We start from the raw sequence: 72,089 nt of genomic DNA, 5'->3' as shown, positions 1-72,089 counted from the left end.
AGGAGGAGGAGGAGGCGCAGGAGGAGGAGGAGGAGGCGCAGGAGGAGGAGGAGGAGGCGCAGGAGGAGGAGGAGGAGGCGCAGCAGGAGGAGGAGGATGTTGTTGCCATCCCAACCCTGCAAGGGAAGTGCAGACCCATCTGATTGCTGCTCGATTCTGATAATTTGAAGCCCACATGATCTTTCAATTTCTATTTTCCATGGCCATCCCAATGAGTGCTGAAGTGGAACCAAAATAAGGCTCAACACACAAGTCTAATAAAGAATAAAAATATGTTTATTTTCGAATACCTATAGCTTGGTCAAGAGAGAGCAGCAGTATGGTAGAGTTCACGCAACTCGTGCCGTGCCATCTCACCCCTTGGTTACCACCGTACAATATTTAAAGCCAAAAACCACAACGTGTCATCAATTCTTCTGGAATTTTTTGAGGATGTTTCCAGTAGAGTGGACAAGGGAGAACCAGTTGATGTGGTATATTTGGACTTTCAGAAGGCTTTCGACAAGGTCCCACACAAGAGATTAATGTGCAAAGTTAAAGCACATGGGATTGGGGGTAGTGTGCTGACATGGATTGAGAACTGGTTGTCCGACAGGAAGCAAAGAGTAGGAGTTAATGGGGACTTTTCAGAATGGCAGGCAGTGACTAGTGGGGTACCGCAAGGTTCTGTGCTGGGGCCCCAGCTGTTTACACTGTACATTAATGATTTAGACGAGGGGATTAAATGTAGTATCTCCAAATTTGCGGATGACACTAAATTGGGTGGCAGTGTGAGCTGCAAGGAGGATTCTATGAGGCTGCAGAGCGACTTGGATAGGTTAGGTGAGTGGGCAAATGCATGGCAGATGAAGTATAATGTGGATAAATGTGAGATTATCCACTTTGGTGGTAAAAACAGAGAGACAGACTATTATCTGAATGGTGACAGATTAGGAAAAGGGGAGGTGCAAAGAGACCTGGGTGTCATGGTACATCAGTCATTGAAGGTTGGTGTTGTAGAGAGTAGAAATATATATAGACTTAGGCATTAGGCACCTGCTGGATATTTAAAACTCACATAAGCTTAAATGGACACACACATAAAATGGCTGCCCAGGCATTATGGGAAATCAGGTAGTCAAACTGTGAACTGTTGAACGTTCACTGACCGAGCAATAACCCTGTGAGGCCCACTGTAGGAATGCCTGGGAAGACAGAGATAAGAAGGAAACCATCTCCTGTGAACAAGGCCATGAAACCAATTATTTCAGGAAGAAAGATAAGAGGGAAACCATTTGCTGTAAACAAGGCTATATACCAATTATTTCTCCCAGATGAAAGAACTAGGGAGAGAACCTATAAAGCCATCGATCAGCCCAAGCTGACAATAACCGAACATATGGTTCCCTGGATAGTAGGAGAATTCTATTGGGTTAAAGAACCTATATGTAATCTATAATCGTTGTGATTGGCTTGTGTCCAGCCGTGATGGGCTGTGTAACTGTAGTAAACTGTTTTGTAACTGTTGTGAAACATATAAAGGTACATGTAACTCTTTGTTCTGTGGAGAGAAACCTGGATACGGTCCTGTGTGTTTCCTCCCCGCTGAGCGTTATTAAATACCGTCAGGCGTTGGAACCGACTCTGAGTGTTGAGTGATTCTTCAGAGAAAACACTAACGCTAACAATGGCGTAGTCGACGGGATTCCCCGAAGTCGCTGAACGCACTTGGAGTAAACCCGGGTGAGTATAAACACAAACGATTTTTAAATTATAAAAGTGCGGAAGGTGGATGCTGGTTGATCGACACGAGGGAACGGTCTAATATCTCAAACACCTAGCCTGAGCCTGAATTAAGAGGACAGTAGTCCCACGTAACGGCCAGGAATTAAGTAAGTGCCGGGAACACACTTGGACCGTGGGATCGTGATACCGAAAGACACCTTCCGGACCCAGTAGTGTAATTGGAGATAAACCCCGGGGTAGAACCAAGCAGTGTGCAGCGGCTAACGGAATCCAAACCTGTGAACAGGGTCGGACCAACGGGCCGAGCGGTGGTAGGTAGTCGTTAAGGATATGTAGAGCACTGCGGGAATTGCTTAAACGCGTTTTTAAGAATTGTATAAGTTTGTGTAACAGCAGAACTTGTGACCTGACAGTAGCCAAGAGACAGTTTACTACAAGTCGCGCTAGAAAGAAAGCGGACCTCTGAGAGTAGATTCCTAACGGTACTAGTCCTACCCAGGAATGGCCATGGAAACGAATAAACTCGAGTGGGGACCAGAAGGGTCACTTACCCGCCACCTGGCGGAAAAACAAAAGAAGCTAATCGAAAAAATGATCAAAGCAGGGTGGAATCCTCAGGAACTACCAGCGAAGCAAAGGGAATGGTGGGAGAAGGAAAAGAAAGATAAAGAGGAAAAGGCAGTAATTTTGATATTGCGAGCACATATAAAGTTAACAGAAAAAGTTAACCGGTATGTGCAAATAAAAAGGAAGCAAGTAGAGGCTGATAACGGACAGACAGTTTTGCCAGTTCTGGCAATAAATAGCCCAAGTGCACCACCTAGTGAGGAAGACTGGGAAAGCCTAGAGAATGAAACAGATAGTTGCAACTCCATTAAAGGGGACGTCTTACCTCCCCCATATAATACTATTAACTCGGCTCCGGCTGCCCCGTTGAAGGTAGAACATATACCCAGGATCCCAGCCGGGACAAGACGTCATGACAGTCCCGCTATACCCGCGCAGACACGAGTAACATACTTATCGCTGACCCCAGGGGACACGATGCAGTTGTTAGAGAAACTGCCACCACTAGTGCCCCGCCATAACAACGCAACCTTTTGGCAGAAGCTCAAAGAAATGACAATTTGCCACCAGCTCCATAACCGAGATATCGCTGGTATAGTTAGGATTAAAATGCCAGAGAGTTACTGGGACAGACTAGATAATGATCACCAAGACGGTACCTGGTGTGCCGACCTGTCCTCTACAAAAGAGGAGCAGGAGGATTCCATGATAGAATTTAAAGCGAACGTGATACGCGTTTTAGGCCAGGTCCCCGTAAACTGGAACGTTATAGTGGGAGTAGTACAAAAGAAGGATGAACGGGCACCAGAATACGGGGCAAGGAAATTTGAGACGTTCTTAGCACACGGCGGAATACCCGGAGCCGACCGGCAGAACCCGGCTTTCATACAATTGTATAAGGACGGACTAAGCCCTGCACACCAAGCCATTTTAAAAACAGGCTTGGTGATGTACAATAACTTTGATGACCTGGAAAGATGGGTGACCTCGGTAGATAATCAACAAAGGTCCAAAGTAGCCGCAAATACAGCAGAGGTCTGTGCAGCCACTGACAAAAAGGCGGCTGAGACATGCTATAATTGTAACAAGACGGGGCATCGCCGCGCTGAGTGTAGAGCCCCAAAACGCAACGGACGAAAAAAGTGTAGTAATTGTGACCGACTAGGCCATGAGGCAAAGGACTGTTGGGCCAAGGGAGGTGGCAAAGAAGGGAAGGGACCTAGATCGGGAAAAACGATCAATGAAAAAGCCCCGGACGTTAGTGCCCTCGGGAACCAGCAGCTGCTGGACATCATACAGCAGCTGACCCAGAAGCAAGCGAGTCCTCAATGAATCGCATCGGCCCCCGGCCAAGAACCCGATCCCCGTATGTGGATCAACGCATCGTTAGGGGGCCGGCGATGCGATATGTTGATAGACACCGGGGCGTCGGTATCCATAACGAACCTCGACTTACCTACTACCCGAAGATCCATCACGATCCAAGGGGTAGGGGGGGACAGGACCACGGCATATCAAAGTGAAACCCAAGTGCTAGAGGTGGACGGTATAATGATGCCGGTCCAGTTCTGGGTATGTAAAAACTCAGAGGGAACTATACTAGGGATGGACCTACTCCGCGAATTAGGAACAATAGTGGATGCGCAGCGAAAACGGGTAACCTGGAAAGGTACGAAAGGGTATAAGGATAAAGTGGCCAGGAAATGGGCACTAGTAAAGAACATAGCCACATTAGGTAAAACGGATACTCTGACGAGAGACTGGTCTAAGGACGGGATGTTGGGATTACTGTGTCAGGCTATCCCGGGAGTTTGGGCAAAAAGTAAACAGGACTGCGGACTTGTTGACATGACACCGGAGAAGGTCACGGGACCGGTACACCCTCCCCACAAGCAGTACCCTATCAAACCAGAGGCCATGCGGGCCACTGAGGGGATAATACAAGCCCTGGTAGAACAGGGCATACTACGACAGACCGTGTCAGTCACAAACTCCCCGATGTGGCCAGTTAAAAAGCCGGATGAAAGCTACCGACTAACGATAGATTACACAGCCCTGAATAAAGTTACACCCAGGGAACACCCGATTGTGGCCAGCCCAGCGACTATCTTCAACGGTCTGAATCCGGAACATAGGATTTTCACCGTCTTAGATATCGCTAACGGATTTTGGTCAATCCCGCTGGACCCGGAGTCTCAGGAGAGATTCGCATTTACATCCAGAGATAGACAATACACATGGACCCGACTCCCTCAGGGATTCCATAACAGCCCGAACATTTTCCACCGAGTCATGAGTAACGCTTTGGAATCATGTAACCTAACCCCGTATAATAGTACAATCCTTCAGTACGTGGACGACATCCTAATAGCCTCATCAAGTGACCGAGAGCATTTAGGGGCCGTAGCCATGGTCCTAAGGACTCTAGATAAGGCAGGGTTTAAAATAAATCCAAAAAAGGCGCAGATCGGACAAGCCACGGTTCGATATCTGGGACACGATATCAGTCAGGGAAAAAAGACTCTTCCGACAGACCGAAAGACAGCCATCGTTGATATGCCCCGACCAACTACAGTCCGGGCAGTGCGGCGGGTGATGGGTTTGTTCAACTATTGCAGGAATTTCATTCCTCAATTTGCGAACATAGCCGAACCCATTCAGCGACTAGTGAAGGGAGGAAAACCAGGAACAGAGCAGGTAGACTGGGGATCGGAGCAAGAGGAAGCCTATGGGAAATTAAAAGCCGAATTGGTGGCAGCCCCAGCGCTGAAGCTACCGGATATGACAAAGCCGTTCCATGTACATTACGATCTCGATGGAGGTTTTTATAGCGCCATTATAACCCAGGAGAAAGGGGGGGTAATGAGACCAATAGCGTATTACTCAACACAAGAGTCCCCGGTAGTGAAGGGACTCCATCGGTGCGTGGCTGCCCTCGATTGTGCCGCTTGGGCTGCCAGGATATGCGAACCAGTCACAATGTCGGGGCAGATAATTTTACACACGAAGCACACCATAGTGGAATTGCTAAATACCGGGAGGTTAAAAACAGTGTCAGATGCGCGACGAGCTACCTGGGAGGCAGTACTATTACCCAAAGATCAGTCCATACAAATAATTAGGGATATAGGCTTTAATCCCGCGGAGGGAATAGTAACCGAAGGTGAACCCCATAGCTGCAAGACTGAGATAGACGAAGAAATAGAAGGGGGAATAGCCGACGAACCTCTGAGGGACCCCGATTTAACCCTTTACGTTGATGGGTCCCGACGATATGTCGACGGAAGATTCCGCACCGGGTGGGGCGTGGTAGATCAGGATGGTGTCACCCTCCTGCGAGGGGCACTGGAAGGAACAGTGTCCGCCCAAGTGGCGGAGTTGGTAGCGCTGACCGAAGCCCTCAAATGGGCACAGGGGAAGCGTGTAAATGTTTATACAGACAGCCGGTATGCATTCGGGGTAGTACACGATTATATGATAGCGTGGAGTAGACGCGGATATATAACCTCGGGGGGGGGACACATTAAACACGAGAATATAGTTCGGGAGCTGGTTGAAGCCGTTAAAAGGCCTACGACGGCAGCAGTAATAAAGATCAAGGCACATCAAAAGGTAGAGACCAGGGAACAACGGGGAAACATGCTGGCAGATCAAGCAGCTAGGAGCGCGGCAGAAGAAGATGAGCCCCAGATAATTAAAGTGGCCATGATAGGACCAGGAGAGCTAAGTGTCCGTAAGATACAGGAAGAAAGTAGCTCGGAGGAACGGTCACAATGGGAAAGCAAGGGGGCCAGCATTGGGGAGGATGGGGTGTGGAGGAAGGGATTACAAGTAGTCGCCCCGTCTTCAATCCAGACCGAACTACTCCGGCTACACCATGAGCCGGACCACACTGGGCGAGACGGAATGCTGAGCCGTCTGCTCAAAGACTGGTGGTGGGCCGGGGTCGGGCGAGATGTAGCCAAGCATTGCCAGCGCTGCATAGTATGTGCACAGCATAATCCAGGCAGACCCGTAAAGGTCAGAATGGCACATCAGACACGTCCCAGGGGCCCGTGGGAGAATCTACAAATTGATTTCACAGGACCCCTACCCCTCAGCCGGGGAAAGAAATACTGCCTGGTTATTGTAGATCAGTTTACCAGGTGGGTTGAGGTCTTTCCCACCCGGGATTGCGGAGCATCCACGGTAGCGCAGATTCTCGCATTCGACATAATCCCACGGTGGGGAGTGCCCCTTCAAATTGACTCGGACCAGGGGATGCACTTCACAGGACAGGTCATGAAGCGGGCATGCGGTCTGCTTGGAATCCGACAACGGTTCCACATCCCGTACCACCCCCAGAGCTCAGGAATGGTGGAGCGAATGAACCGTACCCTTAAGACAGCAATTGCCAAAGCTATAACAGAGACCGGGAAGGAATGGGTAGACGTTTTGCCCTGCATATTAATGAGACTTAGGGCTACCCCTAACCGAACCACAGGACTGACCCCCTTTGAATTAATGACAGGAAGAGCAATGAGACTTCCTGAAGGGATCATAACAGGGGGGGAGGAAATGGGGCCTCTACGAGATCGGATTAAACAATATGTAAAACAATTAGATTCACAGCTAAAGGAACTAAGGAAAGAGGTGGTAGAGCAACAGGCCCTACGGGACTTGGAGACCCAAAACAACGGGAAAGCCGACGCATCCCTTCCACAGGTAGGCGACAAAGTATTAGTACAGGTCACTCCAGGCAGGACGGGGTTTGCCCCGAGGTGGACCGGACCGTATGACATCATTTTGACAAGCGACACGTGTGCATGTGTCGATATGAAAGGAAAAGGCCGGTGGAAGCACTGGTCACAACTAAAAAGGTATAACCCAAAAGAATAATGGCCGAACCAAGGGTGATACGCCTAGACGAGACGGAATGGTATGCTGTAAAGTACCAGGAGTGGTTAGACACCCTTTCGGAAGGGGTGTTCGGAGGAATAGCTTTGGCTTTAATGTTAATAGGAGTTTGGGTAATATTTAAGTGGGTAAAGACACGGGCGAACGCCCCACATATTCAATTCGAAATGATTCAATTGTAACCCTGTGCTTCTGATTTTGCAGGGTGACCGGGACACTCGTAGAAAAACAAAAAAAAACTTTAACCCCTGGTGACGACCAGGCAGTCTGTTTAAAATTACAGATAATACTTACCGAGATGGGAATACGGACGACCCTACTCGTAATATGGATAGCCCTGCGACATACACGAACCCTGGGCAACACCGACGGACAACAGAGCACGCTGGAAATAAACAATTACATGAACTATGGAGTGTTGTTCAATTTGACGGACGGAATATGTGTTCCAGCGACTAAGGATTGGAGCAAGGACAGAACTTATTTTAATGCATGGTTACAAGTGAATCCTAATAAGGACCGGGTATGTGTACAGTGCTCCACGGGTATAAGGAGCAGCTGCATTAAACGGAGGGATGTCAAAGGGCCCGATGAATGCACTTTCGGCATAATTTGCGCGCCTCCGGGACAATCCCAGCAATCAGTCATCCGCAAAAAGGGCATGGGGCTGTGTGGGTATTACGAGGAGGTGGGGGCGGCTGCTATATCAATGTATGTATGTTTCTCACCCCCTCCAACACCGCGCCCCATAAGAACCACTACATTGCCCGAAGAACTGCCTTGTCCCATAACTACTAAGGGACCAGAAAATGGGATTGCAATGTACAACGAAGGGGAATTATTGTATGATAATGTTAAACATGAAATTGTGCCTGTTCTGATCAATATTTCAGGCATCCAGATGCCGGAATATTGTACCGAACAGTCAAGGAAGATGTACAATGTATTAAGTAAAGTCGTAATGCAGCAGGCTGCCGATGCCATGGGTGCCAGTAAGTTCCGGGGACAGGGGTTAGCACCCAGGGTGAAGAGGGAAATAGTAAATGATGTTGCTACCGTTTTCAATACAGGAACCTCCGTAGTGAACTCGATAGACATACAAGGGTTAAATGAGAGGGTAGAACAGCTTAAAGGGGTGATGAAGGGGTTATTGGAGAGGGTGGAGCAAAACCAGGAAGACCAGGCCAACCTAGGAAAGGAGGGTGCCGAAATCCAGTTGGATGGCATCTCAGTCCTGGAAGCTCACGCTAAAACAATTAATCACCTCATTGATAGAGAACAAGAAGATACAATAAAGCAAAGACAGGGGCAACTCTGTCATGCTTATGGTCTGTGGATGGTGGGACAGATCCGCCACAACCTCGACCAGATCCAACGCGGGGAGGTACCCGATTGGATAGACAGTTCACATTTAGCTCAGTTGGCGAACCAAAGGGGGACACTGGATAATTGTACTCTGAAGGGACTGACCCGAGTATACCCCGCAATTCCAGATTGCCAGATGGGTAGGACTACCGGGATAGGGATAGTCCTGTTGATCCCTATAGCAACGCCGGACTCAGGGCCGTTCCCCTTATACCACCTAGAGAATATCGGAGTAATCCGGGAAAATGTCTACATACGCTACTACCTAACCACCACCTTTGCCGTTCGTCGAAACAACATACTTACTGGGATTTCCCTAGCTGATTGCAAGCAAAGGGGGGAAATCACAGTATGCCCTCACCCGGTGGGCCGAGGGGAACTAGACGAGTGCGGGTTTAACCGAACCAATGGGTGTGTACTAGAAATAGTGCCCGCACACATGCACTTCGCGAGGGCAGGCTATGGAGGGAGGGGAAGATACTGCGTCTCTACCACAGAGCGTTCATACCAGTATAATGACCTACAGTGCCCTATACCGCAGCCCAACTTTTGCTTTACACCGCTACGACCTGTCGCGATCGGGCAAGCACATATCACCCAGGTTAGGCGCCGGAAGTCCGAAGTTATTGAAGTAACTGATCAGCTCCATGATCATTTGCAGGATTATGACGAGCCAGAGCAAGTCCCTATCCCACATCTAACCGAGGTATTACGGGAGTTAAGGCTCAGAGTGGGGCAATCCGTAAAACTCTATCACCAGATACAAACTAAAATCAAAGAACTGGAAGAAGATACCGAGGTAGACTTACAAAGTCAGAGTTGGTGGAGAAAAGTCTGGGACTGGGGAATAAATGTGAACATCCACCCATGGATCCGAATTATTTTACACACACTGGTCGGGATACAATTAATCTTAGCAATAACATGGGGCGTGATGGCCTGCCAGGTATGCAGGCGCCACAAACGGCGGAAGCGGACCAATCACCGTTCCCTGGATATTAAACAAGCCTGTTTGATAAGGGGACGGGAGGAGCTAGCCTTTGTTAATTTGATCTAAGCAACCGGGACTCCTGAAACCGCGTGACTGGCCAGCACGTTGAGGCAAGGAGTACCGGGCAGTGCACAAATATCAGATAAAGGCAGTACGGTCGGTTAAAAGGGGACTAGGACTAGTCCCTTTACCGAAAGGGGGGAATTGTTGTAGAGAGTAGAAATATATATAGACTTAGGCATTAGGCACCTGCTGGATATTTAAAACTCACATAAGCTTAAATGGACACACACATAAAATGGCTGCCCAGGCATTATGGGAAATCAGGTAGTCAAACTGTGAACTGTTGAACGTTCACTGACCGAGCAATAACCCTGTGAGGCCCACTGTAGGAATGCCTGGGAAGACAGAGATAAGAAGGAAACCATCTCCTGTGAACAAGGCCATGAAACCAATTATTTCAGGAAGAAAGATAAGAGGGAAACCATTTGCTGTAAACAAGGCTATATACCAATTATTTCTCCCAGATGAAAGAACTAGGGAGAGAACCTATAAAGCCATCGATCAGCCCAAGCTGACAATAACCGAACATATGGTTCCCTGGATAGTAGGAGAATTCTATTGGGTTAAAGAACCTATATGTAATCTATAATCGTTGTGATTGGCTTGTGTCCAGCCGTGATGGGCTGTGTAACTGTAGTAAACTGTTTTGTAACTGTTGTGAAACATATAAAGGTACATGTAACTCTTTGTTCTGTGGAGAGAAACCTGGATACGGTCCTGTGTGTTTCCTCCCCGCTGAGCGTTATTAAATACCGTCAGGCGTTGGAACCGACTCTGAGTGTTGAGTGATTCTTCAGAGAAAACACTAACGCTAACAGTTGGCATGCAGGTACAGCAGGCGGTTAGGAAAGCGAATGGCATGTTGGCCTTCATAGCGAGGGGATTTGAGTACAGGGGCAGGGAGGTGTTGCTGCAATTGTACAGGGCCTTGGTGAGGCCACACCTGGAGTATTGTGTACAGTTTTGGTCTCCTAACCTGAGGAAGGACATTCTTGCTATTGAGGGAGTGCAGCGAAGGTTCACCAGACTGATTCCTGGGATGGCGGGACTGACCTATCAAGAAAGACTGGATCAACTGGGCTTGTATTCACTGGAGTTCAGAAGAATGAGAGGGGACCTCATAGAAACGTTTAAAATTCTGACGGGGTTAGACAGGTTAGATGCAGGTAAAATGTTCCCAATGTTGGGGAAGTCCAGAACCAGGGGACACAGTCTAAGGATAAGGGGGAAGCCATTTAGGACCGAGATGAGGAGGAATTTCTTCACCCAGAGAGTGGTGAGCCTGTGGAATTCTCTACCACAGAAAGTTGTTGAGGCCAATTCACTAAATATATTCAAAAAGGAGTTAGATGAAGTCCTTACTACTAGGGGAATCAAGGGGTATAGTGAGAAAGCAGGAATGGGGTACTGAAATTGCATGTTCAGCCATGAACTCATTGAATGGCGGTGCAGGCTAGAAGGGCCGAATGGCCTACTCCTGCACCTATTTTCTATGTTTCTATGTTTCTAATTCCATTACATTAGGGGCTTTTTACATTTTTGCTATGAAGCACAGACCATGTTTCCAGTTATTCAACACCTAGCCTAACCGCAAGTCATATTCTGTTACTTTCGCTATGAAGCACAAGCCATGTTTTCTGTTATTCAATGTCTATCTTTGTCAAACTCGCCACCACATCCTCTTGCAGATAAACTGCTTTGTGATTGGCCTTGCGAGTTGTTGCCAGGCAAAACACTTTACCCAGACCACATCTGCTTACTGGCTTGTCCACTTTTCTGAACACATTTCCCAGACTGCAACACTTATTGCTCTATGGTGGGTTTCTAAAAATCCCACTTCAATTCCCCCTGGCTAACCCCAGTCCATGAGACCACTAGAGCTAAGCTTATCGAATGCTTTAGACTTCCCGCCCCATTTTGCGGTGATCTGCCGCCAAGTTTGGGAGGTTTATTGTGTAACCGGGGTTTAAATTCCCCCAGGCATCAACAGTCTATCTTTCTCTTGCATATGAGTGATTGCTTTAGCTTGCTGCCTATGTCTACGCTTCCAACAAGCTGCACATGTCATTATCAGCCAGCACAGTGGCAAAATCAGTTGAACTGCCACCAATATGTGAGAAATGATACGTATCCATGGATGGATATTAAGGTTCAGTACCCAGTTCCATGCCTTCTCGTACCAAGGGGTACGTTGAAGGTCTTTTGCAATGTCCTTGCCCAGTTCGCACAGCTCCTGTTTGAGCACGTGATATCGTTTCATGCTTGTCAGCAGAGGATCCTTTATGTCTCTCAGGTCCTCGGGCAGGTGGGGTATTGGTGCAGCCAGTTCACTTTCATATTGGTACAAATCTTGTTTAATTTCATCAGTCAGGTTCAGGGTAATGGTTTCTCGAGCATGGATATATGTCATTCATGCTCGTCCGATTGCAACCGGTAGCCTCGAGGTAAAGCAGAAGTTGGGGTTAGTGATATTACATTGATAAATACCATAGTCATCAGTTGGTTGGTTGGTTACCACATAGTATTCCCCCTTTCCGTGGTAGGCTGAGTGGGTGTTTTCGGATTCTGATGGGCTTATTTCTAAGACACACCCAATGGTTTGATTAAATCCGCACCCATCCTCGCTTCCCCAGCCGACTGAATGTGGACATATGTTTAGGCTTCCTACCCTGCGGCACCCTGATAATGAGACCCCTCGCATGGGTCCCTTCCGTTTGATCGCATATTGATCCATTGGGTAATACCGCATGTAATTCTCACCCAGGATTAGCCCCAAGTTTTCTAACTCAGACTCCCCCTTCACCATTACCGGAATCATTAGGACCATCCCCACCAGGGAAGAATGTGAATCTGTGCATCAGCCCATCACCGGAAAGACTCTTGTCATTCCTTTCATGATGCACGTGCCCAGTGACCCTGGGTGCTGTGCTTGGCGGAACAGGTGGGTGCTGTTAATCCAGTCCGGGACTTCGCCCCCGTGTATTTGGTCCAGGTTCTCCCTGACCTGCCCAATCATCCATCCCCCGTAAGCATGGCAGAGGTCTCGCTGAACCTCTGCCTTTTCCGCATTGAATTCTCAGTCAATCAGGGGGTTACTTGTGGCAGCATGGCCCTCTAGGAATGTAATCCCTTTGAATAAGCTCCCTGCTTGCAGCAACTTCCTGACTGTGTCTTTAAGGCTTTCCGATTGTTCCTGTATAGCTTGTATGTCTAGGGCATTTATAAACGAGGTTCCCGTGTTGACCCCTGTTAAGACATCATTGATCAGACCCTGTTTTTGTCTGTGGGTCTGACCCACTTTCAGAGGGCTCCAGTATCTGAACGCCCCTGAGGCGTCTCGGGATTCTTTCAACACTATCTTAAGCATTCGGGTGTACAATGCCCGTACCTTAGGGTCATATTTTTCTGGTAGCCCTATGTCCATCAGGTTTACTATTACAGGTAATATCTCATGCTGTACATTTTCATACAATTACATTCCCTCCGTTCTCAGGACCACCCTGCTTGGGGATCCCGTGGCATGTATGGGACATTCTAACGGTTTCGGTGGTGTAGGCGAGGCGGGCGGTGCCATCGCTAGTGGCCACTCACCTGCCAATCTCATCCATATTATTGGCGAGGGACATGACCCCTCTTTATAAATGCAATTGTAATACCTGGATCAAAATGTTCGTTCTGCCCTGACGCATACCGTAATGACATTAGGCTTATGATTTCTAACATGTGAATCTATGTCGTAGTATTCTTCCATTTTTTTTGCATAAGGTCCCTCAAAGTCCTTATGGTCATAATAATGGTCGCGATAATAGTTACGATCACTAAGGGGTGTCCATATAGAGACATTAGCAAGGTTACAGGATATCCATGCCGTTCTGTGGGATATCACAGAGATTCCTAGCATTTTCGGTTGGACCTCTTACATCTTCGAATGGTGCCATTCGGTGGCAGACCAAAGTCCACCAGACCTCCTTCTGACTGAAAGATCCCTGATATGTGGATTCCATCCCCCACAATTATTCGTCTGAATTCGGGATCCCTTGGGTCTTCCTCGTGGTGTTGATCCGTTGTCTGGATCATCCATAACAGTATCATCATCCGCCAGGCCATCCTGTAAAAGGGGTGGATGCCCTTGGGCTATCCACTACATGTCAGTGTAGCTTTTCAACTGGGACCAATTTTTCCACCATCCTACTCCATTCATATTCACACATGCACACGTGTCGCCACTGATCAATATCTCGTATGGTCCCGACCACCGCGACGCGAATCCGGTTCATCCCGGTAGCCCCTTAACCATTATTTTCTACTTGGGAAAGATCTACCAGGGACTCTAACTCTTCTTGTTTGTCCCAGCCTGCCTGTCATTCTCTTACTTCCTGTCTCATATCCTTAAGTTGTTTACTTAACTCAATTACATATCTCCTAATCTGATCCCGCAATGGGCCCACATCTGACCCTCCTGTGATTATACCTTCAGGTAATCGCATTGCCCGACCAGTCATGAGCTCATATGGAGTTAATCCTGTTGTTCGGTTAGGGGTTGCCCTTTGTCTCATCAGGATAACAGGCAGCAGCTCAGCCCAAGCCTGTCCGGTTTCTTGGATGGCTTTTGACAGGGCTGTCTTTATTGTCCGAGTCATCCGTTCTACCATCCCCGAATTCTGCGGGTGGTAGAGGATGTGAATTTTTTTTTAATACACAATGTGGTGCATAGTAATTTTAGCACCTGTCCTGTGAAGTGGGTTCTATGATCAGAGTCTATTTGAATGGGGATGCCCCAGTGGGGAATCACCTCCTCGGCTAAGATTCGAGCTACTGTGGTTGCAGTACAGTTTCGAGTAGCAAAAGCTTCCACCCACCGTGTAAACAAATCAATTATTACTCGACAGTATTTCTTTCCTCTAGAGCTTGGCAGTGGTCCCGTGAAATCAATTTGTATATTCTTCCATGGCCCTCGCTGCCGTGGTTGTTGGGCCATTCTAATTTTAATGGCCTTTCCCGGATTATGTTGGGCACATGTAATGGCAATAGTTAGCAATGTCTCGTCCCATGCCTGGCCACCACCAATCTCTAGAGACATTACTGATCATGGCATTTCGCCCGGCATGGTTGATGCCGTGATGCAGTTCCATGAGCATCTTATACAAGTGGAGGCTGCCGCCTTATCGTCCTTTCTCCACACGGAGTCTGGATCTGGTGCCCCTCCCTGTTTTTTCCATTCGGTCTTCTCTTCATCACTTATATCTGCATGTAATTTTACAATGTCGATATCTTCTTTAGTAATTATACTGCTTACTGATTCCTCCCTTACTTCAGACGAAACTGCTGCCTCCTGCGCTTTTTCCGCAGCCTCATTATCTCTCTAGACATCATCCACCACTCTCTGGTGGGCTTTGACCTTTATTACCGCCGCCTTGGCGGGTTTACTAGCCGCGTCTAATAGCAGCCTAATTCGGCCTTCATGTTTGATGGCCTTCCTGCCTGAGGTGACAAACCCCCGCCTACCCCAGGCGGTCATGTAGTCATGGACTACTCCAAAAGCATAGCGGCTGTCTGTGTAGATATTTGCCCGCTTGCCTTCAGCTAATTGGAGAGTTTCTATCAGGGCAGTGAGTTCTGCCACTTGTGCGGAAAGTCCTCCGTCCAGTCCCCCACTTAGGATGGTGTCAAGTGCTCCATTGACCACCACCCATCCTGTATATGGGGTCCCTTGGATATATTTGCGGGACCTGTCCACATAAATGATTAAATCGAGGTCGTCGAGTGGGATCTCACTTATATTACCGGGTGAGTCTTCCCACTCTCGGGTGTAGCACTCATGGGGTTCACCTGTGGCCAGGAGTTCCTCTGCAGGGTTCTTCCCTGTGTCTCGTACTATTTTCACGGACTCATCATGGGGGAGTAAAACTGCCTCCCATTTAGCCTTGCGTACATTGGACCCGGATCTTAGTTTCCCGGTGTTCAGCATTTCTACCAGAGTGTGTTTAGTGTACAGTACAATCTCCCCGGTCATCACTACCGGTTCACTGACTTTCACTGCCCACGTTGCACAGTCCAGAGCCGCCACACACCGGGACAGGCCAAGGGTGACTGTTGGGTTGAGTAATAGGCTAAAGATCACATCCTGTCCCCATGCATCTGAGTGACCACCGCCCCATAGAATCCTTCCTCATTTTCGCAGTAATGTGGAAAGGTATGTCCATGTTTGGGAGTCCTAGGCCGGGTGCAGACATTAAGGCTTCCTTCAGATTACCATATGCTGTTTCCTGCTCCGAGTCTCACTCCACACTTTCTAGGGAGGGTTTTCCCCCTTTCACCAGTTTCTGTATTGGTTCTGCAATTGCTGCGAAGTTGGCTATTAAAGTTTCTGCAGTAATTAAAGAGTCTCAGTACTTTCCGTACCCCTCGGACTGTCTTTAGGTGGGGCATGATTCTGATAGCTTCTTTCCTATCTTGAGACATTGTTCTAGTCCCCTGTGATATCTTATGTCCCAAATATTATGCCATTGTCTGTCCGATCTGGGCTTTCTTGGGATTGGCTTTAAATCCCACCCTTTGTAGGGTTTCTAAGATTTCTATGAGAGCGCCCATATGTCCCCATTCATCCTCTGAGGCAACCAGCAGATCATCCACATACTGGAGGACTGTGCTTCTGTAAGGGGTTAGGACCACCTTTTCTAGGACTCGACTCAGAACTCACTGCCCTGATAGAAACACTCCAATAAGCTGAAGGCAAGCGGGCAAATATCTACACAGACAGCCGCTATGCTTTTGGAGAAGTGAAATATTGCCGGGCTATTGTGGCATCCCTGTGGCACCCGTGTCCAGGTATACTGGCAGTCTCCTGCAGTAAAGGCAAACTTGTCCTATGATTCCAGAACCAGAGATATGGACCATAATCCATTGGCTATGTCAAGCACTGTGAACATCTTATGTTCGGGTTTCAATCCATTAAAGATTGTGGCTGGGCTGGCTACAATGGGATGCTGACGAGGTGTCACTTTATTCAAAGCCGAGTAATCTATAGTCAGCCAGTATGAGCCATCTGGTTTCTTTACCGGCCACATGGATAAATTAGTGGTACTCTCAGCTTCCCGGAGTATGCCATTGTCCAGCAGATCTTGTACAATTTGTTTGACTGCCTGCCTGGCTTCAGGTTTGATTGGATATTGTTTATGAGGGGTGTGCTTGGGTCCTGGGACAATGATTGGGTCGGTTTCTACCAGTCCATAATCTTATTTGGACCGACCGTGCCCACACTCCGTCAATCTGCAGACAAATGGGGCCATACCTTTTTAATGTATCCCAATCCCTGGTGAGGAGTTGTACACTCCCTACCTTCGCATGGTTGTCCAATTTATTTTGTTCCCCGAAGATAGTAGTTTTGCAACCATTTGGACGTCTCCAAACTATTTTCTTCCCCTGGGGATCAATCAATGCTCCTAATTGTTCCAGGAGATTGATTCCTAATATTGTACCCTCATTATTGGGACAAACATAAAATTGTGCGGGGATTAGAATCCCTGCCACGTCCAATAATATTACTTCGCTTAGGTGTGCCCTTGTGGCAGATCCCCCAACCCCTGTGATTAGAACTGTCCGTTTAGTTGTGGGCAGGGGGATATCTGTCACTGAGACAGAGGCGCCTGTATCCACTAACATGTCACATTTCCAGCCCCCTAATAATGCTGTAATGTGGATCCGAGGATCGCCTTTGCTCTGAGCGGGGGCCGCTGACTTTCAGTCCCTTGCCAGGTCCTTAAGGGCCTGGAAAAACTGATCCTAAAATTCCTTCTACCCCAGGAACAAATATTATCTTCAAATTAAGAAAATCTCCAGCATTCAAAAGGTATCGCCCACTGAATTAAAACCAAGTTCACAGCTGCCTGTGAAAGAGTTAACTTCCTTTGATTCGAAAGCCGATAAAAACAGGCACCATCAATCAATATCAACTTTCATTGCACAGTTTGCAGCCTTTTCAGTTTAAACCTCTCTTTTACACTTGAAGAAAAACATAATCTTCCCTTTATTCCTTTTCATTGAGTCATAACTATCCATTATTCACAATACACGTGAGTCACTAAAACGAGGACTTTCTCCTCTTTGTTTCTTTACTTCTTCCCTTGATCACCTTAATTCCTCAATTTTGGGTTTTATCTCGTCACTAAATTGTAAAAACTGTCGCACTATAATTATACTGGCTTTCTGGCCTCTCTTAGTTTTCTCTTTTTCCCACCAAGCCTTTTGTTCGGCTGGTTCTTGTGACGGGTCCCACCCGTCTTTTAACATTTTGTCGATTAACCCCTTCCGGTCATCTGCATAGAATTTAGTAAGGGAACTGTCCGAACCCCAGTCTAATCCTTTCCCCGATGCCATTATACGGTCTGACGATCTAAGTCACCTGTCCAATGACTTGACGTCTCTCCAATCGGTAGTTTAATCCAACCTCTATGTTAACTCTGAGCCTTATTCCACCGGTATACTTCTTGCACAACACATTTTTAATCAATGACTTTAAATTAAATCAATGACTTTAAACTAACTTATCATACTCAAGCACAACAAATTTGTTCTTTACCAAACTATTACAGTTCGGAATACTCAGTTGACAGACAGTCTTGTCATCACAGAAATCATGTAATTTTTGGAATGGTGCTTTAAACTTACTCATTCCGACATGTTCTGCCAACGATCGTCTGTCCATCTCCTGGCGTATCCCATCCTCGTCGCCAAATTTGAAGTGGAACCAAAATAAGACTCAACACACAAGTCTGATAAAGAATAAAAATATTGTTATTTTCGAATTTATATAGCTTGGCCAAGGAAGAACGGCAGTATGGTAGAGTTCACATAATTTATACCGTGCCGTCTCACCCCTTGGTTACCACCATACAATATTTAAAGCCAAAAACCGTAACGTGTCATCAATTCCATTACATTGGAGGCGTTTTACATTTTCGCTATGAAGCACAGACCATGTTATTCAACACCTAGCCTAACTGCAAGTCATATTCTGTTACTTTCACTATAAAAGCACAAGCCATGTTTCCTGTTATTCAATGTCTACCTTTGTCAAACTCGCCACCACATCCTCTTGCAGATAAACTGCTTTGTGATTGGCCTTGTGAGTTTTTGCCAGGCTAAATCACTTTACCCAGACTGCACCTGCTTACTGGCTTGTCCACTTTTCTGAACTCATTTCCCAGACTGCAACACTTATTGCTCTATGGTGGGTTTCTAAAAATCCCACTTCAAGTGCCTTCATACATAATTGCCCACTCTCAAATGAGACACCTGCCCAGAAAAAGGTGCAAAAAATAAAGATTTTCCAAGTAATCCAAATCAGTGCAAAAGATTAACAGAACACAAAACATACACAACATAATTTCTCACCCTTGTGCATTTCCTTATAACCCCTCTTACGCGTGCCTAATCTACTACTATGCCTCAGTGTCTCCCCTGTGGCTGCCTCATGGATCTGGGAAGGCTGCTGTGTTTCCTGTGTGGAAATGTCCTTCTCGGATGCCCTTGAGCAGGTTTGGGCCTGGAAGGACCGGTTGCAGATTGGTCAGCACCCTCCTGGGAGGGTTCAGTCTGGCTTGCCTCGGGCGAGGTCATGCGTGGAGGCACTGGCGTTGTGACAGGCCTGGGGACAGGAATGCTGCGTTCCTGAGGGAGCGCATCATCCATATCCTGGCCCGAGGAGCTTGAGTCATGCTACTACCACCACCAATCTGAGGGAGCTCAGGTTGCTGTTGTTGCGCAACACCGGAAGGCCCCCCCAAGGACCGTGGTGGACCCAGCCGCGAAGGCAACACTGAGATGTCGGGTGGCATCGAGCTGAGAGTGCATGAGAGCAGCCAGGGTCGCAAAGCCAGAAGAAATGGCAGCAGTTTGACACTCCATGGCCTGTTGGCCGCAGCATTCCGTGCTTCCAGGGCCACGGCAATATTCTCCAAACCAGCACCGATAAGCTCTTTCCCTCACGCCTGTGCTGCAATGGCAGCTGCCACATCATTTACTGGTTGTGACATCAGAGCTGGATCCACGTGGACAATCTGGGAGTCCACCATCGCCTGCACACTGGCAATGATGGGCTCCATGGAGTGTGTAGAACTGTCGACTATGCAGGAGGCGGACTCCTCCATGCTCCTCACCACTTCCGACAGGCTCTATGGCACCCTTGCCAGTGCCCCCAACATTTGAGAATGCACGTCCTCCACCCGTCTCTCATAAGCCGCTACATCGATGAGCTCGTCTGATTCCTCCTCAGCAGAATTCCAGTGCGGACTCGCCCCCTGGAGAGATGGCACCTAAGGTTGCCTAGCCCTGTCACCATGGTGCAGCCCTCTACGCCCTGGTGCAGCACCCAGTGCAGACCCCGGTACTATCTGCATGAGATCGGACCATCCACTCCCAGTATCTGAGCTGGCACGTGTGGGTGGAAGCAGTGATGCCCTGGTGCCAGCAGTGCCCTCCTCTTCCTCATCACTCAGGTCCCCAAAAGTTGGAATGCGTTCCAGGGTGTCAGCAAGGCTAGAGCCTTCAGTGTCCTCTATGCTGTCAATAAGCATATCGGAACTTATGTCCTCAAGGGTGTCATCGATGCCTGGCACTGGGCTGACAGCTGCTGGCTCTCTCTGACCTGTGCTGCCACAGGGCTCTGGAGGTTCTGTCTTGTTAGCTGCACATGATCAGAAGGCTGAATTTGCCCGGGGTTACTCCACTCCAATCAACCCACCCACAGAACTACAAACTCCCGATTCCCACCGGTCATTACTGCCGGTACCCATTTAAAAAAAAACGCTGAAAATCGATCGGCTGCCTGCCACAAAAATAGCGTCGGTAATGGTGCAAAAAAAATCAGTAGGTGTGCCAGGTTTATGGCAGCCCTGAATTTTGGCCCCCTGGTCTCCATATTACAAAAAGGATTTAGAAGCACTGGCAGAGGTATAAGAATAAATTTGCAAGGATGATGCCAGAATTGAGAGGATATATTTATCAGAAAGTCTGAGACCTAAAAATGCGATTAAGCGGTGCCACGATGGGGTGAGATTAACTCGCGCCAATAAAAAGAGCACAAGTAGCACCATTATTTTGCTGCTGTCTGCTGATTTAAATGAGCGCAGCACAGAACCAACGTGCAATGCGGTGTTTCAGGCAGTATGCTCAGCAGCAGGATAATGGTTGTGTCAAACTATCTTTGCTGCGTGATCAGAAAATCGTGATTTATGAAAGTGAAGTGCAATGTTTCCGGTTACATTTCTCATGTATTGTAAGTTGACAGAGAGATATGCATAATAATTCAAAGTCTTAAAATACACTAATCTGTCAGATTTTAAAGAATGCAATCTGCCGTGTAGCTGAATTCTACACTTAAATCCACTGCTGACACTCTCAAATGTTTAGCTGGCTAATTTGTCAAGTACAATTATTAATCAAAAAAGTCATCATTAACTGATTGAATGACTGCAATTTGGATGGAATCATTCTGGCAGGTTGCGATTCCAAATACTTGAAGTTATGCAAACTCATGCTACATGTGTCATAAAATTCCTGATTACACCATCTTGTGCAAACTGTGTCAAAATTAATTGAAACAGTGATCAATGAAGAATGCAAACTTGTCACACAGCCTGGGCTCGGTGGGGCTGCACATACTCTGCAGTTATTGAAGCCTGAGAGATCTATAGATCTTCTCCGCTTTCTCCCGGGTCTATGCGCTGGCAACGGCTGCACACAGGGGCGTGCTTTGGTGAAGGTATTAAAAGGAACGGTGACGTCCAAAATCGCTCTCCATGCATGAATTCGGTGATGCCAATTGACGTCACGCTGTTGATCATTAAAATATTTGAGGCGAGTGTCAGCAATGGCACCGCTGCCGACCTGCCCAATATGGCGGCCACCACGTTCTGCGCTGGAAGTAAGCGGAAGCGAGATGGCCGCCAATTTTTCTTCAAAATCAGCCTTAAAGGTCGGTCCTAAAGGTCACAATTTCTAGGCCTGTGGCTCTTTTCTTTATAAAAGAGAAGACTGAGGAGGCGACCTGGTAGAGCTCTTTAAGATAATGAAAGGGTTTGATAGGGTGATGTAGAGAAAATGTTTGTGGGGAGTTCAGAACATAAATATAAGATCATCACCAATAAATCCATAGGGGTTCAGGAGAAAATTCTTTACCCCAAGTGTAGCAAGATTGTGGAAGTCGTTACCACAAGGAGTATTTGAGGCGAATAGCAAAGATTTCTTTAAGGGGAAGCTAGATAAATACATGAGGGAGAAAGGAATAGAAGGATATGCTGATAGGGTTAGATGAAGATGGGTGGGTGGAGACTCAAGTGAAACATAAGCAATGGCATAGACCAGTTGGGCCAAATGGCCTGTTTCTGTGCTGCAGACTTGATCTAACTCGATGTAAATCTCCTTCCATCTCATCTCTATCTTTTGATGGCCCCAAATGCACTCGATTTGTGCTTGTCTGATGTTTGTAGATTCCACAGAGGATCACAAACCAAGGTAGCAGTCTCAGAGGATCCAACTCTTGAATCTTTGAGGTAAAATGAATGTATTACCCTGCCGGGGAATCGAGCATTAACCTGGATATTTGATTATGATAGCTGCACACAAGGTGAAAATTGATGAAATCTTTACAGTTCATGTGTGCTGAGCTATATTGGTGTGGCCAACAACAGCTTGGACTTTTGGGAATCTTGCCATTCAAAACAAAATAAAGGGCTCTGTCCTGTTGCTCTCTATTGTCCTTGAGAAACTGATATACTGGCTTGCTTTGGCAAACAAGGCATCAGACACCATTTTATTCAGTGATGCGCTACAGATTGATTAATGTTACTGACATCTCACTGGAATCCAAGGTAAAAAAGTACTATGCAATTGTCACCTTCAAGGCCACTGGCAGCACCACACCTGTCTGGAATTTGGGCAATCATAACTCTATCTGCCTTCCTAACCAATTGTAGGCACCGAAGGTATTGCTCATCTGTCAGGTCCAGGTAATTCCTTTGTGGCCGATATACTTGGTTCTAAGAGAGATGCTGGGACCAGAAAGTTGGAACGCTCAAGTTGTCTGCAAAAACTCCTGGAAAAAGTGCCCCTAACTGCAGTGAAAATAATTGAAATTTTCTCTATATTCAGCTCAAAAATCAATTTACCAGACACCAGCCTAAGGGACTGCTGCAACAAAGAAGGTTAAAAAAATTCTCTCTTTGGTATCTCAGGTACAGCCTAGCAACTTGGAATGTGCAAACTAAATGGGAGGTATTAGGTCACAACCAGTGACCATCATTAGAGGACAGACTGGTGTGACAGACAGATTCACAACACATCACATCCATCTCTTACATTTGATTTAGATATCTTGTTTTAAGCATGACCTTGCTTCCCCGCTGGATCTAAAACCAGAAATGCACACCAAATGCAGAGTCTAGACTAAAGGTTTCGAACCATCTTTTTTCTCTCCACTGTCCCAGAAATAGGTGCTTAAGGGTTGTTAGGTACAGCAAAATAAACTCCCAGAATGCAACTGCAACAAAGAAGAATCTTATGTGTGTTTGAATGACGTATGTATTTACATTCTTCGGCATTATCTGACCTTCTTTTGCACTCAACCTGTTTGTTTTTCTCCAGGGACTTCTGCAACTCATATAACTCCGAAATCATTGCAATTTTTCATGATCCCTTGCTGTAAATGATACTCTGGTTTATCTCTGATATTTGAGTTCTCTATCTCTGTCGCTCACCTTCATTGCTCCATGATACAAATAAACTTATCTCCCTGACCTAACTCTGAGTAGCGCATCGCTCGCCGTTATGTGCTGATTTAATGGAGCTCAGTGATGGCATGTGGTATGACAAGAGGCACAATGATTCCGCCTGGTTTGTGTTGCTGTCCCTGTCCAATTTCAACCCATTATCTCATTGCTGTTTGTGCGATCTTGTTGTATGTAGATTGGCTGCCATGTACAGTACAACAGTGACTACACTTCAAATTTACACAATTGGCTGTAAAGTGCTTTGGGTTGTGCTGAGGTCATGAAAAGTGCTATATAAATTCAAGTTATTTCTTGCTTTAAAGGACCCAATTTATCTCACTCCTTTCAATTCATAATGGCCGGAATTTCCCAGGGTGGTAGCAGGCACAACCGGTGGTGGGTCAGGTGGGAAAGTTGTTATTTTTTGCAGTGGGACAGGAACGCGCTGTCATCTCGCTCCCATGTGCCTTTCCGCCAGGCGCGCCTGTTGTAGCAGAGCCAACCTGATTAGCAGTGGCAGGTGACCCCATTGAAATCATTATCAGGTAGTTCATGGGAACTTTAGAGCCTTTTTTCACTTACTTTTTAAATTTCACTGCATAGCCATGGGATTCACACAGCTCGGGAACCATGTCTGTCAACCTGAGGCAGGATTTCCCTGGCCATTGCTCCAGCTGATTACTTGACAGCATCAAATGTACAGTAAAAGCTCCCACCTGACAGATGATCACTTTCCTCAGGCAGAAGCTGTTGCTCAGTCCAATTCCAGCACAAATTCTGCAGCCTGCAAGTGATTCCAGCAAAGTTTCCATACAGTGTCGTCTCATTGGAAGAACTCTCTCACCATTGGCAGAATGTTTCTGTCATCTGTATTTTACCTGCCATCTATCTCATCAACATGGGTGCCATTTATACTGTCTCACCTTATTCCTCAGAATTGGACTATAATAAGCCCCAAAAGCAGCAGTACCAGACACACCAGCAACACCAACAACACCACCCTTTTCGCAATCACCTGATACTGTGCAGGACAGAGGGCATCAGCACCCAAGCACATTGTTGCCCGGGAGACCAGGGGTGGCCTTATCATGACCAGATTTAGTTAACTTTATGCTGTACACCCATAAGGCTGACACATGACGCACCAGGTTTGCACCACCCCACATTAACACCATAAAGCATCCCTACAATGACCAAGCCATTCCTTTCACACTCAGGGAGCAGGATAGTTAGAATAAATACGTGGATTGAGCAGTGGTGCAAGAGGGAGGGATTCAAATTCCTGGGAAATTGGAACCAGTTCTGGGGGAAGTGGGACCTGTACAAAAGGGACGGTCTGCACTTGGGCAGGACTGGAACTGATGTCCTGGGGATAACATTTGCTACTGCAATCTGGAAGTGTTTAAACTAATATGGCAGGGGGATGGGAACCTATGCAGCGAGACAGGGCGAAGTAATATGGAGTCAGAAACAGATGGTAGAAAGGTAAAAAGCAAAAGTGGAAGGCCGAGTAAACAAAGGCAAGAAACAAAAAGGGCCACACTACATCATAATTCTAAAAGGACAAAGGTTGTTAAAAAAACAAGCCTGAAGGCTTTGTGTCTTAATGCAAGGATTATCCGTAATAAGATGGATGAATTAACTGTGCAAATAGATGTTAACAAATATGATGTGATTGTGATTACAGAGACGTGGCTCTAGGATGATCAGGGCTTGGAACTCAATATCCAAGGGTATTCAACATTCAGGAAGGATATAATAAAAGGAAAATGAGGTGGGGTAGCATTGCTGGTTAAAGAGGAGATTAATGCAATAGTTAGGAAGAACATTAGCTTGGATGATGTGGAATCTATATGGGTAGAGCTGCAGAACACCAAAGGGCAAAAAACGTTAGTGGGAGTTGTGTACAGACCTCCAAACAGTAGTACTGATGTCGGGGAGGGCATCAAACAGGAAATTAGGGGTGCATGCAATAAAGGTGCAACAGTTATCATGGGTGACTTTAATATGCATATAGATTGGGCTAACCAAACTGGTGGCAATACGGTGGAGGAGGATTTCCTGGAGTGCATAAGAGATGGTTTTCAAGACCAATATGTCGAGGAACCAGCTAGGGGGGAGGCCATCTTAAACTGGGTGTTGTGTAATGAGAGAGGATTAATTAGCAATCTCGTTGTGTGAGGCCCCTTGGGGAAGAGTGACCATAATATGGTGGAATTCTAATTTAGGATGGAGAATGAAACAGTTAATTCAGAGACCATGGTCCAGAACTTAAAGAAGGGTAACTTTGAAGGTATGAGGCGTGAATTGGCTAGGATAGATTGGCGAATGATACTTAAGGGGTTGACAGTGGATGGGCAATGGCAGACATTTAGAGACCGCATGGATGAACTACAACAATTGTACATCCCTGTCTGGATTAAAAATAAAAAAGGGAAGGTGGCTCAACTGTGGCTATCAAGGGAAATCAGGGATAGTATTAAAGCTAAGGAAGTGGCATACAAATTGGCCAGAAATAGCAGCGAACCCGGGGACTGGGAAAAATTTAGAACTCAGCAGAGGAGGACAAAGAGTTTGATTAGAGCAGGGAAAATAGAGTACGAGAGGAAGCTTGCAGGGAACATTAAGATGGACTGCAAAAGCTTCGATAGATATGTAAAGAGAAAAAGGTTAGTAAAGACAAACGTAGGTCTCCTGCAGTCAGAATCAGGGGAAGTCATAACGGGGAACAAAGAAATGGCAAACCAATTGGTTCGGTATTCACTAAGGAGGACACAAACAACCTTCCGGATATAAAAAGGGTCAGAGGGTCTAGCAAGAAGGAGGAACTGAGGGAAATCATTATTAGTCGGGAAATTGTGTTGGGGAAATTGATGGGATTGAAGGCCGATAAATCCCCAGGGCCTGATGGTCTGCATCCCAGAATACTTAAGGAGGTGGCCTTGGAAATAGCGGATGCATTGACAGTCATTTTCCAACATTCCATAAACTCTGGATCAGTTCCTATGGAGTGGAGGGTAGCCAATGTAACCCCACTTTTTAAAAAAGGAGGGAGAGAGAAAACAGGGAATTATAGACCGGTCAGCCTGACATCAGTAGTGGGTAAAATGATGGAATCAATTATTAAGGATGTCATAGCAGCACATTTGGAAAGAGGTGATATGATAGGTCCAAGTCAGCATGGATTTGTGAAAGGGAAATCATGCTTGACAAATCTTCTGGAATTTTTTGAGGATGTTTCCAGTAGAGTGGACAAGGGAGAACCAGTGGATGTGGTGTATTTGGACTTTCAGAAGGCTTTCTACAAGGTCCCACACAAGAGATTAATGTGCAAAGTTAAAGCACATGGGATTGGGGGTAGTGTGCTGATGTGGATTGAAAACTGGTTGGCAGACAGGAAGCAAAGAGTAGGAGTAAATGGGGACTTTTCAGAATGGCAGGCAGTGACTAGTGGGGTTCCGCAAGGTTCTGTGCTGGGGCCCCAGCTGTTTATATTGTACATTAATGATTTAGACGAGGGGATTAAATGTAGTATCTCCAAATTTGCGGATGACACTAAGTTGGATGGCAGTGTGAGCTGTGAGGAGGATGCTATGAGGCTGCAGAGTGACTTGGATAGGTTAGGTAGTGGGCAAATGCATGGTAGATGAAGTATAATGTGGATAAAGGTGAGGTTATCCACTTTGGTGGTAAAAACAGAGAGACAGACTATTATCTGAATGGTGACAGATTAGGAAAAGGGAAGGTGCAACAAGACCTCGGTGTCATGGTACATCAGTTATTAAAGGTTGGCATGCAGGTACAGCAGGCGGTTAAGAAAGCAAATGGCATGTTGGCCTTCATAGCGAGGGGATTTGAGTACAGGGGCAGGGAGGTGTTGCTACAGTTGTACAGGGCCTTGGTGAGGCCACACCTGGAGTATTGTGTACAGTTTTGGTCTCCTAACTTGAGGAAGGACATTCTTGCTATTGAGGAAGTGCAGCAAAGGTTCACCAGACTGATTCCCGGGATGGAGGGACTGACATATCAAGAAAGACTGGATCAACCGGGCTTGTATTCACTGGAGTTCAGAAGAATGAGAGGGGATCTCATAGAAACGTTTAAAATTCTGACGGGTTTAGACAGGTTAGATGCAGGAAGAATGTTCCCAATGTTGGGGAAGTCCAGAACCAGGGGTCACAGTCTAAGGATAAGGGATAAACCATTTAGGACCGAGATGAGGAGAAACTTCTTCACCCACAGAGTGGTGAACCTGTGGAATTCTCTACCACAGAAAGTTGTTGAGGCCAATTCACTAAATATATTCAAAAAGGAGTTAGATGTAGCCCTTACTACTAGGGGGATCAATGGGTATGGCGAGAAAGCAGGAATAGGGTACTGAAATTGCATGTTCAGCCATGAACTCATTGAATGGCGGTGCAGACTCGAAGGGCCGAATGGCCTACTCCTGCACCTATTTTTTATGTTTCTATGTTTCTATTGAGCATTGTGAAATATCTCTTTAAATGTACACTACTGTTCATCAACCGTCCCACACTGCAATCTGTTTTCCCAGTCCACTTTAGCCAACTCTGCCCTCATACCTTTATAGTCTCCTTTATTTCAGCTAAGTACGCTGGTTAGAGATCCAACTTTCTCACCCTCCATCTGAATTTGAAACTCAATCATGCTATGATCACTCAGTCCAAGGGGATCCTTTACTAAGAGATTGTTTATTAATCCTGTCTCATTACACAGGACCAGATCTAGGATAGCCTGCCCCCGGTTGGTTCCGTTACATACTGCTTAAGCAACCCATCCCTTATGCACTCTATGAACTCTTCCTCAAGGTTACCCTGACCAATTTGATTTGTTCAATCAATATGGAGGTTAAAATCACCCATGATTATTGCTGTTCCCTTTTTACAAGCCCCCACTATTTCCTGGTTTATGCCCCGACCAACAGAGTTGCTACTGTTGGGGGCCTATATACTACGCCCACCAGTGACTTTTCCCCCTTATGCCTTATCTCCACCCAAACTGTTTCAACATCCTGATCCTTTGAGCATATATCATTTCTCACTATTGCAGTGATTCCATCTTTTATAAATAGAGCTACCCCACCTCCTTTTCCTTTCTGTCTGTCCTTCCGGATTGTCAAATACCCCTGAATATTTAATTCCCAGTCCTGGTCACCTTGCAACCATGTCTCTGTAATGGCTATCAGATCATACTCATTTGTCTTAATTTGTGCCGTCAACTCATCTCTTTTGTTACAAATGCTTTGTGCATTTAGACAAAATGCCTTTAAATTTGTTCTTTTATCTTTTTTCCTGCTTGTTTCCTCTCTCCTTCAAACTCACTTTCTTTATTTTTGCTTTCTAATTTCTGCTTTTCTCCCCTCCCTACTCAAACATCTCTCAGGTTCCCATCCCCCTGCCAAGCTAGTTTAAACCCTCCCCAACAGTACTAGCAAACCCCCCCCCCCAGCGAGGATATTGGTCCCTGCTCGGGGGTTGAGGTGCAACCCGTCCGGCTTGTACAGGTCCCACCTCCCCCAGAAGCGGTTCCAATGTCTCAGGAATCTAAAGCCCTCCCGCCTACACCATCTCTCCAGCCACGTATTCATCTGCTCTATCTTCCTATTTCTGTAGTCACTAGCTCGTGGCACTGGGAGTAATCCAGAGATTACTACCTTTGAGGTCTTGCTTTTTAATCTCTCTCCAAGCTCCCTAAACTCTGCCAGCAGGACCTCATCCCTCTTCCTACCTTTGTCATTGGTACAGATGTGGACCACGACCTCTGGCTGTTCACCCTCTCCCCCCAGAATGCCCTGCAGCCGCTCAGTGACATCCTTGACCCTGGCACCTGGAAGGCAACATACCATCCCATACCAGACACTGTAGCTAAGATCAATTTTGGGTTAATTAGAAATGAGGGCTTACTATGGGAGCAGTATTTTGTGCTGAACACAACAAATAGAATCAGAACACTGTGATTGAAACCATTTCAAGAGAATTGTTCTATTAAATGCTCAAAATTATTACAATTAGTTACAAGTTTTTTACTTTCAATTATCTCCTCCCTAAAATTACCTGTTTCTTTCTGTCATACGCTTCCATGGGCACTTGCAGATTCTGGTACCTGTCCCAGGCTGCCATTATTCATATGTAAGTCTAGGCAGAGTGTCAGAAGCTATTCTAGTAGTGAGGCCTCACAGCTAAGGCCAATCCTGTCCTCACTTACATCCCACTTTCTAGAAGGAATCACAAGATATTAATCACAAATGACAATCTTGGTTGATTTTACTCTCTCTCGGGCAAGGGTGTTGAGGCTAATTGTTGTATCATAACTGTTACCCCAGCTGAAATCAGCAAACTCTATATAGACCAGGCATTGAATCAAAGACCTTTCTCGACTTCATGGTTCAGTACTACATCTGAGATATTGGAGGTGGTGGGTGGGAGGGCTAAAATTGCCCACCGCTGGAAACGAGACGCACCTACGGTGTTTCTGTAGGTTTTACCAGCGCAGTGCATGCAGTGGCCTCTTAAGTGAAATTCTGCTCTTTGGCTTTTTTTTTTCAGCGGACTGGAAGTTGGTCATAATGGGGGTGGATGTGTGGCGGTGGGTGGAAGTTTGCAGTCTAGCGGGGTGAAAGTTGGGGGCGGGTGTAGTGTTCGCCTCTGTCAGTCATCAGCGCAGCACTGATGACGTCATCATGGTGCCGCATCACCACGGCTAAAGGGGAGAGCCTGCGCGATTCTTTAAGTTTGATCCACTCGGACACCAGGGAGGGTTTTGGCCGGGCCAGTGGCCTGGCCAAACCCGGGGACATAATTATTGGCCCGACATGGCAGTCAGTCGACAAAAAAAAACATGGCTGCAGTGCCAGTAGGTCCTCCCCTTTAATGGGAGCTGCACTGTCATTTTAGAAGGACTCCAAACTCAGTGCACTGGCAGAAAAACCTGCCCTTGGCACCGTCGTGTGGCGGGAGCAAGATTTTTTTGGTGGAATTTCGCCATGGGGGGGGGAACATCGGTGGTGCGCGCTCTGATGACTCACTTAGGATGGATCAACAGCAGCGGAGCGGTAGTGGGGGGAGCGGGTCACCGTCAGGATACTGCAGGAGTGGAATTTTCAAAATGTCAGCCATTACACGAAAAATCGGTGACCATTGCACTCCGTCGCATGGCCGCCAATTTCCGGCGTTAACAGTCCTTAATGGAAGGGGCAATTTCGGCCCCGGGATGTCCAATTACACATTTACTTAAATTTGGCTACATATTCTTGATTGCATTCAAATTAAAAACAAATGAATGAATGAATACGACATCTGTTCCTGGTTAACTATTAGATGAAATATTATGGTCACCCATTTATTCAGTATTGGTGCAGATCTTCCAACAGATTGTTCACGTGTTGAGACATTACAAATGAAATTTATGCAAAGAGGTAGATTTTTGATGTAACGAAGCATAAAACTTCCAATAACGTTTATGCAACTATTAACAGAAATTCTTCGTCTAAATTGAAGGAATTGTTCGGATTTTCACCTTTACCACCTTAAGTGAGTAGTCAATACCCTTGAAAGGGACCCATATCACTCCATTTTCTATTTCATATGGCATGTTATTACGAGGATCATACAGTCCACCATGGTAGTAAATCCCATTTAGATTAGCTGTCTGACAACTATTGTACCACCAACCCCCTCCATAAAATTGTGCACAGTTCTCCTCCCATTTATCATTATCTCTATCATAAGTGCTAAATTTCATGTTTGCATGGGAAGTATGTTTCCTATCCAGTGCTAACCCTGTTATTAATGCATCCCCAGCATTACCATTATAATTGGCAATTTTCAGCATGTAACTTTCTGATTCGGAGCCTATAGTTACAGTATATTCAGCATATGCCTCATTCCCTGACCAATCCTCTAGCTCTACACGAAGGATACTTTCCTTTTTTGTGAGTAAATGGAGGATTTCATTTCCCAGCCAGATATCTCCTTGGCCTTGATCATCAATGCTACCAAATCCCCTCTTGTACTCATCCCATGATCGGTTAAAGTGAACTGATTCACCCGTTCGCTGCTGAATCAGGACCCAACCACCCAGACCAGTACTCTGATCACAGTAAACAGTCACAACATCAGCAGAGCCAGTTGGTTTTATCTTGAATAAACCATCTTCATGACCCAATGCATGTTTTTGTATGATGTCGTCACAATCTAAAAAAGATGTCAAGAAAAGATACATGTTAAATTAGAAATGCTCTAGAGTAGTTGAACCATTTGAGTTAGACACAAATAAAAAAGCTAATGTTGTAACTATTAGATATATTACGTGCACTTTCTGTAATTGTCACACAACACTTTCCCCAGGACGTCTCTTGGAAAGTAACAAACATATAATATGATCAAATTCAAGACTTATCCTTCATTAAGACATACGGCTTCCACCTGACTAGCATATGAAATGTGTTTAAATGAATATGCTTCTAGACTACAAATTATGCCTGTAAAACAGGTTATCAAAAAACCTGCCCATAAAACAATGTATAATCACAACTCATTGATTTCATCTGCATATTGACTTGGTTTTACCAAAAAAAAGCAAACTTTTTTAATTTAAATGACACTTAAACCTACTTTTCCCAATGTAGCCTTTAATCTTCTGCACTTCTTCCATGTTAAAGCTGCGAGCATGTATATCAGGAAAATCCGCTCCACTTTTATCATCGAAGAATAAGCTTGGGTCGAAAGAAGGTTGCATGGTATTTGAGATTTTGGGAAACCCCTCAGAATCCTCTATATTAGTGGACCTATGGATACTGCTAACGCTAAAAGATTCTGTGTGAGATGCACTGTCTTTGGAATCTGTCACCTCTTTGGCTGAAGAGAAGACACGTTCTCTGTTGTCAATTGTATTAGAGTCATCAAAATGCCCTAAATTTGAATAATCAGTGAAATTGCCAGAGTTGCTGGTCTTCGTGTGAGTTGAATTTCCAGAAAAACCTTTACTTACTTGCGACAATGATATTTTCTTAAAGCCTATATGTTCCGAATTGAAGAATGATGGATCAGGAAAATGATCACGATTGATTGTCTGTATGTCACTGTCTTTGCTAAAAGTCTGGTTTATGAGAGTTTTGGAACCAGTTATGGATTGAGATATTTTCGTGGTATGAGAACTATATGAGGAGCTTGCTTTGACTGAGTCTTTTGTGAAATGTCGCTCTTCAGTGCTAATATCTGCATTACCATGAATTAAAGATGTCTCAGCTTTTCTTGTGCTGTTTACTCCATGGGTTAAGGGTGTATTGCCCCTTCTTGTGCTGCTAGTTCCGTTAGGAGTGGCAAACACATCACTACTCTCTATGCCAATTGTATGAGTGTCTACACCTTTGTCAGTGGAGACAGTAATTGTAGTCATAGGGGTAGGAGTTAAGAATGAACCTTCATAATAGTAAGAATCTAGATGGGAATTTGCATGTGGTATATCATTTTCTAGGCTAATTAACCTTGTGTGTATTTCTTCCCAAAACTTAGGATATTCATGATCAACATCAGGTGCAGATTTGTAGCCAGTAAGTACATCAGATTTCTTCACCGAACTCAGTTTGAGTGTATGTATTGGCTTGTGAGATTCGATCCTATCCAGTCTCATACCAGTCATTGATCTGAGAGATTTCTCCATTTGGGCATTACTTTCTTTGTTGATATTGTAAACAACTGACTTGGTACAAGATCCTTTGCAAGATCGTATCTTGATGTCAATGTCAACCTAACAAAGAAATAATATCTTCATCAAACAGCGGTTATCATTACTAGAGAAAAAAAATAATTTGGTGACCTCCCCCCTTCCCCCCACCCCCTGCGCCCATCACCCCATGGGCCATGCAGTTCCCAAAGACCAAGTAGATTGTGTAAGGGATAATGGTTTGCGTTACATAATTCTCATGGATGAGCTGCACTGCTTAGATGTTTGTGGAGGCATGAGTACATAAGCTGTGGAGCAATCAGATGCTTGAATGCAACATCGACTGAATCAGGGATTCTTAGGGTAAAATTAGTCTTCGGCATTAGTGCAAAATAGTCGACAACAAATTGGCAGCCAGTGTTATACAATGCCCGATATTCTTTTCCATTGACTGGCCTCTAGAATAAGGGGGCCATAGATACAAAATTAAATGGAAGCAATTTAGAACAGAGAGCAAAAGGATCTTTTTACACAGAGAGTTGTGAGGCTGTGGAAGACACTTACAGGGTTAGCGGATGAGGCAAAAACGATCTCAACATTAAAGATAAGATTAGATCAGGGATGAAGGAAAAGGGGATGAAGGGATATGGGAATGGGGTGGGGGGTGGGGGGAGGCAAATTGTGACGAGGACTCGCATGGAGGATAAATGCCAGCACAGACTGAGTGGGCAGAATGGCCTAGTTCCCTGTTGTAACTTTAATGTTTTTCTATGTCTTTCTTAACTAACAACAAAACCTGAAACTGTCCCCCACCCCCAAAAAAAACAGCTTGACAATAAAAACTAATTTTAATGATTCTTGGACTGAAAGTACTAATCAGATGACCAGTTGTCATCCAAGATCAATGATTTACTAGTAAAGATATACATATATATCGTAAATACAATAGATGACATACAAATTGTAACATCTTGTGCCATTTATGTGTTTGTTAAAGGCACAAGATTCCTAAGAAGACCATAAGATAACCCAATCAGAAAGTGGTTATCGTCAATAGAAGCTTTGAGTGCTAAAATAGCAAGCAAAATGCCCCCAGCACTGAAAATGGCAGTAATACTGCTGTTAACTAAAGAGGGACTGGAAACCATGATGACTGATTAGGATTTGAATAGATTAAGGGACGGTGGAAACAGAGGCAGCACCTAGCCAACTGCGGCTGAGCTGAGTTGAAACCTATGCTGCTAAATACATCATAATCATGCCATCTGGTTTGCACCTTCCCTGTTAGCATGGAGTGCAGCAGCACAGAGTGGGAAACTTGAGAGTTTGGAAAGTGGGAGAGTTTGGTGAAGTGGGGGGCGGGAGGTGTTGCTTTGCTTTGTTTTTCCTAACTTCTTTCACAGAGTGGAGGCATACCTGAGCAGGAGCAGACCGAGGCCTGAGGGTGGGGATAAAAGCTGCAGCAGGCCTGCAACTTCAAGGAATCTAATATGGCCAGTGTGATCACCTGGAGTAGTTTTGATTGCCTGGTTGGGTTGGAGAAGAATTTTACCAGATTTTTTTCCCCAATTGGCCTGGATTTTTACCTGTTTTTTGACTCAGGAGATTGCACGGCTCCAGGTGGGGAGAACTCTGCAGTGGACATCACAGGTAAGGCAGGTAAGTGATTGGTAATGACTGTGGGCTAAGGTTTTCTTTTAAGTTAACATATAGTATATAACTAAATTCTAAAAACTAATCTTTATTTATTTAACTAATTTAATAAACTATCTGAGGTAAATACTTTGATTAACACTAAACTAATTAATTAAATAAAATAATGGGAAAACAGGAGATGTGTTGCTGCTGCAATATGTGGGAGCTTCTGGATGTTTTGGTTCAGGGCGACTACATCTGCGGTAAGTGTCTGCGACTTGACGAACTTCAAATCCGTGTTGAGGTGCTGGAGTCCGAGCTGCAGACATTGCGAGACATCAGGGAGGGAGAAAGTTATCTGGACCTTTTGCTCCAGGAGGCAGCCACACCCTCTAGATTAAATACTTTAGAATTGACACGTGGTCAGGGACAGGAGGGTGTGACTGCGAGTGAGGCAGATATGGGGATCCAGGAGGTAGTATTGCAGGAGCCTCAGTCCCTGCACATGTCCAGTAGATTTGAGGTTCTTGCAACCCTTGTGGACAAGTGTGCAGGCTGCGGGGTGGATGAGCAGACTGACTAAGGCATGGTGGTGCAGAAAGCCGTTCAAGTGGGGGAGTAAAGAGGAAGGTGATTGTAGTAGGGGACAATATAGCTAGGGGGATGAATAAGGTTCTCTGTTGCCGAGAGTGTGGGTCCCAAAGGCTGTGTTGCCTACCCAGTGCCAGGGTAAAGGACATCTCTTCTGGGCTGGAGAAGAACTTGGAGGAAGAGGATCCAGTTGTCATGGTACACGTAGATACCAATGACATAGGTAGGACTAAAAAAAAGGTTCTGCTGAGAGAGTTTGAGCAGCTAGGGACTAAATTGAAAAGCAGAACCACAAAGGTAACAATCTCTGGATTATTACCTGAGCCACGAGCAAATTGGCATAGGGTCAATAGAATCAGTGAGATGAATGCATGGTTCAGAGGTTGGTGTGGGGGAAGTGGGTTTCAATTCATGGGGTGCTGGCACCAATACTCGGGAAAGAGAGAGCTGTTCCGTGGGAACGGACTACACCTGAACTATCAGAGTTCTAGCGAATTGAATGACTAGTGAGGTAGATAGGGCTTTAAACTAAATAAGGGTGGGGGGGGGGTGGGGGCGGGAGTGGGGAGGGTCCCAGTGGAGAGAAATCTAGAAAGCTAAAGTGATTGTGGTAAGGGTAACCAGATTATGTCAGGAAGGGACAGAGCATACAAACAAGAGAGTGCACTAACAAATAAGGTCCAGGTGAGAAAAAATAGCGATAAGACAAATAGCGCTATAGTACAAAAAAAGACAAATCTAAAAACACTATATCTGAATGCACGAAGCATTCGTAATAAGGTAGATGAACTAACAGCGCAAATAGATGTAAACGGATACGATATAGTTGCAATTACGGAGACATGGTTGCAGAGTGACCAGGGTTAGGAACTGAATATCCACGGATATTCGATATTTAGGAAGGACAGGTAAAAAGGAAAAGGGGATGGTGTAGCGTTGCTAGTAAAGAATGAAATCAGATCAATAATGAGAAAGGATATTGGCTCAGAAAATTAAGATGTAGAATCAGCCTGGGTGGAGCTAAGGAGCACCAAGAGGCAGAAAACATTGGTGGGAACTGTAATAATGTTGGGGACGGCATCAGACAGGAAATTAGAGATGTATGTAACAAGGGTACTACAATAATCGTAAGTGACTTTAATATACATATAGACTGGCCAAACTAAACTAGTAATAATACTGTGGAGGATGAAATCCTGGAGTGTGTATGAGATGGTTTTTTAGACCAGTACATTGAGAAGCCTATTAGGGAACAGGCTATCCTAGATTGGGTATTGTGCAATGGGAAGGGGTTAATTAATAGTCTTGTTGTGCGGGGTCCTTTAGGGAAGAGTAACCATAACATGATTGAATTCTTTATTAAGATGAAAAGTGAAGTAGTACAATCTGAAACTAAGGTCCTAAATCTAAACAAAGGAAACTACGAAGATATGAGGAATGAATTGGCTATGATAGATTGGGAAGATTCAGGAAAAGGCATGACGATGGATAGGCAATGGCTAACATTTAAGGAATGAATGCATTAATTGCAACAGTTATACATTCCTTTCTGACACAAAAACACAAAAGGAAAAGTGGCCCAACCATGGCTAACATCATCATCATCATAGGCAGTCCCTCGAAGCGAGGATGACTTGCTTCCATGCCAAAAATGGATGAGTTCACAGGTGTTTCAATGAAAGACCTAATATTTCAGATCCTGAACTACATCGTGAAGGGTGGAAGATGCCTGCACTTGGATTTTTTTAACGTGTAGTGACCTTTGCACACCAGCCACCACACGGGTTTGACAGAGCTAGGTCTTGGTCCAGTGGCAAGGATTACCCAAGACTAACTGGAGACAGGCTCTGCTGCACAGACAGAGCACGCACACATATCGCAGTGTGGGCTGGCCCGTGCTGCCTCTGGGCCCTCGTCTCTTCTGGGCCCCGGATTCACGCCTCTCCTGGGCCCAGGTCACATCTCTCTATGGACTCATGGCTAACAAAATAAATTAAGGATAGTATTAGATCCAAACAGGACTTGTACAAAGTTGCCAGAAAAAGTAACACGCCTGAAGATTGGGTACAGTTTAGAATTCAGCAAAAAAGAACCAAGAGATTGATTAAGAGGGGAAAAATAGAGTATGAGAGTAAACTTGCAAGGAACAAAAAAACTGACTGCAAAAGTTTCTACAAATATGTAAAAAGAAAAAGATTATTGAAGACAAATGTAGGTCCTTTACAGTCAGAAACGGGAGAATTTATAATGAGGAACAAGGAAATCATAGAACAATTAAATAAATACTTCGGTTCTGTCTTCACGGAAGAGGACACAAATAACGTCCCAGAAATGCTCGGGAACCAAAGGTCGAGTGAGCAAGAAGAATTAAAGGAAATGATTATTAGTAAGAACATAGTGCTGGAGAAACTAATGGGACTGAAGGCAGATGAATCCCCAGGGCCTGATGATCTGCATCCCAGAGTACTAAAAGAGGTAGCGATGGAAATAGTGGATGCATTGGTTGTCATCTTTCAAAATTCTATAGATTATGGAACAGTTCCTGCAGATTGGAGGGTGGCAAATGTAACCCCGCTATTTATAAAAGGAAGGAGAGAGAAAACAGGGAACTACAGACCGGTTAGCCAGACATCAGTAGTAGGGAAAATACTAGTCTATTATAAAGGATATGATAACCGGAACTTAGAAAATATCAATGGGATTAGACAAAGTCAATATGGATTTATGAAAGGAAAATCATGTTTGACAAACCTACTGGAGTTTTTTGAGGATGTAACTGATAGAAAGATAAGGGAGAACTAGTGGATGTAGTGTATTTAGATTTTCAGAAAGCCTTTGATAAAGTCCCACATAAGAGGTTAGTGTGTAAAATTAAAGCACATAGGATTGGTGGTAATATACTGGCATGGATTGAAAATTGGTTAACTGACAGAGAGTAGGAATAAATGAGTCTTTTTCGGAGTGGCGGGCAGTGACTAGTGGGGTACCACAGGGATCAGTATTTGGGCCCCAGCTATTCACAATATATATAAATGATTTGGATGAGGGAACCAAATGTAATATTTCCAAGTTTGCTGACGACACAAAACTAGGTGGGATTGTGAGTTGTGAGGAGGATGCAAAGATGCTGCAAGGTGATTTAGATAGGTTGAGTGAGTGGGCAAACACATGGCAGATGCAGTATAATGTGGATAAATGTAAAGTTATCCACTTTGGAGGGAAAAACATAAAGACAAAGGGCCCAAGTTTCCACATGATTTGCGCCTGATTTTTAGGAGCAACTGATGGAGAACGGACTATCTTAGAAATCGCAATTCTCCACATTTTTTTTTCTGCAGTTCTAGTCAGGTAGAACAGTTCTACTTTGGAACAGAATTTTTTCTTCAAAAGGGGGCGTGTCCGGCCACTGACGCCTGATTTCAAAGTTTCCACAGTGAAAACGTACTCCAAACTAAGTTAGAATGGAGCAAGTGAAGATTTTTGTAGAACGGAAAAAACCTGTTCTACACATTAAAAAATCAGGCGCAGGTTACAAATTAGGTGTCCAGAACGAGGTGGGGGGGGAGGGGAGGAGGGGGGGGAAGGGAAGTCATTAAATTCTACAATAAATCCTTATTTATACTTCTACAAATATTATACAAATAAATCCAACCTGAATAAACATTTATAAGCAAAGAAAAGATTAAATAAACCATCTTCCTACCTGTGTGAAGGCACGTAGAATGCTGCAGTCAGCCTGAGGCGCCCGTTCTTCCCGCGGGGGGGGGGAGGAGGCGCCCGTTCTTCCCGCGGGGGGCGGGGGGGAGAGGAGGCGCCCGTTCTTCCCGCGGGGGGCGGGGGGGGAGAGGAGGCGCCCGTTCTTTCCTGCGGTGGGGGGGTGGCGCCCGTTCTTCCCGCGGGGGGCGGGGGGGGAGAGGAGGCGCCCGTTCTTTCCTGCGGTGGGGGGGGGGCGCCCGTTCTTTCCCGCGGGGGGGGAGGCGCCCGTTCTTCCCGCGGGGGGCGGGGGGGGAGAGGAGGCGCCCGTTCTTCCCGCGGGGGGAGAGGAGGCGCCCGTTCTTTCCCGCGGGGGGCGAGGAGGCGCCCGTTCTTCCCGCGGGGGGAGGGGGGAGGAGACAGTGAGAAGGCTGCAAGTGCTGATGTGCTGATGGCAATGTGCTTTTATTAAAAAAATGTTCAAAAATTAAACAGCTACAAAGAACTACAAAAATGGCCGAGTGCCAATGTTTTTTTCACACTGCACGTGCGCGAACACTCCAACGCGCACGCGCAGCGTTGCCGGCAGGAAAAAAACTAATTTAAATAGTACCCGCCCCCTCCCACTTAAAAAATCGGCGCGAGTGTAGGCTCCGCCCCCCTGGGCGCCGTGCCAGGCAGAACGCTCCAGAATCGCGAGTTTTTTTTAGGCGCCGTTTTAGGCGCGAAAAACGGGCGCCCAGCTCAGAGGGGCGCCCGCTTGTTATCGTGTGGAAACTTGGGCCCAAAGTATTATTTAAATGGTGATAGCTTGGGAAATGTCAATGTGCAAAGGGACCTGGGTGTTCTTGTCATTGAAAGCAAACATGCAGATGCAGCAAGCAGTTAGGAAGGCAAATGGTATGTTGGCCTTCATTGCAAGAGGATTTGAGTACAGGAGCAAGGATGTCTTACTACAGTTATACAGGGCCTTGGTGAGACCGCACCTGGAGTATTGTGTTCAGTTTTGGTCTCCTTACCTAAGAAAAGATATACTTGCCATAGTGGGAGTGCAGCGAAGGTTCATCAGACTTATTCCTCGGATGGCAGCACTATGTTATGAGGAGAGATTGGATCGACTCGGCCTGTATTCACTAGAGTTTAGAAGAATGAGAGTGGATCTCATTGAAACGTATAAAATTCTGACAGGGCTGGACAGACTGGATGCGGGGAGGATGTTTCCCCTGGTTGGGAAGTCTAGAAAAAGGGATCACAGTCTCAGGATATGGGGTAGGAAATTTAGGACTGAGATGAGAAATTTCTTCACTCAGAGGGTGGTGAACCTGTGGAGGCCAAGTCACTGAATATATTTGAGGAGTTAGATAGATTTCCAGACACAAAAGGCATCAAGGGGAATGGAGAGAAAGCGTGAATATGGTGTTGAGATAGAGGATCAGCCATGATCATATTGAATGGTGGTGCAGGCTCGAAGGGCCGAATGGCCTACTGCTGCTCCTTTTTTCTATGTTTCTATGTTTCCCCAGAGAGTGCAATTTAAAAGATTGCGGGAGAAGCGTAAGGAGACATTTGTAGAGTAGAGGGAAAAGCACAGAACTTACAGAGGAACAGAAGGAGCAGACCAACTGGAATTCTTTAGGAAATAACTACCCATGTAAATTGTGGTCGTAACCTTTGTTTTTTAGCAGGAAGGTGCGAGGGCAGGAGTGAGACCAAAATTGAAAAATTGACATGGCATAATGAGGGTCCTGCCTGTTCCTGCCCACTCTGATTTTCGAGCCAGAAACAAGTAGGACCCTAATTATGCCATGAACCTCGATCTCCAATGATGTAGTTGGGACCCCAATGCCATTTCAGTAAAGTACAACACAATACCGATGCGTATTGGACCCAACAACTATACAGAGTGGGAAATGGCCAGAACCAGCATGCATGAAAGAACTAATGGAAGCAAAAAGTGCCATATAAAATGCATTTTATATGGCACTTTCTGGCCTTGAAGTATAAGTATAAGTATAAGTATAAGTGCTGGCCCTGCTCCATCCTCATCATACTCTGTATCTTTTGTCTTGATTTCTGTGCCCTTTCGCTGATCTGCAGGCTGGTGCTCTGTGCTGGAGTTACTGCCCCTCAACATGGCAAGTTCAATGTAAGTGAGGTCCAACTATCAAAAGGGGTCGAGCCCCTCACTGGCATCATTGGGCCGGCTCCACCCATTATCTGTCCAAAGTACATCGAAAGTGAAAAATGATCCCTATATATTTATGTATGTTGCAAATACACATTTACATGTACAAACATATTACACATCCACAAACAGATCATCCTTAATATGACACTTCAGCATAATTATTTACTATTTACAATCTATATTAACGACTTGGAAGAAGGGACTGAGTGTAATGTAGCCAAGTTTGCTGACGATACAAAGATGGGAGGAAAAGCAATGAGTGAGGAGGACACAAAAAACCTGCAAAAGGACATAGACAGGCTAAGTGAGTGGGCAAAAATTTGGCAGATGGAGTATAATGTTGGAAAGTGTGAGGTCATGCACTTTGGCAGAAAAAAATCAAAGAACAAGTTATTATTTAAATGGAGAAAGATTGCAAAGTGCTGCAGTACAGCGGGGCACGGAGGTACGTGTGCATGAAACACAAAAGGATAGTATGCAGGTACAGCAAGTGATCAGGAAAGCCAATGGTATCTTGGCCTTTATTGCAAAGGGGATGGAGTATAAAAGCAGGGAAGTCTTACTACAGTTTTTTAAGGTATTAGTGAGGCCACACCTGGAATACTGCGCGCAGTTTTGGTTTCCATATTTACGAAAGGATATACTTGTTTTGGAGGCAGTTTAGAAAAGGTTCACTAGGTTGATTCCGGAGATGAGGGGGTTGACATGAGGAAAGGTTGAGTAGGTTGGGCTTCTACTCATTAGAATTCAGAAGACTGAGAGGTGATCTTATTGAGATGTATAAGATTATGAGGGGACTTGACAGGGTGGATGCAGAGAGGATGTTTCCACTGATGGGGGAGACTCGAACTAGAGGGCATGATCTTAGAATAAGAGGCCGCCCATTTAAAACAGAGTTGAGGAGAAATTTCTTCTCTCAGAGGATTGTGAATCTGTGGAATTCACTGCCTCAGAGAGCTGTGGAAGCTGGGACATTGAATAAATTTAAGACAGAAATAGACGGTTTCTTAATCAATAAGGAAATAAGGGGTTATGGGGAGCCGGCAGGGAAGTGGAGCTGAGTCCATGATCAGATCAGCCATGATCTTATTGAAAGGTGGAGCAGTCTCAAGGGTCCGTATGGCCTACTCCTGCTCCTATTTCTTATGTTCTTATGTTCTTATAATGTTTGATTTTAATCATTTGTGACTTTGAAAAGGGTCATTTCGGTTCTGTGGAAGAGATGAAAATCAGATTAGGGAGATTCAAACTGGGAGTTGCGAGAAAGACGGGCATGGATAGAGGAGAAGGGAGGTTGGAGATGGGGTGGTAGGTTGCAAAGACAGAAGGGTCAATGATGGGTTTTTTGAGGGAGGTGTAGGGGGTGGGCATTTTTTCCCTGGAGTTGACTCAGAAGGAAATGGGATTGGAAGTGGGGATGTGGATGGTGAGGAATCGGAGGAAGTGTTTCGAGATGGCCTTGTCTGTGATTGAAACCAAGGGAGTAGAGAGGTCATGGGAGATAGCAAGATTGAGAGGGTGGCCGTGAATATGAGTAGAAGAGGTTAACTAAGTGTAGCAACCTAAGTGGAAAATAGTTGACGGCTTTTAAAAACAATTGAAAGCGAAAAAGCCCAACCTCCAAAAATATTTATGGATGATACCACAAGCTGCCAGGAAATGAATCACTTCACTTCAATTATCATTACAGTTCTCATAGTCAGTGGTAATGATATCTGTAAAATTGCAGCATTGTGGGAGCAGCATTGCCACAAGGACTGCAATGATTCAAGGGAAAGGCCCACCACCATGTTCTTATGGCAGCTAGTGATGGGCAATAAATGTGTCCTTGCCAGCATCACCCACATCCTGAGAACAAATTAACAAGTAGCTGCCAACCTTAAAGAAGTTCTTTCTCTGAATGGACTTCAATGCTGCCAAAACAATTCAATATTCAGAAAAGTTAGAATTTTGGGAAGATATTCAAACACGTGTGAAGAAGATACAAAAATACAATCATATCCAAACAATTCTGTCAAATATTTTCATCTACAAATGATTAAGTTAATGACAAAAATGTAACAATATTAATAATTAGGATTTTTTGTAAATAAGGCTCACAAACTTCTATACCTCCTATAGTCAGAATAAAAATACTGCAATTTCAAAATAAGTAAAGTCTTTACCTCCAGTCTTGAGACATCTTTGAATTGTTCTAATATACTATTTTGTAGTAGTTTTATTTTGAGATTTTGATCATTGATTTTATTCTGCAAGATGGTAAGTCTGGCATTCAGATGATCCACCAGCTTATAGTAGGTGTCCCCAAACCCTAAAAATAACACAAGAATCCTGCTAGAAATGGATATGGTTCCAAATGGTTTTATATATTTCTCCATGTACATTTTTTTCAACGAACTAAAAAAAAACTAAATCCAAATGAATGTTGGGGAAAGTGTTGCATTTTCTGATGCAAAATTGAAAGAGGGGAAAAGTTATAAAATGCTCAGAAATATGCAATATTTTGAAAACTCGAGTGAGTTAGTAATTCAATTTTAAAATGAAAACCAGTAAAAGCCAAATAGGAACAATTTTAAAATAAGTTTATCTGTGGAAACAAAAGCTGAAACCTTCTTTAAGAAACATACACATAGCAATCACTCACTTCCTATTCCGTTCAGAGTCTGTCTGATTCTATTGACAGCTTCTGTCACACTAATGTGAGTATTCCCAAATGTTTTGGAACAGTTTTCCAACATCCGTCGAAGCTCTTGTACCCGGTCATCATTTTGTTGATTCTTGGTCTCTATTAATCCTTGCATTCTGCACCCAGATGGACATTTAGGGCCCTATTTGAATAATGCAGAAGTATATTAGTTTAGTTATTTGTAATGTATCATTTCACAATAAAGAGATGAAATGGCACCACCTACCCACTCATCATCTGTACAAGTCAGCCATTCCTTCTCTGAACACTGTTTCGATCTGTATCGGTCACCTGGATTGACAGGCTGAGGAGGGCACGGTGCAAAACCTCCGGTCTCTGACTGAATCTTCAATCGTGTAAGAAATTAAAGGAAAGGGCATTGGTTTTACATATACAATACTGAGCCACAAGTATTTAACCCAACTAGGTTTTATTAAAAAGGGAGGACTTTAGTATGAAGGATAAAATGCTCCCTTTAGTAACCGTTTCAATTGTTTCACTGAATCTATAATCATGATCACACAAAGCATTTATGGCACGGTTCAGTACACCTTACATAATAAGAATACACAATATTTTTGGAACATTTGAGGTATTTTTGTGTTTTCACAGTTGTGACATCAAAACAAGCAAGTTTTTGAAAAAAGCAAAAAATCAATCTATGGTAGAAACAGAATATGTCACTGTCAGCAGTGAGATATAAATGCCTTTACTTGGGAGGGTGACAATAAGGGGTGCTCTATTACAGATATGGGGTCGACTTTTACCTTCACCACCTCGGTGCTAATCTGGCAAAGTCTGTTATAGAACCATTGATTTCAAATATATAGAAATAGAAGCAACATAAGAACACAAAATCTACCCCATGATCTCAGACTAATATATTTAGAATGTGACTCTCTGAGAAGCAAATTAAAGCTATACTGCTGGGCGACTCCCTGCCAATTCTATGAGGTAAGTGACCAAGGAGCACTGCATGGACATCCAAACTCCATGATCCCTAATTTGTAATGTCAGGAAACAGCGGGTGGGAGTGTCCACTTTTTCCTAACATTAACGTTTTAGACGAGGTTCAGTCTACCACCTTGGCTTTGTACCAGGATGGAGTTATACTGCACTTGGTGCAAAGCCAGACTATTATGAAACTACCTCTAGATTTTGTCTCTACCTTAGTGCACTTGATAGCCACATTGGAACCTGACTTCCATGTTATACTGCCATTTTCAGATTAATATGCACCCAAAACTACTTTGTATTTGTGTGAAACTAGCTGTATAACTGAAGCCCTGACTACTAATGGGCTAATCATTGCTTAGTTTTCAGGCGCACCTCACTGGAGATTATAATAATTATATCATGTCTGATAATAACCTTTCAATTGAATATTTTTGCATTACATGAAGATGTTGTCATTACATTCAAATGATAGGAATTGTTTTTCCTTCAAAGATTAATTCTAAATGTTCCAACGCCACATCATACAGCAATTCCCAATCACAGTGCCTCTAGATGCACAATGATCAATCTGCAGAGCACTATAGCACAACTCTTTACTTGATTAAATTTACCTAATTCTTTACAGATTAATTTTTAACATGCTATAGAAACAACAGTACATCCAAAGAGTAATGAGATTTGATTTATATCCTATTCTTGTTACTGTTCGCAACTCCTTTGTGACTTTATTACTCAGGAGTTATTAGGACGGCCTACTCTAAGGATATAAATCACAGCCCATGGGTCTTCATGATGTATCCTCTATGTGTATGACGTATTCATAAGGAAAACTTACCCAGTCAATTAACATGAAGCAGACAAACAAACCAAAGGCCTGTGCAACTCTCATCTTTCTAGCTCTGCAGCAAACGTTTGAGGAAATGTCACTTCTCTCTGCCTTTCATCAAATTTCAACCCTACAAAATCAGGATCAGTCAGTGTTAGTGGGAAACCTGTTTACCCACACTGTGGAGACCCTGTTGATCATTTACCACCCAGGTCTTGCCGAAATTCTTGGATTTTTTCTGATGCTTTGTTGACATATCAAAGGTCAGTAGCCTCTAAAGTCTGTAAAAGTCTATTATGCAAATACAGCATGGAATTTATGTGGTGACTCCACTGAGATGTTTTTAATGCAGATGATCCCCAAAAAGCCAAGAAAATTAATGAAAATGGCATGCACACCTTTGAGATAGATGGTCATGAGTTCAGACGGCACACCAAAGACTTGTGCTCATATTCTAGGCGCTGTGTTTTGGATGGCACCTTAGATTGATACCCTTTCTGCCCTCTGAGGTGGATGTAAAAGATTCTATGGCACAGAAGATGTGTCCTGGCCAATATTTGTCCCTCAGCTAACTGCACTATAAAAGGTTATCTGGACATTTATCGCATTGCTGTTTCTGGGATCTTTCATTGCACAAATTGGTGGCTGCACTCTGACATTACATCAGTGACTATGCCCCATTGGCTGTGAAGCGCTTTAGGATGGTCTGTGGTCATGAAAAGTCCTTTATTAAGTTCTTTCTTTTCAAACACTTTTTATGTCAATGTATTCATAATGTGATGGGATATCAAGGCTAATTCTGTTGCCTGGCCAACAAAATGACTGTTGATACCTGTGCTAATATGTGCACCTGTGCTAGTTGAGTGGCAGCCCAACCGCGACAGATTCTGCATGTGTAGTTTAAATATGCTGCATGCCCAGCTTTCCCCATTAGCAGAGTGCATTGTTGGACCTGTGGAAGTGCCAACTTCAGTGTACTGCATCTCTTAAAGGGCCGTTTAGTGAAGAGAGTCTGGAAATCTTTTTGGAGGAGATGGCCTGAGAAAAGTTGTAGCAGGGAGGTGATAAAACGAGACCCATGCCAGCACCAGAGTTAGTGTGGAGCATATTGTAGGCATTCTGAAGCAAAACTTTGGTTATTTGGACCAGTCATTAGGGGTGTTGCTGTAAAGTCCAGCACAGACAAGCAAGATTATCACTGTTGTCATGTATCTTACATTATTAGATATAACTGTATCCTAACATGCTATACATGACTGTAATAAGATATGACCTGTAACCACCAGCATACCTTACCACCAGGGGTGCACTTGCAAGAGACAGGTATATAAGGGCAGGTCTCAGGCAAGTGCAGCATTCCAGAGCTGTGAAATAAAGGTGCAGGTCCAGCGTGACCTTGAATTCACTGCATGCCTCATGTGAATCTGTACTGAGGGGACAGGACTTTACAATGGCGACGAGGATGGGATTACAGAATCCACAGAATGGCGAACAACGGATCAGATGAAAAGTACAATGCGGGAGATAATTGGGAGGACGTGAAAGAAAGGCTCCAGCAAAGCTTTGTAACCAAAGACTGGTTAGGCGACGATAAGGCAGACAAGAGAAGAGCCCATCTCTTGACCAGCTGTGGGTCGAAAACATACGCTTCAATGAAGGATATGTTGGCACCCGAGAAACCAGCAAGCAAGTCGTTTGAAGAATTGAGCACACTGGTAAGAGACCACCTGAAGCCAGCGAACAGCCTACACATGGCCAGACACAGGTTCTACAACTACAGACGCTGTGTGGGCCAGAGCATACCCGCCTTTGTGGCAGAAATTCGGAGGTTGGCTAGTTTATGTGAGTTCCCCGATGAACTGAGGAGAGAAATGCTGAGAGACTTTTTCATTGAAGGAATAGGCCACGCAGGCATATTCCGAAAGCTCATAGAGACCAAGAATCTGAACTTAGAGGCAGCAGCACTGGTTGCACAGACATTCTTGGTAGGGGAAGAAGAAACGAGGTTGATTTACAATGCAGGTGTGACAACTAACGAAATATTGGAACAAGAAGTTCACAGCACTAAACAAGCTGCTACCCCCACACACAGACAAATCGGGGAGAACAGGTTCTCGACAGCAGGCAGAAGCCATCAAGGGCCACAGGAACGGCCGTTCACACCTCATCAACCCACATTGCGAGCAATCAACTACAAACTGAGAGAAGCTCAAGAGAGATCAGCCAGACGCAGCTCATTCTTTGGAAACTCTTTGAACAATGGAACAGGTCTGTGCTGGAGGTGTGGGGGTGGGCACTCACCAAGCAGATGTCGATTTCAGCAGGCTGTTTGCAGAAATTGTGAAGATACAGGGCATTTGGACCGCATGTGCAAAAAAATAGCAGCTCGACTGGTATACGAATCGGATGCGTCGGAAAGCGGACCAGAAGATGGTGGGGACAGTACCCGGGACACCGGTGTACAGCGGGTCAACACGATCAATGGCCGCTGCTCCTACAACAGTTCGCCTCCTATAATGATGAGGGTCCTACTCAACGTATATCTGTCAACATGGAGCTGGATACGGGAGCGAGTCAATCTCTCATGGGCGCTCAACAATTTGAACAACTGTGGCCGCATAAAAGAGACAGACCAAAACTCACAAGGGTCGACACCAAACTAAGGACCTATACCAAAGAAATCATACCAGTCCTCGGCAGCACCATGCTCTCTGTCACACACAAAGGGACAGTGAACCGACTTCCCCTGTAGATTGTCCCCAGAGATTTGAACATCTCTTTCAGCCAGGTGTGGGCACTTTCAAAGGGGCCAAAGTCAAAATCTACATCACACAGGATGCTAGACCGGTCCATCACAAGGCCAGAGCTGTAACCTATGTGATGAGGGAAAAGATTGAACACCAACTAGACAGGCTTCTGCGGGAAGGCATTATATCACCTGTGGAATTTAGTGACTGGGCAAGTCACATCGTCAGTCATGAAGCCTGATGGATCCGTACGAATCTGTGGGGACTACAAATCTACCATAAACAGAGTCTCCCTACAGGACCAGTACCCGCTGCCCAGAGTGGAGGACTTATTTGCCACATTGGTTGGAGGTAAACTTTTCTCAAAATTAGACCTCACATCTGCGTATATGACGCAAGAATTGACCAAGGAATCCAAGCTACTCACCACCATCAACACACATTGAGGCCTGTTCATGTACAATCGATGCCCATTCGGCATCAGGTCGGCAGCTGCTATATTCCAGCGCAACAAGGAGAGTCTGCTCAAGTCCATCCCGGGGACGGTTGTATTTCAAGACGACATACTTATCACGGGCAGGGACACCGACTCCCATCTCTGTAATTTGGTGGAAGTACTAAAACGGTTGGTTCGGGTAGGCCTACGAGTCAAGAAATACAAGTGCCTGTTTCTCGCACCCGAGGTTGAATTTTTGGGCAGAAGGATTGCCGCTGATGGAATCCGCCCAACAGAGTCCAAAACAGAAGCAATTCGCCTGGCACCCAGGCCTCGGAATGTCTCAGAACAGTGCGCCTTTCTCGGGCTACTCAATTACTTTGGGAACTTTATGCAGAACTTAAGCACGCTGCTGGAGCCTCTCCACGTGCTACTCAGGAAGGGGTGCGATTGGTTTTGGGTGAACGCCCAGGAACGCGCCTTCAATAAGGCACGCAACTTTCTGTGTTCCAACAGTGTTTTGACTTTCTTTGACCCAGGTAAAAAGCTAGTTCTCACATGCGATGCGTCAGCGTATGGGGTCGGGTGCGTTTTGCAACATGTCAATAGTGCGGGCAAATTACAACCCATAGCTTATGCCTCCAGGTCACTTTCGCGGGCGGAGCGCGGGTACGGAATGGTAGAGAAAGAGGCGCTCGCATGCGTGTACGGTGTCAAAAAGATGCACCAATACCTTTCGGGGCCAAGTTCATGTTAGAAACTGACCACAAGCCCCTCAACTACCTCCTATCGGAGAGCAAAGCAATAAACGCCAACGGCTCGGCGCGAATTCAACGGTGGGCACTCATGCTGGCATCCTACGACTATACCATAAGGCACAGACCAGGCACAGACAACTGTGCCGATGCGCTCATCAGGCTACCCCTGGTGACCACGGAAGGGTCTGACAAACAGGACTGTGAGACAGTCATGGCACTCAATGCCTTTGAGTCCACAGGTTCGCCCATGACGGCTCGCCAAATCAGAGCCTGGATGGCCAGCGACCCCACGTTATCCTTAGTGTCCTAACTGGTGACTGGGCAGAGGCTCGCGATGCCTGCCCAGAGGAATTAAAACCCTTTCACAGGCGCATGCATGAGCTATCACTACAAGCAGACTGCCTGATGTGGGGCAGCCGAGTAGTCATGCCTCTGCGATGCAGAGAGGCATTTGTCCGGGAGCTCCACCGCGAGCACCCGGGGATCGTTCTCATGAAGGCCATAGCCAGATCCCACGTCAGGTAGCCTGGTATTGACGCGGACTTGGAGCTCTGCGCCCAAAGGTGCACCATTTGTGCCCAACTCAGCAATGCCCCCAGGGAGGTTCCACTGAGCCCCTGGCCTACCAAACCGTGGTCGCAGGTGCACGTAGACTATGTGGGCCCATTCATGGGCAAAATGTTCCTCGTAGTTGTAGATGCATTTTCAAAGTGGATCAAATGCACTATTTTAAACTCGAGCACAACCTCCACCACTGTGGAGAGCCTCACAACCATGTTTGCAACGCACGGAATCTCTGACATATTGGTCAGTGACAATGGTCCGTGTTTCACCAGCGCAGAATTCCAAGACTTTATAATTGACCACAGCATAAATCACATCAAGATGGCACCGTTCAAGCCGGCCTCCAACGGCCAGGTGGAGAGAGCAGTGCAAATCATTAAACAAGGCATGCTTAAAATCCAAGGTCCCACGCTGCAGGGTTGCCTGTCGCGACTGCTGCGGGCATACAGATCTCGTCCGCACTCATTGACTGGGATCCCCCCCACACAACTGTTGATTAAAAGGTCTTTAAAACAAGGCTCTCATTAATCCTCCCAGACATGCACAAAATCGTTGGGGCAAAGCGCTGTAAGCTGACTGAGTACCATGACAGAAATTCGAGGGGGAGATGGAATGAAATAGGGGACAAAGTGTTTGTACTAAACGATGGCAGGGGTCCCAAATGGCTTGCAGGGACAGTAATGGGCAAGGAAGGAAACAGGCTACTGGTAGTACAAATGGACAATGGCAAAACCTGCCAGAGGCATGTAGACCAAGTCAAAAGCAGATTTACCAAAAACACTGCGGAACCAGGGCAGACTACAATGTGGAACTCGCACCACACCTGGTGGACAGACAGAGGGAACAATCTTAGGAAAGGGCAATCCCAACATACAGCCCAGGTGACTCAACAATAATCACACCAATCGAAACAGACAGCCCAGGTGAAATATCAGCAACCACACTCAAAGAAAAACAGACACCAAGGCAAACAACTGAATCTCAACGCACACGCTCCACACGAAAGCGTAGACCACCTGAGAGACTGAACCTATAAAGCCATAGAAACATAGAAACATAGAAAATAGGTGCAGGAGTAGGCCATTCGGCCCTTCTAGCCTGCACCGCCATTCAATGAGTTCATGGCTGAACATGCATTCCTGCTTTCTCACCATACCCCTTGATCCCCCTAGTAGTAAGGACTTCAACTAACTCCTTTTTGAATATATTTAGTGAATTGGCCTCAACAACTTTCTGTGGTAGAGAATTCCACAGGTTCACCACTCTCTGGGTGAAGAAATTCCTCCGCATCTCGGTCCTAAATGGCTTACCCCTTATCCTTAGACTGTGTCCCCTGGTTCTGGACTTCCCCAACATTGGGAACATTCTTCCTGCATCTAACCTGTCTAACCCCGTCAGAATTTTAAACGTTTCTATGAGGTCCCCTCTCATTCTTCTGAACTCCAGTGAATACAAGCCCAGTTTATCCAGTCTTTCTTGATAGGTTAGTCCCGCCATCCCGGGAATCAGTCTGGTGAACCTTCGCTGCACTCCCTCAATAACAAGAATGTCCTTCATCAGGTTAGGCGACCAAAACTGTACACAATACTCCAAGTGTGGCCTCACCAAGGCCCTGTACAACTGTAGCAACACCTCCCTGCCCCTGTACTCAAATCCCCTCGCTATGAAGGCCAACATACCATTTGCTTTCTTAACCGCCAGCTGTACCTGCATGCCAACCTTCAATGACTGATGTACCATGACGCCCAGGTCTCTTTGCACCTCCCCTTTTCCTAATCTGTCACCATTCAGATAATAGTCTGTCTCTCTGTTTTTACCACCAAAGTGGATAACCTCACATTTATCCACATTATACTTCATCTGCCATGCATTTGCCCACTCACCTAACCTATCCAAGTCGCTCTGCAGCCTCATAGCATCCTCCTCGCAGCTCACACTGCCACCCAACTTAGTGTCATCCGCAAATTTGGAGATACTACATTTAATCCCCTCGTCTAAATCATTAATGTACAGTGTAAACGGCTGGGGCCCCAGCACAGAACCTTGCGGTACCCCACTAGTCACTGCCTGCCATTCTGAAAAGTCCCCATTTACTCCTACTCTTTGCTTCCTGTCTGACAACCAGTTCTCAATCCATGTCAGCATACTACCCCCAATCCCATGTGCTTTAACTTTGCACATTAATCTCTTGTGTGGGACCTTGTCGAAAGCCTTCTGAAAGTCCAAATATACCACATCAACTGGTTCTCCCTTGTCCACTCTACTGGAAACATCCTCAAAAAAATTCCAGAGGATTTGTCAAGCATGATTTCCCTTTCACAAATCCATGCTGACTTGGACCTATCATATCACCTCTTTCCAAATGCACTGCTATGACATCCTTAATAATTGATTCCATCATTTTACCCACTACCGATGTCAGGCTGACCGGTCTATAATTCCCTGTTTTCTCTCTCCCTCCTTTTTTAAAAAGTGGGGTTACATTGGCTACCCTCCACTCCATAGGAACTGATCCAGAGTCAATGGAATGTTGGAAAATGACTGTCAATGCATCCACTATTTCCAAGGCCACCTCCTTAAGTACTCTGGGATGCAGTCCATCGGGCCCTGGGGATTTATCGGCCTTCAATCCCATCAATTTCCCCAACACAATTTCCCGACTAATAAAGATTTCCCTCAGTTCCTCCTCCTTACTAGACCCTCCGACCCCTTTTATATCCGGAAGGTTGTTTGTGTCCTCCCGGAAGGTTGTTTGTGTCCTTGGGGGAGGGTGATGTCATGTATCTTACATTATTATATATAACTGTATCCTAACATGCTATACATGACTGTAATAAGATATGACCTGTAACCACCAGCATACCTTACCACCAGGGGTGCACTTGCAAGAGACAGGTATATAAGGGCAGGTCTCAGGCAAGTGCAGCATTCCAGAGCTGTGAAATAAAGGTGCAGGTCCAGCATGACCTTGACTTCACTACATGCCTCGTGTGAATCTGTGCTGAGGGGACAGGACTTTACAACTGTGTGCTGCATCCATCACAATGTCATAATTGCACATTCCATCCAAACACTCAAACTGAATTGCTCTGGTCCTGCCCCATGCTATCACTTAGAAACTATCAACCCACTTGCCCAGAAAACACACTACATGCAACTGGAAAATAGAAATGGATTTATTGTTGGCTTCACATACAACAGATCAGCCATGATCTTATTGAATGGTGGAGCAGGCTCGAGAGGCCAAATGGCCTACTCCTGCTCCTATTTTTTATAACCCAGCCTTCTCTCAAACCTTTTCCTGTGCTTCCTGTGTCAGCTGTAGCTCAATGGGTAGCATTCTTGCTGTTGAGTCAGAAGATTGTGGGTTCAAGTCCCACTCTAGGGACTTGAGCACAAAAATCTAGGTGTAGTGCTGAGGGAGTGCTGCATTGTTGGAGTTGACGTCTTTTGGATGAGCTGTTAAACCGAGGCCCTGTCTGCTCTCTCAAGTGGACGTAAAAGATCCCATGGCACTATTTCGAAGAAGAGCAGTGAAATTATCCCCGGTGCCCTGGCCAATATTTATCCCTTAATCTACATAACAAAAACAGATTATCTGGTCATTATCATTGCTGTTTGTGGGAGCTTGCTTGTGTGCAAATTGGTTGCCACGTTTCCCACATTGCAACAGTGACAACACTCTAAAAGTACTTAATTGGCTGTTAAGTGCTTTGAGACATCCGGTAGTTGTGAAAGGCTCTATGTAAATCCAAGTCTTTCTTTCTTTCCCTTTGGTGTCCTTATAAAGTGGATTGGTGCTCATCCTTAACCTAGGATCATGACACTGCTGGAGCCACAGCAGTGGTCATCAGTTTCTGCCAGCACTTTGACAACTCCTCAATCTTTTGAAGGGTTTGGCTGGAGAGAGACTTGTGCAACGTCCCACGACCATGCCCTCAGTGTCAGGCCTTCCAGCTGGATGCTCCACATCTGTATGGGAGCAGTCAGTGGGGTAAGTCTAATGTGGATGAAATATGCCTTCTCTGCTGTTTCTAAATGATCACCCAGACTGTGAATCTGGCAGTGATGTCTTCTTTTAACTTGGTGTCCAATCTTTCAATTATGCAGTCACAGCACATTGAGAGAACAATGAGAGGACTGTATATCGTTCCATGGTACTCTGCATTGGGGCAAATCCCTCCTGCAGAACTGTAGTGATGTCAGAAGTGCACTGCTGCATATTCTGTGACAGCTGCTGAAGGTTGATGATTGTGCAGTGAGGATTTTCCAAAAGCCCTCTGCGTCTGCTCCTGCACTAACTCTGTAGGAACATAGGAATCGGAGTCACTTGAGCCTGTTCCACCATTCAATTAGATCATGGCTGATCTGTGCCACAACTCATTTGCCACCTTTGATCCATATCCCTTGATACCCTTACCTAATAACAAATCCATCATTCACAGTCTTGAAAATTTCAATTGACGCAGCATCCACAGCCTGTTGTTTTTCTATGATGGTTAAGGAGCTCCTTTATCAGGACTGCTTTCCTCTCCAACATATTGGTTATTTTCTGAGTAGTGGTTTATGTGCTTTATAAATGTGCCTGCACATATAAACATTTTTTCTATTCCCTTTTTTCTCCCCTTTTCTTCTAAAGGCACTGACTCATGATGGGATATGGTTCCATGGGCACCCACAGGCCTCCAATATGTGAGTCAGGTGCCCATTCATAATGTGTGAATCTAATGGCGGCAAGTGATTAAACTGTTGGAATATCACAAATGAGCCTGATCCTGCATAGAACCACAAAAATTTTAAATGCAATTGGAGGCCATTCAGCCCATCATGTCTGTGCTGGTTCATTGTTAGAGCAATCCAAAACTAATCACACTGCCGCAATAGCGTTGTATAAAACCATGACCTCACCTGAAGCCACATGCACACTTTATAGCAGGAGTTGTTGGATACCAATTAGAAGCAGAAACCCTAACTGATTAATCTTACTCTCCAACCTGGGACCACTGGGACCAATTATAGCATAGTCACCATTGCTCCAGTTTAGAACAGCAGCTCATCGCCACTGAGAGACTAGTCTATGATCCTTCCTCGCTCAGCAGCTCACCAGAAGGTGCACTTTTCCATTCATCATCCCTTGAATGAGGAAGACTTGCTTCCACGAGTTCACAGGTGTTTTGATGAAGGACCCGATGTTCCAGTCCTGAACTCAATTGAGTGGGTGGAAGATGCCTGTGCGTGAATTTTTTAAATGTGTGGTGACTGTTGCACACCAGCCACTGCACAGGCTTGACAGAGCTAGGTCTTGGTCCAGTGGCAAGGATTAACCAAGACAACTGGAGACCTGCTCTGCTGCACGGACCTAGCACGCACACATAGCGCAGTGTAGGCTGGCCCATGCTGCCCGTGGGCCCTCGGCTCTTCTGCCCCGTATCATCCTCTACAGTCTCAGTGCCCCATTAGCGCCCCCGCCAGTTGCTATGGTATCAAATGTTTCCCCCTTTGTTCGCACCAATAAAACCAAATCAAATTATATTAGCCTTTTAATTTGTTAGGGTAAATTCATATTCCAAACTCCCAGTAGGGAGCCATGTTTCAATGGAGCATGAAATGGAGATCGACCTAAAACATTGTGATGCGGTTTCCTTCAATGTGGCTTTTAACTGGGAGCATGTGGTCAGGGAATATACATTGTTGTGTATACATGTGTAATATTTTCTGTTCCAGTACATATTATCATATGCCATGTACGCTATTTTTCCAGGATTCTCGTGACTCTTCCACCAAAGTTACGATGGGTGAGTGGGATAGCCCCCCATGGAATGATGCCATGACCTGGTTCATTCTGTCATGAGTCAATTTTAGTGCAACTATAATTTTAATCAAAACAGATACTCCATGTACAAATTGTTTCTTTCCTTCATGCATTCCCAATTGTGTGCTCTCTTAAACCTTAAACCTAGCCTCATGCTTCTCCTAGGTGCATCTGCCTGTTGTGTTTCTCAAAGGTAGTAATCTCAGGATTGCTACTGGTGCCACGTGCTAGTCAGAGTAGGAATCGCAGGATAGCTCAGATGAATACGTGGCTTGAGCAGTGGTGCAGAAGGGAGGGATTCAAATTCCTGGGGCATTGGAACCGGTTCTGGGGGAGGTGGGACCAGTACAAACCGGATGGTCTGCACCTGGGCAGGACCGGAACCAATGTCCTTGGGGGAGTGTTTGCTAGTGCTGTTGGGGAGGAGTTAAACTAATATGGTAGGGGGAGGGGAACCTATGCAAGGAGAGAGGGGGAAATAAAATGGAGTCAGAAGCAAAAGATAAAAAGGAGAATAGTAAAAGTGGAGGGCAGAGAAACCCAAGGCAAAAATCAAAAAAAGGGCCACATTACACCAAAATTCTAAAGGGGCAAAGTGTGTTAGAAAGACAAGCCTGAAGGCTCTGTGCCTCAATGCGAGGAGTATTCGGAATAAGGTGGATGAATTAACTGTGCAGATAGCAGTTAACAGGTATGATGTCATTGGCATCACGGAGACATGGCTCCAGGGTGACTAAGGCTGGGAATTCAACATCCAAGGGTAGTCAGCATTTAGGAAAGATAGACAGAAAGGGAAAGGAGGCGGGGTGGCGTTGCTAGTTAAAGAGGAAATTAATGCAATAGTAAGGAGGGACATTAGCCTGGATGATGTGGAATCTGAATGGGTGGAGCTGCAGAATTCCAAAGGGCAGAAAACGCTAGTGGGAGTTGTGTACAGACCACCAAACAGTAGTAGTGAGGTTGGGGACAGCATCAAACAAGAAATAAGGGATGTGTGCAATAAAGGTACAGCAGTTATCATGGGCGACTTTAATCTGCATATTGATTGGGCTAAACAAACTGGTAGCAATGCAGTGGAGGAGGATTTCCTGGAGTGTATTAGGGATGGTTTTCTGGACCAATATGTCGAGGAACCAACTCGAGAGCTGGCCATCCTAGACTGGGTGATGTGTAATGAGAAAGGACTAATTAGCAATCTTGTTGTGCAAGGTCCCTTGGGGAAGAGTGACCATAATATGGTAGAATTCTTTATTAAAATGGAGAGTGACACAGTTAATTCGGAAACTAGGGTCCTGAACTTAAGGAACGGTAACTTCGACGGTATGAGGTGTGAATTGGCTAGAATAGACTGACAAAGGATACTTAAAGGGTTGACGATGGATAAGCAATGACAAACATTTAAAGATCACATGGATGAACTTTAGCAATTGTACATCCCTGGAGTAAAAATAAAATGGGGAAGGTGGCTCAAACATGGCTAACAAGGGAAATTAAGGATAGTGTTAAAGCCAAGGAAGAGACATATAATTTGGCTAGAAAAAGCAACAAACCTGAGGACTGGGAGAAATTTAGAATTCAACAGAGGAAGACCAAGGGTTTAATTAAGAGGGGGAAAATAGAGTACGAGAGGAAGCTTGCAGGGAACATAAAAATTGACTGTAAAAGCTTCGATAGATATGTGAAGAGAAAAAGATTAGTGAAGACAAACGTAGGTCCCTTGCAGTCAGATTCAGGTGAATTTATAATGGGGAACAAAGAAATGGCAGACCAGATGAACAAATACTTTGGTTCTGTCTTCACAAAGGAAGACACAAATAACCTTCCGGAAGTACTAGGGGACCGAGGGTCTAGTGAGAAGGAGGTACTGAAGAATATCCTTATTAGGCGGGAAATTGTGTTAGGGAAATTGATGAGATTGAAGGACGATAAATCCCTGGGGTCTGATAGTCTGCATTCCAGAGTACTTAAAGAAGTAGCCCAAGAAATAGTGAATGCATTGGTGATCATTTTCCAACAGTCTATTGACTCTGGATCAGTTCCTATGGACTGGAGGGTAGCTAATGTAACACCACTTTTTAAAAAAGGAGGGAGAGAGAAAACGGGTAATTATAGACCCGTTAGCCTGACATCAGTAGTGGGGAAAATGTTGGAATCAATCATTAAGGATGAAATAGCAGTGCATTTGGAAAGCAGTGACAGGATCGGACCAAGTCAGCATGGATTAATGAAAGGAAAATCATGCTTGACAAATCTTCTGGAATTTTTTGAGGATGTAACATGCAGAGTGGACAAGGGAGAACCAGTGGATGTGGTGTATTTGGACTTTCAAAAGGCTTTTGACAAGGTCCCGCACAAGCGATTGGTGTGCAAAATCAAAGCGCATGGTATTGGGGGTAATGTACTGGCGTGGATAGAGAATTGGTTGGCAGACAGGAAGCAGAGAGTCGGGATAAACGGATCCTTTTCAGAATGGCAGGCAGTGACTAGTGGAGTGCCGCAGGGCTCAGTGCTGGGACCCCAGCTCTTTACAATATACATTAACGATTTAGATGAAGGAATTGAGTGTAATATCTCCAAGTTTACGGATGACACTAAAATGGGTGGCGGTGTGAGCTGTGAGGAGGACGCTAAGAGGCTGCAGGGTGACTTGGACAGGTTAGGTGAGTGGACAAATGCATGGCAGATGCAGTATAATGTGGATAAATGTGAGGTTATCCATTTTTGGGGCAAAAACACTAAGGCAGAATATTATCTGGATGGCGGCAGATTAGGAAAAGGGGAGGTGCAACTAGACCTGGGTGTCATGGTTCATCAGTCACTGAAAGTGGGCATGCAGGTACAGCAGGCGGTGAAGAAGGCAAATGGTATTGTAAAGTCCTGTCCCCTCAGTACAGATTCACACGAGGCATATAGTGAAGTCAAGGTCACTCTGGACCTGCACCTTTATTTCACAGCTCTGGAATGCTGCACTTGCCTGTATTTCACAGCTCTGGAACGCTGCACTTGCCTGAGACCTGTCCTTATATACCTGTCTCTTGCAAGTGAACCCCTGGTGGTAAGGTATGCTGGTGGTTACAGGTCATATCTTATTACAGTCATGTATAGCATGTTAGGATACAGTTATATATAATAATGTAAGATACATGACATCACCCTCCCCCAAGGTCTTATTGTCTTTATAGGTTTGGTCTCTCAGGTGATCTACGCTCTTGCATGGAGCATCTGAGTTGTGGTTCAGTTGTTTGCCTTGGTGTCTGTTTTTCTTTGGGTGTGGTTGCTGGCATCTCGCCTGGGCTGTCTGTTTCGATTGGTGTGATTGTTGTTGACTCGCCTGGGCTGTCTGTTGGGATTGCCTTTTCCTCAGGTTGTTCCCTCTGTCTGTCCACCAGGTGTGGTGCGAGTTCCACATTGCAGTCTGCCTCTGGTTCCGCAGTGTTGTTGGTAAATCTGCTTTTGACTTGGTCCACATGCCTCCAGCAGGTTTTTTCATTGTCCATTTGTACTACCAGTAGCCTGTTTCCTTCCTTGCCCGTTACTGTCCCTGCAAGCCATTTGGGACCCCTGCCATAGTTTAGTACAAACACTTTGTCCCCTATCTCATTCCATCTTCCCATCGAATTTCTGTCATGGTACTTAGTTAGCTTACAGCGCTTTGCCTCAACGATTTCATGCATGTCTGGGAGGATTAATGAGAGCCTTGTTTAATGATTTGCACTGCTCTCTCCGCCTGGCCATTGGAGGCTGCCTTGAACGGTGCCGTCTTGACGTGATTTATGCTGTGGTCAATTATAAAGTCTTGGAATTCTGCGCTGGTGAAGCACGGACCATTATCACTGACCAATATATCAGGGATTCCGTGCATTGCAAACATGGTTGCGAGGCTCTCCACAGTGGTGAAGGTTGTGCTCGAGTTTAAAGTGGTGCATTCGATCCACTTTGAAAATGCATCTACAACTACGAGGAACATTTTGCCCATGAATGGGTCCGCATAGTCTACGTGCACCCGCGACCATGGTTTGGTAGGCCAGGGCCAGGGGCTCAGTGGAGCCTCCCCGGGGGCATTGCTGAGTTGGGCACAAATGGTGCACCTTCGGACGCAGAGCTCCAAGTCCGCGTCAATACCAGGCCACTAGACGTGGGATCTGGCTATGGCCTTCATGAGAACGATCCCCGGGTGCTCGCGGTGGAGCTTCCGGACAAATGCCTTTCTGCCTCACAGAGACATGACTACTCAGCTGACCCACATCAGGCAGTCTGCTTGAAGTGATAACTCCTGCATGCGCCTGTGAAAGGTTTTTAATTCCTCGGGGCAGGCATCGCGAGCCTCTGCCCAGTCACCGGTTAGGTCACATATTTTTATGAAGAATAACGTGGGGTCGCTGGCCGTCCAGGCTCTGATTTGGCGAGCTGTCATAGGCAAACCTGTGGACTCAAAGGCATTGATTGCAATGACTATCTCACAGTCCTGTTCGTCAGACCCTTCCGTGGTCGCCAGGGGTAGCCTGCTGAGTGCATCGGCACAGTTGTCTGTGCCTGGTCTGTGCCTTATGGTATAGTCGTAGGATGCCAGCATGAGTGCCCACCGTTGAATTCGCGCCGAGGCGTTGGCGTTTATTGCCTTGCTCTCGGAAATGAGGGACGTGTGGGGCTTGTGGTCGGTTTCTAACGCGAACTTGGCACCGAAAAGGTATTGGTGCATCTTTTTGACACCGTACACGCACGCGAGCGCCTCCTTCTCTACCATTTCGTACCCGCTCTCTGCCCGCGAAAGTGACCTGGAGACATAAGCTATGGGTTGTAATTTGCCCGCACTATTGACATGTTGCAAAATGCACCCGACCCCATACGCTGACGCATCGCAAGTGAGAACTAGCTTTTTACCTGGGTCAAAGAAAGTGAAAACACTGTTGGAACACAGAAGGTTGCGTGCCTTATTGAAGGCACGTTCCTGGGCGTCCCCCCAAAACCAATCGCATCCCAATAGCGTATGGAGAGGCTCCAGCAGCCTGCTTAAGTTCTGCATAATGTTCCCAAAGTAATTGAGTAGCCCGAGAAAGGCGCGCAGTTCTGACATTCCGGGGCCTGGGTGCCAGGCGAATTGCTTCTGTTTTGGACTCTGTTGGGCGGATTCCATCAGCGGCAATCCTTCTGCCCAAAAATTCAACCTCGGGTGCGAGAAACAGGCACTTGGATTTCTTGACTCATAGGCCTACCCGATCCAACCGTTTTAATACTTCCACCAAATTACGGCGATTGGAGTCGGTGTCCCTGCCCGTGATAAGTATGTCGTCTTGAAATACAATCGTCTCCAGGATGGACTTGAGCAGACTCTCCATGTTGCGCTGGAATATAGCAGCTGCCGACCTGATGCCGAATGGGCATCTATTGTACATGAAAACGCCTCGATGTGTGTTGATGGTGGTGAGTAGCTTGGATTCCTCGGTCAATTCTTGTGTCATATACGCAGATGTGAGGTCTAATTTTGAGAAAAGTTTACCTCCAGCCAATGTGGCAAATAAGTCCTCCGCTCTGGGCAGCGGGTACTGGTCCTGTAGGGAGACTCTGTTTATGGTAGATTTGTAGTCCCCACAGATTCGTACGGATCCATCAGGCTTCATGACTGGGACAATGGGACTTGCCCAGTCGCTAAATTCCACAGGTGATATAATGCCTTCCCGCAGAAGCCTGTCTAGTTCGTGTTCAATCTTTTCCCTCATCACATAGGATACAGCTCTGGCCTTGTGATGGACCGGTCTAGCATCCTGTGTGATGTAGATTTTGACTTTGGCCCCTTTGAAAGTGCCCACACCTGGCTGAAAGAGATGTTCAAATCACTTTATAACTGTTGAGCAGGAGGTCCATTCCTCTAATGACATTGCATGGACATCATCCCATTTCCAGTTTAGTTTTGCCAGCCAGCTTCTCCCCAGCAGTGCTGAGTGGTCTCCGGGGACAATCCACAGGGGAAGTCGGTTCACTGTCCCTTTGTGTGTGACAGAGAGCATGGCGCTGTCGAGGACTGGTACGATTTCTTTGGTATAGGTCCTTAGTTTGGTGTCGACCCTTGTGAGTTTTGGTCTGTCTCTTTTATGCGGCCACAGTTGTTCAAATTGTTGAGCGCCCATGAGAGATTGACTCGCTCCCATATCCAGCTCCATGTTGACAGATATCCCATTGAGTAGGACCCTCATCATTATAGGAGGCGTCCTGTTGTAGGAGCAGCAGCCATTGACCGTGTTGACCCGCTGTACATCGGTGTCCCTGGTACTGTCCCCACCATCTTCTGGTCCGCTTTCTGACCCATCCGATTCGTATACCAGCCAAGCTGCCGTTTTTTTGCACATGCGGGCCAAATGCTCTGTATATTCACAATTTCTGCAAACAGCCTGCTGAAATCGACACCCCTTGATGAGTGCCCACCCCCACACCTCCAGCACAGACCTGTTCCATTTTTCCAAGTGTTTCCAAAGAATGAGCTGCGTCTGGCTGATCTCTCTTGAGCTTCTCTCAGTTTGTAGTTGATTGCTCGCATTGTGGGTTGATGAGGTGTGAACAGCCATTCCTGATGGCTTCTGCCTGCTGTCGAAAGCCTGTTCTCCCGGTTTTGTCTGTGTTTGGGGGTAGCAGCTTGTTTAGTGCTGTGAACTTCTTGTTCCGATATTTCGTTAGTTGTCGTACCTGCATTGTAAATCAACCTCGTTTCTTCTTCCCCTACCAAGAATGTCTGTGCAACCAGTGCTGCTGCCTCTAAGGTCAGATTCTTGGTCTCTATGAGCTTTCGGAATATGCCTGCATGGCCTATTCCTTCAATGAAAAAGTCTCTCAGCATTTCTCTCCTCAGTTCATCGGAGAACTCACATAAACTAGCCAACCTCCGAATTTCTGCCACGAAGGCGGGTATGCTCTGGCCCACACAGCGTCTGTAGTTGTAGAACCTGTGTCTGGCCATGTGTAGGCTGCTCGCTGGCTTCAGGTGGTTTCTTACCAGTGTGCTCAATTCTTCAAACGACTTGCTTGCTGGTTTCTCGGTTGCCAACAGATCCTTCATTGAAGCGTATGTTTTCAAGCCACAGCTGGTCAAGAGATGGGCTCTTCTCTTGTCTGCCTTATCGTCGCCTAACCAGTCTTTGGTTACAAAGCTTTGCTGGAGCCTTTGTATAAAGTCCTCCCAATTGTCTCCCGCATTGTACTTTTCATCTGATCCGTTGTTTGCCATTCTGTAGATTCTGTAATCCCGTAACTCGTCACCACTTTAAAGTCCTGTCCCCTCAGTACAGATTCACACGAGGCATGTAGTGAAGTCAAGGTCACTCTGGACCTGCACCTTTATTTCACAGTTCTGGAATGCTGCATTTGCCTGAGACCTGTCCTTATATACCTGTCTCTTGCAAGTGCACCTGGTGATAAGGTATGCTGGTGGTTACAGGTCATATCTTATTACAGTCATGTATAGCATGTTAGGATACAGTTATATATAATAATGCAAGATACATGACAGGTATGTTGGCCTTCATTGCTAGGGGATTTGAGTATCGGAGCAGGGAGGTCTTACTGCAGTTGTACAGGGCCTTAGTGAGCCTTCACCTGGAATATTGTGTACAGTTTTGGTCTCCTAATCTGAGGAAGGACGTTCTTGCTATTGAGGGAGTGCAGCGAAGGTTCACCAAACTGATTCCAGGGATGGCTGGACTGTCATATGAGGAGAGACTGGATCAACTGGGCCTTTATTCACTGGAGTTCAGAAGGATGAGAGGGGATCTTATAGAAATGTATAAGATTCTGATGGGGCTGGACAGGTTAGATGCGGGAAGAATGTTCCCGATGTTGGGGAAGTCCAGAACCAGGGGACATAGTCTTAGGATAAGGGGTATGCCATTTAGGACTGAGATGAGGAGAAACTTCTTCACTCAGAGAGTTGTTAACCTGTGGAATTCCCTGCTGCAGAGAGCTGTGGATGCCAGTTCATTGGATATATTCAAGAGGGAGTTAGATATGGCCCTTACAGCTAAGGGGATCAAGGGGTATGGAGAGAAAGCAGGAAAGGGGTACTGAGGGAATGATCAGCCATGATCTTATTGAATGGCAGTGCAGGATCGAAGGGCCGAATGGCCTACTCCTGCACCTATTTTCTATGTTTCTATGTTTCTCTAGGACTCTCTCTTAGGGATGAGGCATCTCTTGTCTCAAAGCAGCTAAGTCTTGAGCTGGTTCAGCACACTTACATTGGAGGCTGAGGGGAGGCACAATGGCATCTCAGCAGGGAGCCTGGGTGATTTGTGTATTTGTACTGTGAGATCCCTTTGTTCCTCTACACCACCTAGACTCAAACATTCCAAGTAACAAGTGCCCTCCCTATTCTTCCTACCAAAATGTAATACTTCACATTTATCTGTGTTGAACTTCATTTGTCAATTTTATGCCCATTCCGCAAGTTTATTAATGTCCTCTGTAATTTCTTACAGTCCTTCTCAGTATTGACTGTACACCACGCCTCCCCGACGCCCCCCCCCCCCCCGCCCCCACCACCACAACCAATTTGGTGTCATCCACAAATTTAGAAATTGCATTTTTGATTCTACATCGTTAATATAAATTGGTCCCAGCACTGATCTTTGTGGACCACCACTACCCACCTTCTGTCACTGTGAATAGTTACATTTTACCCCTACTCTCTGCTTTCTGTCTTGAAGCCAGCTAGATATCTATTCTGTTACTTGTCCCCTGACTCTGCATTTTCTGACCTTGTTCATCAGTCTATTATGTGATACCTTATCAAAGGTCTTTTGAAAATCTTGATAAATGACATCTATTGCACTACCATTGTCTTCTCTCTCAGTTACCTCTTCAAAAAATTCAATGAGGTTGGTCAAGCAAGACTTTACCTTTCAAAATCATTTTTGGTTTCTAGATGTTCTTCTATTTTCTCCTTTAGTAGGATTCCATTTTTTGTCAATTATCTTAAATCTGTGTCCTTTGACATTTATTTTTATTTTGTTAAACACAAACTCCCCTTCCCAAAATTCAATTATACTATCCACATGGTTTTATTCATCCATGGAGTCTCATTAGTGTTTAGTTTGTTCTTTCCTTTTAGCAGAATATATTGTACTCTTTTGAACACCAGTTTAAATGTTTCCCATCGCTGCTCTACATCGGTTTTTATCAATATTGTTTCCCATTTTATTTTCCCGAGTTCTATTCTCAACCCCTCAGTTTTCTCCAATCTATTACCTTGGTTTTCATCATACTTATGTTCTTTTCAATTATCATCTTAAAGCATATTATATTATGGTCACTATTGCCTAGATGTTCCCCCTACTTTTAATCCTATTATCTGCCCTAGTTCATTCCCCATTACTAGATCCAATAGCGAATCCTCCATTGTTGGGCTTTTTACATATTGGGTTAGAAAGAACTCCTGTACACACTGTAGGAACTCCATTCCCTTATCTCTATTACCTACCTCTTCTCTGCAATTAATATCGGAGTCGTTGAAATCCCCCATGATTATTATTCTATGGAGGAAACTTTCGCCTTTATTTTCAGTATTTTTTTTGGAAGAGAAATTGCCTGGCGAAAGTTTTCTGCTTACTTTTTAAGTAGAACCACTCACAATTCAAAAAGACTGCCGGGAAGCAAACTGCTCACATGCACTTCTGAGAAAAGCGCCAGGATCGAAGTTTGGCCTCAACGGAAGCCCGTACAGATTGCCAAGGAAACCGCGCACGGAAAGCATCCTGAAACAGGGCGGTAGGTGAGTACCCTGCAAAGAAAGGTAAGTTAAAAGTTTCTTTTAATTTATTCTTTTAATTCTAAAATGGCGATTACATTTAAAACTATCTTGGGAATGTTTTTTAACTTTTAATTTTTTTTAAGTGAAAAAATATTTTTGAGTTTTCCTCCCTCCCTAGGCCCGACTGTAGCCTCAGACTAAATTTTAAATACTTACCATCCATTCCGGTAAGAACCACCCATTTTCCCTAGTTTCAGCTTTAACCCCCGAGAAGCCGCCGAGAATCTTGGTGCAAGATCCATTTTCTCGCCTGGCGGGATTTCTTACCTCATTAACAGAAATTTTCACCGGCGTTAGTTGCAGAAGCTTAGTGGTCTTTTCTGAATGGTAATCGGGTGGTGGGGGCTTTGGGGAAAGTCTAATCCTATGTGTTTTACTCATTTCCCTAATTTTCCTGCATATTTCTTCCTCCACCTCCATTCCACTATTAGGTGGTCTGTAGACGACACCTATTAGTGTGATTGATCCTTTATTGGGCCTGAAATTGCAGCCCCTATGGGCGCGTATGAGGTGCACACGTGCCTGTAGGGGCTACAAAACTTCCGGGTTTAGGCATTCACTGCACATGCGTCTAAACCTGGAACTTGTGATCTGTCAAAAGGACAGATCGCAGGCTTCCCCAGGAGAAGGGCCTCCACGGGTTGAGCTATTTACCATTCTCCCGCCCAGCAAATTCTTAAGTCTGGTAACCAGCGTAAGAGTTTTAAAATATATATAAATAAAATGTTATCACTAATTTTTATATTAAAAACCCTGTCCATTAAGGTACGTTTACCCCTGCTAAAACATATATTTTTTAATTTCAATAAAATACATTTTTGTCTAAAACATTTAATTAAATTCAATTTCAATTAATTTTAAATATGTGATGTGTTTTTTTATTTAGTTAATGTGTTTTTATGTTTTGGGGGGGTATCCCCATTCATCATCATCATAAGCAGTCCCTCGAATCGAGGAAGACTTGCTTCCACTCTAAAAATGAGTTCTTAGGTGACTGAACAGTCCCATATGAGAACCACAGTCCCTGTCACAGATGGGACAGACAGTTGTTGAGGGAAAGGGTGGGTGGGACTGGTTTGCCGCACGCTCTTTCCGCTGTCTTCGCTTGATTTCTGTATGTTCTCAGCGATGATAATACCCACCCTCCTGTATCCCTATTCATAGTAATAGCAGCTCCGTACAAATGGAGCTCACCATCACTATCAATGGGAATACTCCATTTTGATAGATTTGTCCGGCCCACGTGATCCCAGTGTTTCAATATGAAGCACATATGCTGATGGGATACATGGGCCTCTGCGCCCCGCTGCACATCTAGACCCAGAACCAGAAGTTTTCATACCTCTGGGACTACCAGGTATTTTTGTAAAAAAAATTGCTGTTGGAGGCATCCGCTCATGGGAAGCCTTCGACCGCAATTTCAGGGCCACGGGGCTAGACTTTCCACATTGAAAAATAGCTCCGTACTTTGGCGCTATTTCCGATTAACATACGATTTTTTAATGTCGAAATAGTGGCAAAAAAATAAGGGCTAAGTTTCGCCAAAAGTTTTTAAAGTTTTGGCGTAGCGCTAAAACACCTTCGTTTTTAAGGATGGAGCTAAAATTTTTCACGATAAAAACAATCCCCATTTTGCGCACGCGCAAAAAAAGAAAAAAAAAATCGGCAGTTTTCCATGTGACGGGTGTGCCCGTGCATGCGCAGTACACTTCCCGGTCTGGATCGGCTATTTTTAAAGACTATTGTAACTTGCAGGAGATTTCCACACAGGAGCTCAAAAACAAAAAATCGACCGTGAATTGGAAAGGAAAAGGGCCAGGATGTTCATCCAAGACGCCAAATGATGCCGTGGTAGTCGCTGTGGAAAGTGGATGGCGACAGATTGACAAGAAGGGAGCTGGTAAACTGAAACCTGTAGCAATGGCTCAAGTTTCGGATCATGTTGCAGAGCAGGTTTCGGCAGTGGGGTCCTTCCAGAGGGATGGCAAGCAGTGCCAGAAGTGGTGGCAGGGGACTTTTGTCAAGTAGTTAGAATAAGTAATCTTTTTATTTATGCACTACAATTACTTGAATTGTAAATGTGATTATCTGTGTGTGCCATGACAGCAGGAGGCCCCTCTCTTAAAAATTTCTGTTGCCATCTTTGCAGAAGAAGTTGTCCAACAACCACCGAGAGCAGCCGAAAACCGGTCGAGGTCCAGCAAGACTGCAGCCACTAACACCCCTGGAAATGAGGGTCGCAGGTATTATTGGTGGCACCAGAAGATTGACCACCCGTGCAGAAGCTGGACCAAGGTTGCAGAGAGAGGGTAAGTCCTGCAAAATCCAGTGTCTGGGTTGGCTCAATGTTAAGTACTGTGTGGACTACGCTTCAGTTTATGCGATGTCCTCTCCGTCGGATACGCTTCGGTTTATGTGACGTGCTATCATTTGTCGTGGTCCTTCAAATGAGCCTGCGCTATGTGAGCCTACTCATGTCACCCTGTCCCCTTCCCAGCTGCTAACCATTTGTCTGTTCTGTTATATTTTGCAGAGGTTGCACACACATCCAATAATGAAGCAGAAGGCCCCACCACCCTGACACTAACGGAATTGAATGGGCCTGCCGACCTTGGCTATATTGAAGAAGTTATAGAGGCCGATCAGGACGAGGACAAGAATGAGGAGGAGCAGGAAGTCGACAATATTTTTAAGAATGTGTTTATTATTACTAATTGAATGGCAGCCGTTTCTCTGATTGGCTCTCCATTATCACATAACATATTGCTGATTGGTCCCCTTGGAGGATAAGCCACATGCTGAAGTTTCTCTGGAATGTGTAAATGGAACCGCCCAGCCTAACGATGCAAATTGCAACATGATCCATTTGGACTTTAGAAGTCAAAAAGGACACATGCCTTCCGCAGACAAAGTCCCTCCTTACCCCAGTGCAAGTGCATCCCTCCCCAAGGAAAATCATTTACCCCAGTTCAATTATACCCCTCCCCGAGCCTAAGTCCCTTACCCAAACGCAAGTGCATGATTTTACTCCCACCCTCGCCATAGATGGGGTAGTGTGTGCGGATTGTTAACAGGTTTATTGGATATGAAGTAACAGTGTTGTGACTTCCGAACTTCAGCCACTCCAACGATGTTGGGTGTGGTGCAAAGGGGGTTGGAAGAACGTGATTTGTCTTCCCTGAGTTCCCTCTCTTCCCCCCACCCCCCACCCTGTCTCTCTCTCCCTGCCCCCCACAACCAGATTCTCTCCCTGCCCCCCACAACCAGACTCTCTCTCCCTGCCCCCCACAACCAGACTCTCTCTCCCTGCCCCCCACAACCAGACTCTCTCTCCTGCTACCCCCCCCCACCACCCCAACAACCAGGCTCTCTCTCCCGTGCTCCCCCACCCCACAATCAGGCTCCCTCTCTTCCCCCACAACCAGACTCTCTCCCTACCCCCCACAACCAGGCTCTCTCTCCTGCTACCCCCCCCCACCACCCCCACAACCAGGCTCTCACTCCCGTGCTCCCACACCCCACAACCAGACTCTCTCCCTACCCCCCACAACCAGACTCTCTCCCTACCCCCCACAACCTGACTCTCTCCCTACCCCCCACAACCTGACTCTCTCTTCCCGCCCCCCACAACCAGACTCTCTCCCTGCCCCCCACAACCAGACTCTCTCCCTACCCCCCACAACCTGACTCTCTCCCTACCCCCCACAACCAGACTCTCTCCCTACCCCCCACAACCAGACTCTCTCCCTACCCCCCACAACCTGACTCTCTCCCTACCCCCCACAACCTGACTCTCTCTTCCCGCCCCCCACAACCAGACTCTCTCCCTGCCCCCCACAACCAGACTCTCTCCCTGCCCCCCACAACCAGACTCTCTCTCCCTACCCCCCACAATCAGGCTCCCTCTCTTCCCCCACAACCAGACTCTCTCCCTACCCCCCACAACCAGACTCTCTCCCTGCCCCCCACAACCAGACTCTCTCTCCCTGCCCCCCACAACCAGACTCTCTCTCCCTACCCCCCACAACCAGACTCTCTCTCCCTGCCCCCCACAACCAGACTCTCTCTCCCTACCCCCCACAATCAGGCTCCCTCTCTTCCCCCACAACCAGACTCTCTCCCTACCCCCCACAACCAGACTCTCTCCCTAACCCCCACAACCAGACTCTCTCTTCCTGCCCCCCACAACCAGACTCTCTCCCTGCCCCCCACAACCAGACTCTCTCTCCCTACCCCCCACAACCAGACTCTCTCTCCCTGCCCCCCACAACCAGACTCTCTCCCTACCCCCCACAACCAGACTCTCTCTCCCTGTCCCCCACAACCAGACTCTCTCCCTGCCCCCCCACAACCAGACTCTCTCTCCCTACCCCCCACAACCAGACTCTCTCTCCCTGCCCCCCACAACCAGACTCTCTCTCCCTACCCCCCACAACCAGACTCTCTCTCCCTACCCCCCACAACCAGACTCTCTCTCCCTGCCCCCCACAACCAGACTCTCTCCCTACCCCCCACAACCAGACTCTCTCTCCCTGCCCCCCACAACCAGACTCTCTCCCTACCCCCCACAACCAGACTCTCTCTCCCTACCCCCCACAACCAGACTCTCTCCCTACCCCCCACAACCAGACTCTCTCTCCCTACCCCCCACAAACAGACTCTCTCTCCCTGCCCCCCACAACCAGACTCTCTCTCCCTGCCCCCCACAACCAGACTCTCTCTCCCTACCCCCCACAAACAGACTCTCTCTCCCTGCCCCCCACAACCAGACTCTCTCTCCCTGCCCCCCACAACCAGACTCTCTCTCCCTGCCCCCCACAACCAGACTCTCTCTCCCTGCCCCCCACAACCAGACTCTCTCTCCCTGTCCCCCACAACCAGACTCTCTCTCCCTGCCCCCCACAACCAGACTCTCTCTCCCTACCCCCCACAACCAGACTCTCTCTCCCTACCCCCCACAACCAGACTCTCTCTCCCTACCCCCCACAACCAGACTCTCTCTCCCTACCCCCCACAACCAGACTCTCTCCCTGCCCCCCACAACCAGACTCTCTCTCCCTACCCCCCACAACCAGACTCTCTCTCCCTACCCCCCACAACCAGACTCTGTCTCCCTGCCCCCCACAACAAGACTCTCTCTCCCTGCCCCCCACAACCAGACTCTCTCTCCCTACCCCCCACAACCAGACTTTCTCTCCCTACCCCCCACAACCAGACTTTCTCTCCCTATCCCCCACAACCAGACTCTCTCCCTGCCCCCCACAACCAGACTCTCTCTCCCTGCCCCCCACAACCAGACTCTCTCTCCCTGCCCCCCACAACCAGACTCTCTCTCCCTGCCCCCCACAACAAGACTCTCTCTCCCTGCCCCCCACAACAAGACTCTCTCTCCCTGCCCCCCACAACCAGACTCTCTCTCCCTACCCCCCACAACCAGACTCTCTCTCCCTGTCCCCCACAACCAGACTCTCTCTCCCTGTCCCCCACAACCAGACTCTCTCCCTGCCCCCCACAACCAGACTCTCTCTCCCTACCCCCCACAACCAGACTCTCTCTCCCTACCCCCCACAACCAGACTCTCTCTCCCTACCCCCCACAACCAGACTCTCTCTCCCTGCCCCCCACAACCAGACTCTCTCCCTACCCCCCACAACCAGACTCTCTCTCCCTGCCCCCCACAACCAGACTCTCTCCCTACCCCCCACAACCAGACTCTCTCTCCCTACCCCCCACAACCAGACTCTCTCTCCCTACCCCCCACAACCAGACTCTCTCTCCCTACCCCCCACAACCAGACTCTCTCCCTACCCCCCACAACCAGACTCTCTCTCCCTACCCCCCACAACCAGACTCTCTCTCTCTACCCCCCACAACCAGACTCTCTCTCCCTGCCCCCCACAACCAGACTCTCTCTCCCTGCCCCCCACAACCAAACTCTCTCTCCCTGCCCCCCACAACCAGACTCTCTCTCCCTACCCCCCACAACCAGACTCTCTCTCCCTGCCCCCCACAACCAGACTCTCTCTCCCTGCTTCCCAAAAATGGCTCTCTCCTTCCCCTCCCCCCCAAACAGGCTCTGTCTCTCTCCTTCCCCAAGCAGGCTCTCTCTCTCCACCCCCCCCCACCCCCTGCAAACAGGCTCTCTCTCTCCCCCCCCCCCCCAACAACAGGGCTCTCTCTCTCTCTCCCCCCAAAACAGGCTCGCTCTCCCCTCCCCCAAACAGGCTCTCTTTCTCCCTCCAATCAGGCTCTCTCTTCTCTCCCCCACCCCGCCAACAACCAGGCTCTCACTTTCCCCCCGAATAGGCTCTCTCTCTTCTCCCCAAAAGGACTCTCTCTCTCCATC

General features: G+C 46.1%; 1 protein-coding gene across 1 annotated transcript; it reads right to left on the bottom strand.

The window, feature by feature from the left end:
- Positions 1–30,879: 30,879 nt before the first annotated feature.
- LOC139233894 (fibrinogen alpha chain-like) lies at positions 30,880–45,696 on the bottom strand. Its single transcript, XM_070864546.1, has 6 exons — positions 45,643–45,696; positions 44,077–44,196; positions 43,809–43,992; positions 43,330–43,475; positions 32,007–33,141; positions 30,880–31,586 (listed from the first exon to the last, which is right to left on the bottom strand). Exons 1-6 carry the CDS (start codon positions 45,694–45,696, stop codon positions 30,880–30,882), a joined length of 2,346 nt encoding a protein of 781 aa, XP_070720647.1.
- Positions 45,697–72,089: the final 26,393 nt, after the last annotated feature.

The sequence above is a fragment of the Pristiophorus japonicus genome, chromosome 2 (assembly GCF_044704955.1).
Source record: "Pristiophorus japonicus isolate sPriJap1 chromosome 2, sPriJap1.hap1, whole genome shotgun sequence".
NCBI lineage: Eukaryota > Metazoa > Chordata > Chondrichthyes > Pristiophoridae > Pristiophorus > Pristiophorus japonicus.
This window is presented reverse-complemented; position numbering and strand designations above follow the sequence as displayed.

Coding starts and splice junctions, on each gene's coding strand:
- LOC139233894 (XM_070864546.1), bottom strand. CDS start 45,696: ATGAGAGTTGCACAGGCCTTTGGTTTGTTTGTCTGCTTCATGTTAATT. Junction 43,476..43,808: donor GACTCTGAACGGAATAGGAA/GTGAGTGATTGC, acceptor TGTTATTTTTAG/GGTTTGGGGACACCTACTAT. Junction 33,142..43,329: donor AAGATGTCTCAAGACTGGAG/GTAAAGACTTTA, acceptor TTTCTTTGTTAG/GTTGACATTGACATCAAGAT.